This window comes from Zeus faber (assembly GCF_960531495.2).
Source record: "Zeus faber genome assembly, chromosome: 1".
NCBI lineage: Eukaryota > Metazoa > Chordata > Actinopteri > Zeiformes > Zeidae > Zeus > Zeus faber.
The window spans coordinates 15672002-15744090 of record NC_137193.1 but is presented as its reverse complement, the minus strand read 5'-3'; the positions used below and the strand labels follow the sequence as shown (position 1 = coordinate 15744090).

The window sequence follows — 72089 nt, the reverse complement described above, 5'->3', positions numbered from 1 at the left end:
TACTCAAATAAAAACCGGGCCTCTAATAAATGCCGGGGGTGTGGTCAACACAAACAAATAGAGGCCGACCTCAGATCAAAACCAGGGTTAGAGAAAAACCAAGGATGAACTACAGATGCCTGTTATACAGCATGTGTATAGTATTCCGGTTAAGCAAAATGTACATTTCTGCTGCTTTACTGTAAATTGATAAATTCATGAATATAATACAGTGGTACCTCGACTTACAACTGCATCTACTTACGACTAATTCAAGATACGAGCAGTGATAGTTGCAAAAATTTGTATCGACTTGTGACCGACTGCTCCAAGATACGAGCGTGGAAATTTGCAGTTGGCGCGGCGGTGGCCAGTCAGCAGTCAACCAGAACTCAGTCAGCAGTCAGTCAGCAGTCAGTCAGCGGGCGACCTACATGGTGTGTGCACGTAGTTCGTGGCTTATCCATATTTTTTTCACATTTACTGTGTTTGTGCTGTGTATTTTGTTTATTTTCACCCTTCATGATTTCATAATTTATATGGGAAAAATGACTTTGACATACGACTGTTTTAACATACGACTGTTCTTATAGAACGAATTACAGTCGTAGGTCGAGGTACCACGGTATTGCTAGCTTCAACACTTTGTTGTCTTCAACTCATTGTGTGAGAGGTAAACCTAACTCTGACAATTTGAGCTTTTTTTCCCTACAGTGTGCTGTGCACGCACCTTATTAGTCATTATAACTTATTACTACTACTCTATTGAAATACTGATTTGAACTATATTATTAGTATCTATCGATACCTGTTGCTTTTCAGAACAACAACTAATGCACGTGCACACACACAAGTGTAATTGACCATCTGTGCATTATGACTATTGATTGTATGAGATCATTTTTATCTGTATTGTTGCATCACCCATTATTGTCTATCACATGTTTTTGCTGTTTTACCTCCTATTTACTACCAAAGCCTTGTGCATGGGTAGTGGGTGGGTGGTGCGTTCAGCTGAACGTACCACTGGAACCACCCTCCCCTCTCTGCAGGACTTATACACCAGGAGGTGTAGTAGCAGAGCCCACAGGATCATGAAGGATCCTCACCACCCCAGCTGCTGCGGTTGGGCACCTCCACAGTCACACAGCGAGGTCCACAGTCACACAGCAAGTACAGAGAGACTGAGACAGAGTTTTTTCCCGCAAGTCATAAAAACTGTCAATGCTGACCTCACCAGTGGTCCTCACTGAGCCACACACATAGGCTCCACTACCTTCTGTACTGTATGTAGCATACTGTACTGCATACTGTGTCACTGTTCTGGGTTGTTCGGCGTTACCGTGTTGCTGCACCGTACAGTTGTATACTGTGCTGTATATCTCACACACACTACCTCACTTTATTCACATGGCACTTTAATGCACATATCTGAATTTACATAATTGCCTAAACCATATACAGTACATAAGTCTATCCCATATACGTAAGCCTATTCCCTTTATCTATTCCATTTTATTGAATTTAATTTTATTCTATATATTTTTATTTTATTCTATAAGTATTCGACTTACTGTATTACGTTTTAGGAATCAGTTAGTTGGTCGAGTAGAATGAAATTCTCTTAGGTAGCTACTGTTTTCTGTCTAGGACATATTGTGTGTAGTCACCAGGTGCGTTGCATTACATTTCACTGCATATAAGAATGAAAGTATGTATATGTATGTGACGAAAAAACCTCTTGAATCTTGAAAGCAGACTGCAGGTAAAGCCCTGGGCCATCTCTTTGTTTGCACTTAATGGCCGATGATTGTGTCACCCAACCGGTCTCGACGCCCTAACACTTAACCCATACATATGCAAAAGCAGACCCGTTGATGAAAATCTCCACACTCCAATGGGGCAATCCACCCATTCCTCACTGAGTTCCTCTCTGTAGAGGGGGAATTAATATCCAGTGTATTTTCATACACGTCTTCTTAATAATTCTTAATTCTTAATAGTTGGCGATTTATTGAATAGTTGGCAACTAAACCGTGAAGTAAAACCATGGAGTTTAAACTGTATCAACAGTAAAACAATCTTGAGGGTTCAGAACGATCCATACACTGTTTAGTCTCTCTAACATTTATACAAATTATTATTATATCCCTGGTGTTGATTTTATTAGATCAACTTTTATTGATTGATTTTTAACATTTTATTGTGCCATTGTTGGACAGACAGGCTCAAATGCAGAAATTTGGAGTGATATTGCACAATTATTTTCAGTAAAATAAAAATTTGATAGTTAGGCCAAAGACTAGAACCTATAAATCCACACACTTGGCCACTTTAAAAAGAAGGAAAACTGCTGTTTACATCATCTATCACTAGTCACATTAATGTATCCAGTATTGCATTGCATACCTGTTTTGTCTTACCTCTTAGTAGTAGATTTCAGTGTTTGTCTTACAACACTGTGTCTATTGCCATTCAGTATGACACTACATTGTTGTGGCCCACAACTATTTAAGATTTTCACTATCAAGTTGACTCACTGTCATTATTGTCTGCAATTTATTTTGTCTTTCTTAATGGTAAATACTTTTATATTACTTATACTACACTACTTCTTTCCATTTTAGATTTTTTTTATATTTGTCTTTAAAAAAGGTTTAAATACTCTTTAAATTCTGTTTTTAAATACTTTTTTATTTTAATCACTACTATACTTACTTAATTTTTAATGAAAAGTTGAGTTGGCTCTGACACTAGGAATCTCATTACTGGTAATGATGCTCACATTGTTATCAAGTATTTGACAACAAACTTGAAACTGTAATTACAGCTGGGAGCCGCCTGGTGGTTGGCTGGAAACTGGCTGGAAGCTGGTTGCAATTCAGCTGCGAACCGGCTGGGACGGCCCTCTTCAAGTGGCTCCTACTGTACAGCTACTGTACAACTGTACAGCTGTGAGACAGCTTTCTCCACTACGGACATTATTAAAACCAAATATCGTTCCAGGATCACCAATGAGCACCACCACATATGAAAATGGCCCTGACACCATTCTAGTCCAGATTTAAAATCCTGGCAGGACAAGCTAGAGCTCCCTTCTCTCACTGAACAGGAGAAAGTGTTAAGTTCAATTGTTAAGATGTGTTGAGATTGTTTATGATAAAATTGGTTGACTTTTAAAAAGTGAAATGGAGTTAACAAAAAAGAAAAAAGGTTAACTCAAGCTACACTTTTTATTTCATTTTTTTCTCAAATTAAGCACTTAATTTTAAGATGCAAATTTTTCAAAAGCTCTCTGTCATGTATTTTTTTTTTCAAATGTAGCACTTATTTTATTTGAAATTAGATAATAACATTTATTTAATATTAGGGTACTTATTATTTACAATCCCTACAGTTCTATGTGAAAACTGACAATAAAGAAATTGTAGAAAATTGTAGAAATATTATCGAATTGTATTATCTACTTGATTTGACAGCCAGTTGTTGACTACATACAGATGTTGATACAACTACTAGGCTACATCAATATATATGGCACTGAATCATATCACAAGTTAGACATTATGATGTTCAGGACTTTTGCTTGAGGAAATTTTCTCTAACTGGACCTCTCTGAATTGTATTGAACAGAGTAATTGTATTGAATTACACTGAAAGTCCCAGAACTCCATGCTAAACTGCAATGTTCTGAATTTACCATCCCGGTTAACCTTGTCTTCTTTCTGAAGACGGTCAAATTCTTTTCTCTACAGTATGCCTTGTTCTGATCGATTCATTTGTTTATTTTTCTTGGCCACGTAATATATATTTTTATATATATTTTTGTTATCTATTTTTCATCAGGATGCTGTTCCTTTTTTGAGTATACTGATTTATAGTGACAGCTTACCGACCTCAACTAGCTACGCTCGTTTATCAAATTCACCTCGGCTGCCTTTTTACTTCTTCCAGAGAAAGGCGGGCCACCACCGACAATGGAAACAACACATAGAGGAGTGCATGCATGATGCACACACATTGAATGGTTGTATATATATAACATTTTTTAAGGTAAGCTACCTCAAAACTAATTTATGCGTTGCATGAAGGCGTTTCTAGTCTCAATTCGTAACGCACTTTGGGGGTGAAAAATAAAGTTCAATAAAGCCTCAAATTTACTGTGGGAGCCAAGGGGACGGAGTCATAACTTGTATTCAGCACCACTCTAAAATACACAAGGCACTGCCAAATCCACCCTGCCACACCCAGAGGAGATTACCGAGAGACTCAGTCAACAATATGATGTCAAGGACGACAAATGAGCTAGAACAGGTTAGGATGGGGCTTGGGGAGTGGCCACAGATATTTTCACAGATCTACCTTGGGAGCTGCCCTCTCGTGTACATAACGAATATAATAAAGTGTAAGCTATAACGATATAAAATTTTATAGGTATATGGGTGTGTATAAATAAAAAAAAATATATTTATTTATACACACATATATGGGTGTGTATAAATAAAAAAATGAATAAATGAATAAATGAACAAATAAACAAACAAATAAACAACCAACAAACAAACAAACAAACATACATACATATACATACATACATATATATATACATACATATATACATATACATACATATATATATATATACATATACATACATATATATATATATACATATACATACATATATATATATATATATATATATATAATTATCACTATTGATTCGTTTATTATATCATGACATTGTTATAATAATAGTATCAATAGAAATAATAGTAATATCATATCATTTACGTTTAGTCATTTAGCAGCCGCTTTTATCCAAAGCGACTTACAAGGGAGAATAACATTCGAGCTACATTGCGACAGAGACATTAGTGTAACAATAAACACTGGTAGGTAGTGCTAAGTAATTGTAGGTTAGGAGAGGAGGTGCTCTCTCTGAAGAGCTGGGTCTTCAGGTGCTTCTTAAGGACAGAGAGGGAGGCCCCTGCTCTGGTCATCTTTGGCAGCTCGTTCCACCAACGTGGAACTACAAATGAGAACAGCCTGGATTGCCGTGGCTGTACGGCCGGCAGAGCCAGGCGACGCTCATTTGACGAGCGTCGATATATGATGTTGGTGAATTTATCGAAAGTATTATTTTACAACGTATAATATATCATTTGGACAAGCATAATATAATAGTACTCTTACTTTACTTTTGGTGAATCTGCTGGACTAATAATGATAATTCGCCTCATTTCTTTGTTTGTTTGTTGAAATGCTTTTGTTTCGTGGGTGTTTTCTTTCCTTCTTCCGGAGGTGACACGAGAGAAGCGGGACGGCGTCAACGCGCCCGTCGCCATGGTAACTAATGATCTCAGCAAAACGCGGTGTTTGAGGTTAAAGAGCCCGAAAAGAACGCAGACAAAAAAAAAAAACATAAAAAAAAACCCCCTTCATAATAACTAAATAACAACAAAAAGTGAACTTACCGCCAGTGACACCGACAATAACAACAGATAAATGGGCGAGAAGAAGCCCATCTGGTGTGTGCGCTCCGTTCCCATGTGGTCCCACTGGTCGTTCTTTCTTCTCCACTCCCGGAAGGAGAACTCCTCGACTGTCCCTCTTGAAGTCCGAGTCTGATCTGTGAGCTTATGCTGCCAGGGCTGTAATGGAGCCAATGGCTGCCTTTCAACGGCGTCATTCGGTCCCTTCACCGCGTACACGCCTCTTACCTGGCGAGCATGGTGAGCGCGCGCGCGTGTGTGTGCGTGTGTGTGTGTGCGTGAGTGTGTGTGCGTGTGCGCGCTGTTTTAAATCGACATTATCCCAACTAATCTTGTTTTTAAATTTTTTTTCAGAATGTGTGTATAAAATGACAAAATACCACAATACCCACAAGCAGTAATAGGGCACTCGGATTGTGTGTGTGTGTGTGTGTGTGTGTGTGTGTGTGTGTGTGTGTGTGTGTGTGTGTGTGTGTGTGTGTGTGTGTGTGTGTGAGCGTGTGTGTGCGTGTTGTTTTAAATCGACATTATCCCAACTAATCTTGTTTTTAATTTTTTTTTCAGAATGTGTGTATAAAATGACAAAATACCACAATACCCACAAGCAGTAATAGGGCACTCGGATTGTGTGTGTGTGTGTGTGTGTGTGTGTGTGTGCGTGAGTGTGTGTGCGTGTGCGCGCTGTTTTAAATCGACATTATCCCAACTAATCTTGTTTTTAATTTTTTTTTCAGAATGTGTGTATAAAATGACAAAATACCACAATACCCACAAGCAGTAATAGGGCACTCGGATTGTGTGTGTTTGTGTGTGTGTGTGTGTGTGTGTGTGTGTGTGTGTGTGTGTGTGTGTATAAAATGAAAAAATACCACAATACCCACAAGCAGTAATAGGGCACTCGGATTGTGTGTGTGTGTGTGTGTGTGTGTGTGTGTGTGTGTATAAAATGAAAAAATACCACAATACCCACAAGCAGTAATAGGGCACTCGGATTGTCTGTGTGTGTGTGTATAACACACACACACACACACACACACACACACACACACACACACACACACACACACACACACACACACACACACACACACACACACAATCTTAAACGACTTAATACTGCTGTCTTGAAGCATTCATAAGTTATATATTTAAGTTATATATTCTCATTTACCCCCATGATTGTCTACATCCAACAATCCCATCTTGTTTAAAAGGTTTTTCTAGACTCTATAAACAACCTGTGTGTGCGCGTGGTTATCTTTTGAGAGATGGGAGTTAGTTGAACTGGCCGCTGAAGGAGCGTTGATAAGGGAGCCGTACAGTAAATCCCCACATGAGGCTCTATCAGTCGACCAGGCGGGCTCTGAAACGGCTCAACGCAAGAGCAGATGGAAAGAATCCTATCAGCGCAGCGGCATCCCAGGTGGTGGGTGCTGCTGCCCCGTTCAGGTGCTCTGGCTTTTTTTTTGTCCGCGCAGACTGAACTGTGATCTGGAAGTGGGGGATGGCAGCTCAGGAGATAGAGCTGGTGGTCTAGTGATCCAAAGGTCGCTGGTTCGATCCCAGGCTCCTCCTGCTAGCATGCTGTAGTGTCCTTGAGCAAGACACTTAACCCCTAATTGCTCCTGATGGCTGCGTCCGTCGGTGTTTGAATAATTGTAAGTCGCTTTGGATAAAAGCGTCTGCTAAATGACTAAATGTAGTCTACAGTCTCTAGAAGTTCTGTGCGTTTTACCTCGAGGTGAGAGGTCGCGTTTCCTGAACCGGCTGCGAGATGTTGCAATAGCAGGTCTATGGGATGTAGACACAGACACGCCGTTAGCGTGTGGGGAAAAACGAGCAGACGGACTGAAATAAAACAGCCCCGGGAGGCAAACCCCATACTGAGCGACGTTTGAGGTCTGTCTGGAAGACATTTACGTTTAGCCTGTTTCTTAAGAGCCCCAGTTTAACCATTTTATGTAATAAAAACCACATTGCTAAAGCGACATTGCAATATTTTTATTTTAATAATGCAAACTCTACACAGAAAGGCTCCTATTTGGCGGGTTATCTCCCAAATAGGTGTGGAGTTTGCATGTTCTCCCCCGTGCTCACATGGGCTTTCCTCCACCTACCAACAGTAAGGACCTCCACCAAAAACATGCACACATCACCGTCGTCTGAGCAGCGATGGACACCTGGTACCGGGTCCCCGGGCGCGTCGACGAATGCTACCCACTGCTCCTGGCTGCCCCCCCGGAGGAAGGACAAGCCATGATGGGAAAAATGCAGAGGCCACATTTCACCGGCCACCACCCAAAAAAGCATGTGTGCGTGTGTGTGTGTGTGTATATATGCATGTGTTGTAGTGCGGTGTGTCATGTCACAAATAAAGATTCTTGTTAATTCTTAACTAGAGAAAAATTTGCCGTTACTCCCATAATCCATATGTTGGGAGTGGGGGGCGGGGGGCTATTTGAGGAACTTGCGCAAGCTTGTGTGAAGGTGCAATCTGGGAGGTCCCTGATCATGTTCAGGCAGGATCTGGCACAAACGAAGCCCTATTTGCGGAAACAAAAATTACTGAAGTGAAAGTTCTGTCACAAAACTGTGTTGTTACGCATCCTTGCACATTTTTAAGGTGAGCTTTCTTAGTGGTTATACGCCGTATGCCTGCGTAGACTACACCTCTCCCTCGATCTCTCTCTCTCTCTCTCTCTCTCACCCACTCTCATCTGCTTCTCCACCTATCTCCACCACTACATGCAGGCGAGGGAGTGGTCCTCTTAACCTGTGTCCCACAAACTGCAATTCAAGTTGGTGATTGTGACTGTTTTTTCATGTTGCCCTCAGGGTTGTGTATTTTTGCATGCTTGTGCTTGTGGGTCAGACTTGTCACTTAGGGTGACAGATGAGCACGCGGGGTGTGGCGTGTTTCTCTAGCTACAGGTGTGGCTCTCTCTCGGTCTGTCTCTCTGGGAGTGGAAGGATGACTTACCGCCATGGCCCCGGCCCCGTGCTCAGCCTGGCTGGGCAGAAAAGAACAGAAGGAGAGAAAAAGAGCTGCAGAGACAGTACATGGACGGAAAATAATTTGGAGACATGTTGCTTCGGTATTTGTTTATCTGTGCCAAGCCGCAGCGGTGTCAGCGTTCGAACTTGAAGGCGCCAGACAGAGATTATTACCGTCGAGTCAAAGTTATCAATTTCAATTCCTTCCGTTTCTGAAATGTTACATGTTACTGTTTCTTTAGCAAGGTTTTGATATTGTTCATGTGGAATTTCATTGCACAACCTTGCAGGGCTCTCCTTTTTTTATCTATACAATTGTGGCCTTTTATTTTCATATTTTAGCTTATGAGCAGCAATTTGAAAAATACAACTAGCATGGTGGTGTGTGGAAGCAATTTTAAATTAAAAAAAAAAAATTGGACATAGAGGTGTTGAACCCATGTCACTGCTCAAAACCAATAGAGCAGAATCGAATAGGACCTTACAACTACTTGTTCTTCACTGGGAAATAAAAGGTACAACCCCAAAATAACACAATCACATACCACAGGTCACAGAGCAAACACACACACACACACACACACAAAAACCATGAAGGCAAGGCCACGCCGAACATGCGGAAGGGGTTCAAAGCCCTCTGTTTGGTCCGGAATATTCCAAAGTACCTCAGGCATGGACATATATCAATTGAAGTTAAATAGGGAGTAGAAGTGGGAGTGATCCTGAATCGGCTCAGAGCTCTGAACCACGGATCCAAGACTGTGGCCTTTGAATGCACTTTCGCAGCTGATGCTCGTTCTGCCGTGTTTTCCAGGCACCGAGGCTTGTCATGACCAGTCGAAACCAGTCCGTCATGGCCCAGTGGTCTTTCACTGTGCTCTTCTGGGACGATACTTTTTTCTTCTTTTTTTTTTTTTTTAACCTGTGCTGTCAGCAGGCTGGGAATACAACTCGGGGTATTGGAATGCCATTTGCCAAAGTCTCCATGACAAACTCAACCGTCCTCCAACCTGTGGACAAAATAAACAACCCGCATTCCAAGATCTTTCACCAGGAATCCCAGACGAGTCTGTCGGGTCTCCAAAATACGTTTTATCACGAAAACACACGTGACAAGTGACATGATACCATGTGCGGGACAGGACTAGGTTTTTTTTTATTATGTTCTTGATCACTGTAAAAAAAAATGGAAAAAAAAAAGCAGAATTTTAATTATAAATATATTGAAAACCAGAAGAACAAAAGTAAAATCGGTATGTTGTGTGTTTTGGGCTGCAGCTCCTTGCACTCCCGTCCATGGACTCCCTCCCTGCTCTCATTGGCTGTAGCTCGTTGCGTACTTTGGATATCTCGTCGGCGTCTGCGAGCCATCAGTGAGCGCTCGGCGAGCGCGCTGATCGCGTCGTCCGAGGTTCACACCGTACGCTGGTCGCTCACGGAAGCAGGCTGTGATTTTCCTCCGATCTGGGGCTTTGTTCGGCCATCTCCAAAAACCTGTCGGCGAGCGGAAAATCAGACCCGAATCACGTGGTCTGAACTTGGCCTTAGCTGGCTACTGATATGACCCTTGTTACACAACATGAACCTGGTGATAACTGGCCTCACTAGCATCATTAAATCTCTGATTTTATTTTGTAGCGAGTAACAAAGGTGTTCAGTGGAAATGTATTGGAGTAAATATTGTGATAATGATTATTAGTCCATTTTGAGGAACATAACTATTTCACAGCAGTTTGTAAATCAACAGAAGGCTGCCTTCTCAATAATAATGTATTCCATAAACCTATATAAATAAATAAATTAAGGTAAGATGTTTGAATGACTTCAATTGTAGGGGATATATAATGAAATAAATTGTGTGTAGTGGGCTACCCATTTTTGTTGTAACTGTAACAAATCTTTGAGGCAACTGGAAAGGAACCCAAAAACACAAAAAGAATGAAAATATTTCAAAATACATGCACAATAAATAAAATCCAATTGTCTTCTGGTAATACTGAAATAATTTTTTTTCAAACATAATAAAGGTTAATAGTGATAAAATAATATCTTCACTTTGTAACTTTGAATGGTTTAGATTTTGTATCTTATATTACTTTAGTTCAAGTTAAATTGCGACAATATCTGTGTAGCTGATCTGTGTACTCAGTCAACTTGCGCATGCGCGCTGTGTGTGGCGCCATCTTGGTGAGGTGGGGATTGTTGATCACAAACTCCACTCACAACACTGAACCGATCTGGATGAAACTCGAATGCAGATGGTTGGAGTTGCCTCGAAAACACATCTTATTCAGATTGTCTGTGGGTTCATCGGATCCGGATCCAGAACGTCCGATTCGATCAGATGACATTCATGAGGTTGTGACGTTAGTCCCATCTGCGCATGTTGCGGCGATGATAAATACAGTTTTTACTTAATTATTCCACAATTGTGGACCGATCGAACATGGACGATGGCACATCGGGACTGCCCCTTCCGGGCTGGACCCCTAATACTCATCAAGAAACGCTAACAATAACTTGGTCCTTTGGATGACCTGTGGAATGACAAAAGCACAGCATTTCTGTTATACTGTACATTCATTTATGTCCAACCTCTTCAGAGGGACTATCTTACAATGTTTTTATCAAACAAACAACTATCATCCTTGCTTCTCCAAGATAATCACCAATTACAAATCAATGAACACCAATAAGGCACGACAATAAAACCACTGATAGGTGAAATGAATAACACTGATCATCTGGTTCCATGGCACCTGTCAAGGGGTGGGATATATTAGGCAGCAAGTGAACAGTCACTTCTTGAAGTTGATGTTTTGGAAGCAGCAGAAATGGAGAAGCATAAGGATCTGAGCGACTTTGACAAGGACCAAATTATGATGGAAGAACGACTGGGTCAGAGAATCTCCAACAAGGCAGGTGTTGTGGGGTGTTCCCGGTATGCAGCGGTTATTTCCTACCTAAAGTGGTCCAAGGAAGGACAACCGATGAACTGGCGACAGGGTCATGGGCCCCCATTGGCTCGTCCAGCCCATCTGATCCGATCCCACAGAAGAGCTACTGTAGCACAAATTGGTGAAAAAGTTAATGCTGCTGTGATAGAAATGTGTCAGAACACACAGTGCATCACAGCTTGCTGCGTATGGGGCTTTCTAGCCGCTTACCGGTCAGAGTGCCCATGCTGGCCCCTGTCCACCACCAAAAGCACCTACAATGAGCACGAGAGCGTCAGGACCAGACAATGGAGCAATGGAACAAGAGACAATCATTATTTCTTCATTAAATTGAATGACTAATGAAATTCTGTAAACTCGACCGTTGTTTAAGTGCAGTGTTTGCATTGATGCGGGAGTTTGTATCAGACTGTGTTGGTGAAGAGGGAGCTGAACCATAAGGAAGATCTCTCAATTTACTGGAGGGCTTCTACGACTATCTATCTATGAGAGAAAAAAGGAAAACAAGTATATTAATATATACTATATTATACTATAATACTAAACTTCATACTATACTATTGTGGTGTGGGTATGGGATGGTTTGAGCAGCCACATCTGACCTGGATCTAGGTGACAGGGTCAGAGTGGCTGCATACCCGTTGCTCGTTGGTTGGGCTAACATGCAGCAGGTTAAAACCCCCATCCCCACACACTCAGGATAGGAGCCCTGTCATGACATGTTCTATCTACTCCGAGCTGATCCTAATTTCACCTAGCCGCCTCTCTACAATAAACTGGTGTGTCCGCAACATCGTCTTCTGTGTCTCTGTGACGGAGCCCACTGAAAATGCCACTTGGGTGATGTGTGGTAGGAGAAACTGCCAACCATGTGTATTATTTGTACTTTTATGCTACTGTTATCCTAATCCACATTGGATCATGAACCTGGACTACACTGTGGATATTATAATATACTTTACGATATACACTTTATTAGACTTTCCATATGAACATGGTTAATGTACATCGATATAACCATTAGTGGTACTACAAATATTACTACTACTTTTCCACTTTTAGCATTAGTACTGTTTAACCCTGTTCACTATCTCCGTGCTGGTATCACTGTAATGCCACTTCCTACATTTTTGCTGTGGTGCCCATTGCACATTATTGCTACACCAGTGCTAGGCACTACCTGTACTTACTCCATGTTTACTTTAGAGATAAATGTGTACATGTATGCACTTAAGTTGTTGTTTAGTGCTGTTTCTCCCAGTGCCTGCTGAGTCAATGTAGGTGTACGTGAGTGGTTGGCTGAAGCCCAATGCAGAACAGGTTCTGCAGGTGACTCCCTTTACCAAAATGCAAATGTCATGGGCGTACACACAAACACACACATAGACACTGACTCACACGTCAGGACAAAACAGGGCACACACATGCGTGCGCGGCAACAGACACCGCGCCTTAATCCAGATTGAGCGGTTTGAACACGTCTGGGAAGTTATGGGGTGGAAGGTGGGGTTTGAAACCATAATCACTGGCAAAAGAATCAATGACAGTTCTCAGGCAAGGGCCACACCTAAAGGAGGCAGGTTTCTGTCTGTCTATGTTCCCCAGGAAGACACCCCGCCCCCATTCTTTATTTAACAAAAAAAAAAACCAAAAAAAACTCTTAACATGTACATAAAATGTGATAGAAATAACATTATCTCTGGTTTAGCTTTAATCTGATTTTCACAATATCTGTGAAAATCACTTTGAATGGTGACATCAGAATAGTCTCAATGTTTATTGGTGCTTTTTTTTGGGGGGGGGGGGGGTGACAGTGAGAAACAGAACGAGAGGAAGATGGTCTGAAACAGCGAGGAGAAAAGGAAAGTGTGGGAGTGTGCATCCCAGTCTCGGTATGCTTCTCGCTGGCAAAAACTTTCAGGGACATTACGACCTTCGCCTTCCTTCACATTCCGTTCCGTCCCTCCCCTTCTCCCGTTCCGTCTCCCCCGCTCCCTCCCCGCCCTCTTTGTTTTTCTCTCTACTCGTCCCTCTCTGAAACACAATCTTGTGGTTACCATAAACCCTGCCACTGCCATTCGAGATGCCAGGTCAGCCGTGAAGAACAAAGAGTGGGTCTGTGTGGCGAGCTCAAACACTATGGGGCCTGCGCAGAAGCGGTAGCAACCTGATCACTGCTCTGTCCCTTCTACCTGTTCACCTAAGGAAGCGACAGAAGTGAAAAAAAAAAAAAACAACAACAGAGGGGCATTTTAAGACGTTTTCCTCAATCACATTTGAATGTCTAGAAATGGAACAAATTTGAACATCAGCCATGTACCCCGCCAAGTCTTTAACATTCAGCGTGGAGAGATCACACGCAGCTTTCAGTCGGCCTTAGGCTGCAAAGCTGAAAATGAAATCTGGAAGATGGGATAAATGTTAATATTAGTATTGGTCTGGTACGGCACCAAACTTTATCATGACATTTTAAAGCGAAACAGGTTGTAAAACCACATGTTGGCCCGTATATTCCATTTTATTTCATTTTTATTGTATTTTTATTCTATATATTTTTATTTTATTCTATATGTATTCAACTTACTGTATTACGTTTTAGGAGTCAGTTAGTCGGTCTATTAGAAATAATTTTTTTATTTTCATTTTTTCCGATTGTGTTTTATCACCGGGTGCGTTGCATTACATTTCACTGCATATATGTATGAAAGTATGTATATGTATGTGACAAATAAAAATGTTGAATCTTGAATCTTGTATATGCGAGGGGAGCAAGGGCTATTGCGCAGAGCTGCGCAGCATTGACGTCCGTGACGTCACTTGTAGATAGCGCAAGAGCAGCGCAAGAGTTTCCTCTCGAAGCCGTTTGAATCCGCTGTGCCGCGGACCGGAAGGTTTTCATCCGCTCGGGACGACCCGTCCGCGCTTCATGACGTTGTCCTGCGAAATGTCGACATCTACCGTCGGGCCTATGAGGAAATGCGTTAAGTCTGACCCAGACGGTATTCAACCCTCCCCCCCAAAATTATACATGTTTCTTCCTTTACTTGCTGTAATGTGCAAGTAACTTTGAATGCATTTTTTTTTTTTTTTTACTTTTCCAGTGGTTTTCAGTGTCTCCCAACCTTTTCTCTGCCACGGCACACTTTCTGACATTACATAATCCCACTGCACACTATTATCCCCTTACAAATGTTTATTATTATTATTATTATTATTGTTATCATTGCCTACTAATAGTTCTCACTTTCGGTGTGACACTGGAGCTTATTGTGATGAACACAGAGCTGCTATCCTGACCGGAGTTGATGAATTAGTGCAGCCTTGCCATTGTGATCTGGCAACACAGAAGCTCATTTCCATTATTTGTTTATCTCAAATAGAATTTGAAGCGCAGTGTTCGAAAAACACAGAATTTAAAGTGACCCCAGCTTTGTTATTTGTTAATGGTTAGTGCAAATCTAGAATGGAGGATGGCGTCCATCAGAAACAGCAAAATAATCCCCCAACTGCTCATCCCTAATGGCTGGGGGGAGGGGGGGGGGGGTAAACTTCCCATTTCCTGTAGTCATTTGGTTTAATTTTATTTAAGAGGTAAAAATCAATAACGGATACCAGTTCCGCAAAAACTTCCTAGGGCCGCTCAGTGGTTATGGCCGTTCCTCGCAGCATGAAGGTCCTGGGTCAGAACCCAAACGGTGGTTTCCTGGAATGAAGTAGCCCTGCTGTGGGTACCCAATGCCCAATACCTAGGATGGGTTACACCCAGAGGACGCATTTCCTTATTGGGGATTAATTAAGTCTTATCTACTTTGATGGATTTTAAAGTTGGATCTGCGATTTTGGACACTCCTTCGGATGACTTAACCCAATGAACAAAACTGAAACTGTTGAGGAATCGGTTTTCACATTCTTCAGTTGAAAGGGTAACAGGAGTGGAGAGTCACTGAGCACTTTGACTCGAGTACTGGGGACTTTTTATCCCGCGACATCAAATGAAGAGTTTTTCACTCGAACGATACAATCAGTCCATTAAGTTTGAGACTATTACGAGGAGTCCATGGTGCTAAGTGAAAGTACTTTACTTCACCCTAACGCTTAAAAAGGATACAGTATTCATTCCAAGGCTGGACAACCACTCTGTGTTTGGGCCACCAGGGGGAGCTAGAGATCAGATTGAACGAACGCGGTTCGCCGTCATGTGACGATCAAGCGCTGGTTCTCAGGGCGTGTGTGTGTGTGTGTGTGTGTGTGTGTGTGTGTGGATATTTTCTCACTGGATGCCAACAGAAACACCTGTTACCGCTAGGTACACAGGTACACAACAACGACGGCTACAACTCTGTGTGTGTGTGTGTCTATTGGGCAGTAACTAAGTTAATGCCCGGGTAGAATTTACTAGTTGTCTCTGAACTGTATGAGAGGGGTTCACACGCACGCACGCACGCACGCACGCACGCACACACACACACACACACACACACACACACATAAAGAGGAAGTACACAGCTCTTTGTATTCTTGCTTCCCGTCTTACTCCTCTCAGGATGGCCTGCTAGGAAGCGTAGGAGGGCGAAGACCTGTGACGGGGACCAAAAGGAGAGAAGTGGGAGGGGCTTGAAATGGAGGGGGGCTGAGGTGTCATTGTTGGGATAACGGTACGGATGACTGTCTCGTACTTAACACAGCGGTTCCACATTCCTCTTCCCGCTGCCTCACCCTGCTGTGGATTTTTGGGCCAGTGCTCGCAAAGCGCTGGCGTTTGCGCTCACACACACACACACACACACACACACACACACACACACACACACACACACACACACACACACACACCACACATTCTCTCCCGTCGCCATCACATCACCACGACTACCGACCACCATCATGCCCTCACAACAACCTATTTTGGGAAAGTGTGATGATGATTGTGATGGTGCTTTTAGACAAACACACACACACACACACACACACACACACACACACACACACACACACACACACACACACTCTTTGCCTACATGCAAACACACACACACACACACACACACACACACATTTATGCACATGAGATGGTCAGCATCACAAATCATCAGCTTCATCAGCTTTTGCATCACGCACTGTAATTTTGTCGAGCAGGCAACAATCATGAGGCTCATATGCTAGCGTAATGTGAAGCAGATGGAGAGAGAGAGAGAGAGAGAGAGAGAGAGAGAAGCGGTGAAACAATGCCCCCTTGCTTTTTTGTTTAACCATGTTGCTCTTCAGCTGTGGGGTTAACTCCTCCTCCTCCAACTTCCCACTTGTACCCCCCCCCGGCCAACGACCTTAGAGGAATGTACTCTTATCAGATGTGAACTCCCATTAGTGGAGTTACCAAAATGGCTTCTCATTCCTGCCTGCCTGCCTGCCTGTTTTGCATGTCTTTTCTCTTGCTTTCTTTTACCTCTTCCAGGTCCAGTAGGTGGAACCTTGTGTATCAACCACACAGACACACGCTCGCACATACACATCCACATACACACACACACGTTGTGGAACTCTGGTGGAGTTCACGGTGAACGTTTAGAGGTCTCTTCAGATGGTCTGTGGCTCAACGTTTGGGGCTTATTTAAGGTTTTGGGTTGAGGTTTGACTGTACTTAACTTGGAATTTAACGCAACTCTATGAGAATACGCAAATCTTGACCCAAATTAATATCCAGAAACCAACAAGTCATCGAAATATTACAATTGATAAAGCCACTGACTGGCCGCAGGTGGCCACCTTAATGTTATGTTGCCTATTTTTGGCTTCCAGGCAAGTCTGTGTTTATGTGTTCTTCCTTATTGTATTGTTTCTCATTGTTGGCCAGACGGACTGAGGAAGGAAACGGCCAAACGGAGCAGGTCTTGATTGCAAAGTCCACCGATGACAAACATTTCACAGTTATTTATTTTCCATGTCATACTCTGAAGCCGTTAAGACAGTCAGCCCATCCAGCCTCTCCTCAGGGTGGGGAGACCATGTCGGGAAAAAGTGGCCCTTGCACAACACATTGTGCATTCTTTAAAGGACTGCTCATCAGAGATTATTTGAGACGTTTACAACCACAACCTGCATGCAAAAGTAAATTGTCTTCCAAATTTCATATTCCACTTAACTGGACTGAATGACCTAACTGCAATAAAGCATTGTAGTTTTCCCCTCTGAACAATAGTAGTGTGTACTTACATTATCAGCAATTGCTTATAATCAATTCAATTTCAATGTAAAGGTCACGGGAAACGTCCGTTGACATTGCCAAAGCAATGTGTTGTTTCTTCTTGCCAAAGCAAATAGAAACAACTTTAGTCTATATTAATATTTAAACGTGTTCATACCCAGTCAATATTTGCTTCTTTATTGCCATTTTGTTCCTCTCATCCTTCCTTTTGTTTCGTAATGTATCAATATCTGGTGCATAGAGGACATTTGTTTCTTCTGTACATATTCTATTTTTCTTTGTTTTAAGCCTATTTTTTCATGTTACTTGTGTGTCTGCACGTCTACTATACACCAACTACTACCAAAACAAATTTCTTATACATGAATATATGAAAATGTACTTGGTCCGACATAAATGTGTAGATGTATGAATAGGTGTGTATATATATATATATATATATTGTTGGGATCTGGGAAACCGATCCCTCCCAGGTTGGTTGATTGGAGGTTCTTCAATAAGATGGAGACGGATGCGATGCATAATGGATCCTTTATTGGCACAATAACAAAGACCAAGAGACGTGCCCAACGCAAGAGCGACCAAGCCAATAAGAGAGAGTGTCTTTTTAGACACGCTCCTATATAGTTCCTCCGAGGCCAGTCGTCATAAAGGTTATTTGGCAAGTCGTCATAAAGGCTATTTGGATGAGAGATGTCATAAAGAGACATTTTATATGTTGGGCGCCATTTTAAGTAAAATTCATTTCCAGCAGCCGCCATTTTGTGCGCTATACTACATCCAACAATCCCCCTTTTGACCTCATCAAATATGAGGTCACTAAAACAGTAATTACAACTTATAATAACCATGGGGAAAGCAAATACAACATCGTAATGACATGTACAACAAACACTACACAATTCATGACAATGCATGGCACCAGGAGTGATAGGGAAAACCCCATTTGTCTTAGTGGGAAAACCTACCAACATCCACATTACTGAACGCGAGGATGGCATTCACTCACCACCTCGACCATTTTTAACAACAAAATCTTCAACAAACTGCACAGATCTAACTCTCTCTAACCTTATACTTAACCGTTACTACCCTTATACTAAACTTAAACATGTATTAACCTTATACTAAACTTAAACATTTATTAGCCTTACACTAAACGTATTAGTTTAGGATTATATCCCCGCGGAGTCATTGTCCATATCATTTGTACTTGCTGCGTTGCCCAGGGCCACTTCTTTTTCACCGCTTTCAGCCAGACCACAGCCTTACAGCCTTACCTGACAGTTTCAGCCAGACCACAGCCTTACAGCCTTACCTGACAGTGGATGAATTCGCTCTCCAACGTGGTCCTGTATCTTTGAGGAGAGCGAGAGAGAGAGGCTCTTCCAGAGCGTTAGGATACCATCGTACGCTGCGTGATCCACGCAGGTGAGATCCAGCAGGTGAGGTCCAGGGTCCAGGTCCAGAGGTCCCTCAGACCCACCGTGGCCAGACTCTCGAACCTCCTTCCTGTGCATGAGTTAAATGGGGCCGCTGTTAGTGGATGCCCTTATTGACATGAGAGCTTTCGGAAAGGCTTCTATCCAAGTTAGCTTTGAGTCCGCACAAATCCTAGCAAATTTGGCCTTAAACGTTCTATTTGCCCTTCTACCTGCTCATCTAGGGGTCGTTGGATTGATTCTTTTACCTAAAATTTGATGGCTAAAATTTAATGCCAAGCGTTATTATTATTATCATTATAATTATATGACGATTTTTTTATTTAAAAACTCTGTTCCTTATCCAGACATTGATAATTTGATATAGTCAATATGCACAGTTCTCTTGAAAAGGTTTGTGCCCACCTTATTTTCATGAGCGCGCTCTCGGTGTCTGGACAGGTCGGGATGATGTCTAGGGGTTTCTTTTGTTTATAACAAATTGTAATTCTATTGTCTTTGTTTTGAACAAATTTCTGGAGCTCTTTATTCCTAAAATGGGTCGCGTTGTCACTTTGGACTTTTCGCGGGAATCCGTGCCGGGGGATGTACTGAGAAATTTGGCCACCGTGGCGCTGTCCTCCCTCTTGGTGAGGCATGCTTCTGGCCAGCCGGTCAGAGCATCCACACACACGAGGAGGTACCGCTGTCGGGAACTATCCCATTTCCGGCCGGATCCCCGGCCGGATGTTGTACATGGTGCACACCGGGTAGACCACATATACTCCTTGATTATTTTGTCCGAATAGGGGTGCCACCAGTGGCAAAGGTTCGGTTTCACCTGAGCCACTCCCACACGTCCCAACCTGTGGGCTTCTCCCACCACACTCGATTAGGGGGCAAATTTATAAACGTCCTATAAAAAGGCTCATAGATTTTTATCAAGGTCCGTATACAGGCTCATACATGCATGTATTACCAGAGAGGCTCGAGGGAACAGGCCGGCTACCACTTCACCACATATGTACTAACCGCCACAAACTTCAAAATTCTTACACGTGATCAACAGACCATGTATGGACGCAATGCCCTATTCTGGGACCTAATCGGCAAGCTTCTACAGCTTCCTAGAGAAAACTGCGGCCGACTACTGGGGGTTCTATCCCAGTCCCACAAATAGTTTTAATACATGTCCGTGTGTTTCACAACCAGCGCACAGCATTGCATAAAATCGTACATTGCATACATTGCATCCATCTCAATCGTTGCTTAGCTTTAATTTCTCTCCCGGAACCCTTTTCACTTCAGACTCAAAATTTGACAAAGTCCAATTTGCACAGGTTCGATGTAAAAGGCCAGTGCTCACCTTTAGATGTGGTCGACCAGAGTCATCCGTAGGCAAAGGTCCGGGGCAACTTTCGATCCGTCAATCTCTAGAATCTCCTCGACATCCCGGACGAGCCCTCAAAACTGTTGGGATCTGGGAAACCGATCCCTCCCAGGTTGGTTGATGTCGGGAGGTTCTTCAATAAGATGGGAGACGGATGCGATGCGTAATGGATCCTTTATTGGCACAATAACAAAGACCAAGAGACGTGCCCAAAGCAAGAGCGACCAAGCCAATAAGAGAGAGTGTCTTTTTAGACACGCTCCTATATAGTTCCTCCTAGGCCAGTCGTCATAAAGGCTATTTGGATGAGAGATGTCATAAAGAGACATTTTATATGTTGGGCGCCATTTTAAGTAAAATGCCCTGTCATTTCTATCAGCCGCCATTTTGTGCGCTATACTACATCCAACAATATATATATATATATATATATATATATATATATATATATATATATATATATATATATATATATATATAAAATAAATAAGCCAGAGCGAGAGGTTGAAATACACTGTTTCTCCCTGGGAATCGCTCTGTCTGTGAACTCTCTTTTTACATGCACACACACACACACACACACACACACACACACACACACACACACACACACACACACACACACACACACACACACACACACACACACACACACACACACACACACACACTCACACACACACACACGGATGAGGCGGGACAGAGCAGGGAACCCAGAGGAGGAGGGTAGGTAACCGGTGGAACTTGAAACGGCCCCCGTGGTCCCGGACCCCATAGCCCTCCCCTTCCAGGCTATGCGGACACGCCCTCGGTCGCAGATAACGTGAAGGCTCGCTGCCGGGGTCCAGTCTCCATTCCTCCTCCACCCTCCGCGCCAGGTCAGACTTTTTTTGCTTTGTCCGTTACCCCCACCGGCCAGTGTCGCGGCTCCCGCCATGGCAGCGCCGACCGGCTGCCTCCGCCGCTGCCTCCTTGCCCTGGTGAGTCATCGATCACTCGATTCATCAACCTGACATCAAAACCCAACATGGAAACATTGCGGTGCGTCGTCTTGTCCAGATGTTTTTATTGGAGGGCTGCGGGGGGGATGTGTTTCTTTTTTTTTTTTGCTTAACTTTGGCTTGAAAAAAAGGCTTGGGCAACGTGGTCCTGCTGTTAAACTTTAACTCCAGAAAGTCGCGTGGGGAACAAAAATACGAAACTCTTTTAACTAGAGGCCCAAGAGCAAGGGCCAGAGACAAACAGTGAAATAAAAAAATACAAATCCCACGCCACGAAGCTTTCATTAACATGTACGTGTCGTTGTTTTCCTCTTAAAAAAAAAAAAAAAAAAAAAAAAAGTTTAATATTTCATTTCATTTCTAGATGGTTTGGGTTTCATGGCCCTGGGCATGGGATGTTCACGCAAACAATTGCGATTAATAATCGAACTGTTTTTTATCTGCCACTGTGTTGTAGCAATAATAGTATAGCGTAGTAATGCATATTGCAGGAGATATATCTTTTTCCACATTGAAAAAAACTGGAGTACATTTTGCCGTTGGAGCGAGTGTGGAATGTGACGGTTTTCCCCAAAACAATACGATCTGCGCATATGATCGCAAGTGTGACAGCTGTAGTTAGTGCGCTCTACGCAAGTCTTTGGCTCCAATCGGCTCCAGTCAGATCACACAGACAGTGTGTAGTTAATCATCAGCTTTAAAAATGTGCTCATATGTATTGTACTGCATACAACGGCACAGATTCATCCGTAATGATAAGGCGTCTGCAGGTCCTTAAAACGTTTTAAACTACCTTTAAACTATTATTTATTTTTTGATCTTGTGTTACCCTTTATGTTGTATTAACATCTGAATTTAGAAGAAATTCAATTTAGAATGAATTCCAAGAAACTCCTTGTCTTTTATCTTACTGATAAAAAGTAACATTTAGATGATCCCAGTTCCAAATCATTTACCCGGCTATCTGACTGAAACTGTTTTAATGACAGTTCACAATAATCTTAATTCAAAAGCTGCCCCATTTCCATCTAATACTTACCCCTGCCCTGTACCAAATATGTATTATTATTTAATTGTATTTATAATATTTATTATTTATTGAATAAGAGACAGGTGATCTTGGATTGATTAAAAAACAGTCTCAGAATTTGTTAATATTTGTCTTAAAAAGTATTCAACTTAACTATGTGACTATATTAACTATGTACCTAGAGGCACCCTGAATGAATTCTGTTCAAAGTAATAAAGAGTATTGGTGAGAGAGGTACCAAAATTACGACCCAGGGAAAACAGTGCATAAAAACTTTATTATTATAGCTTTATTTATTGGCTGAATTGTTTTAAGTTGCACAGTGCGTGTGCGTGTGTGTGTGTGTGTGTGTGTGTGTGTGTGTGTGCATTCATCAGGCTGTTGGCTCTGGCTCTTTCCTCTTTTGATTGAATGTCTAAATGTGACAACCATATAGGATTACTGTTGTAATTGTTTTGATTCATATTTTGCCTCCACATTTATCTACGTGGATTCCTTTTCATATGACTGTTTTTGAGTCATTCCACTAAAGGAGTGCCATCTATTTAAAGTTCGTTATTAACATACTACATGATATATAATATGCTTTTTTTGTTTTTCAGTTTATTTTCATGTCTGTATATAGAGTCATGGAATTTGCATCATAAATATTACAAAATAAAAGATGTATTACCATCACACTTCTGTTATTTTCAGAAGTAAATCTATTTCCCATCCACACAGCACATATTAATAAAATCAGCTCCGGGGACTCTCATCCCTGCTGCTCGCTGCCTGGCCAGAGAGCACCGCGGCCGGGGATAGAGTGGAGGAGGCCCCGGTGCTCCTGCTGTATGATTGGCTGTTCTTGTCACATGGTTGTTTCGAACCGTATTGAAAATAGTGAAAATTATCAAGATCATTATATTGCCCAGCCCTATGATGATATCAATTATTACTGATAACTTGATGTTTTATGTTTATGTGAAGCATAACCTTTTTACTCTGTCACTGATAATGGATAGGGAAAGAAGTTCTTTGTGATATTTATGGAAAAAAACTGCTACATTTTTACTGCTTAGTATTAGGTAATGAATTGCACCCTGAGTATATTCTTTAGTGTGGTGGCCATTTTAGAATGATGTTTTCCATCCCATTATGCCCATGCATTAAACCCCTACTAAACAATACATTATTCAAGAACGGGCGACACCAGTTGGACTTAAACTTTTGATTAGTGACATTTTACATCAACTTGACTTGACTTCATCTCCTTCTGTCTTTTCCCCCCTCAGTGCTTATTCCTCCACCTGGCTGACTCCTGTGTTCCACATTCAATCCAAGCCCAGGTTCCGGTGAAGATCAACCCTGGCATCGTCATCACCCGAGGTGTCAATAAAGATGAAATCTTCATAATCCAAAATCACATTTTATATTATCTAAATATAGCATCTTAATAGCTAATAAGCAAAATAAGTAATTGTCTCCTGTGATCCTCCAGTGCCTTTGGGGAGCTGCAGGGGGAACGGCCTGCGTTTGTCCTCGGGGGACCCCCGCTTTGCCGTGCGGAGGGACGGGACCGTCATCTCTGCCGTGGCCACCACAGTGACTGAGAGGAAGTGGTTCAATGTGTGGGTGAGCGAGGGAGGAGGCCAGGCCCGGAGGGTGGAACTACAGCTCACCCCAGATCCCGAGGAGGTGAGCGGAACAACGGCATAAATTGTGAATCGCACATCGGGGTCGACTCTCAATTGTTTTTCAGATTCAATTAATTTTTCTTGTTTTTCATCTCCATCTGCCCCAGTTACGGCTCCACCTTCTGCCCACCCAAAAAGATCCTTGGGACCAAGCTCGCAAACGCTCCAAGCGACGGTGGAGCCCGCTACCGTTCAACATCATCGAGAACGACCTGCCTCCCTTCCCCAAAGATCTGGAGCTGGTGAGATCTCTGTCCGTCCTGTTCTTTCCTTCCCTGTATCCAACCTCCTCCACCACATTATCTACAATGAAGTTAAAAACTGGCAACCACTTTTACAAGTGTACCGCTTTTTGCACTACTGCATTTTTTTAAATTTTCTATCCATCTATCCATCTATTTATCAATATACACCAATATACAATAAATAATTGACCTAAAAACAAACAATAAACATATACCCATCAGCCAACAACATTAAAACCAACACTAATAACCACTAATATTGTGTAGCTCCCCCTTGTGCTGCCAAAACTGCTCTGACACGTGGAGGCATGGACTCCACAAGACCTCTGATTCCACATCGTCTAAACTGATTGGCTCTCCGTTGCAACTTACCGAGCGCAGAAACGAACAGATCCGCATCGAAATGATCCACCATATTCAAGTTGTGCTTGGAGGGAATTTTTTTCACCGGACATTATGACTGGAGAGATTTAAATATGTCGGACTTCAACGTATTTTCCCGGTCAAAAACTGGAAATTACCAGAGACGTATGTTTATTGTTATGTTTATTATTTATGTCTATCATTCCATTATGTCCATATATTTTTTATATTGCCTTTATTTATTTTTTTACTATTTTCTATTTGTATTAGTTTACCATATTTCCTCAAATAGTGACCGGGGCTTTTATTTACCTCAACTGCATAGGGAACCAGGCCTTTATTGGAAGCAGGCTTATATTAGAGGCAGGCTTTTATTTAAGTATGAATTTTAAATCAAACTTCTGTCTGGGTGCCATGCCATGCAAACACGTGTATATTACATATTACATATCTTCTTGTTTTCCAGGTGGGCTCGGACTCGTCGGTCAATTACTCGGTGTACTACACTATCCAGGGTCCCGGCGTGACCCTGCCCCCCCTCAACCTCTTCTCCGTGGACCCCAACACCGGCATGGTCCGAGTGCACTACGCCGTGGACCGCGAGCAGTACCCGCAGTTCGTGGTGAGTGCTTTTTGTTTCCCGGGCTTCGTTGTCGCAATTTACTGTCGCTGGTTTGAACGCAAACTCCACGCTCCACAACAAACCCTCACTCGCCCTGAGGGAACCTCTACGTTTTTTATCTTTTCTTTTCTTGCTCCCCCCTGAGATCTGCCATTGCCACTGCAACGTGCTCCAAACATTTCGTCACGCTGCTGCAAATTGAAAGTGCCAATGTGGTCGTCTCCACATTGGTTCCATTTCCAGCTCGACACAAACAAAAACAGAACCGCTCAAATTCACCGCCAGAAAACGTGATTTAAAAAAAAAAAAAGTTTTTAATGGTTGGTAGGGGCAGAGAAACAGCTCTGGCTGTTTTTTTTAATTGATAAACAGTTTCACAAGTTGTTTTTTTTGTACCAGTGGTTTTCTTGACTACTGTTACTACTGTATGCCACTTTTATTAGTAAGGCAGTGGTTGAGCTCACTAGTTAGTATAGCACTACTAGTTAGCATAGCACTTCTTCATGCTAACCTGTGTAGATAGATAGTGTACAAATGTGTTATTTCTTATCTCACTTTAATCGGGATCTTTCTTGACGGCACTGCTTTTGCTGCTGTAACTTCTGAATGTCCCTTCAGGGATTGATTCAGTGTTATCTTATTTGATCTTATCTAATATATTAAAACCTAAAACCGCAGTACGCATTTTAATACACACGACTATCACGCGGCTCTGTGGAATACTTGATTCTGATTGGTCGATAGCGACAATCAGTTATTTTTGAATTATGACCGCAATCGGTTAATAATGACCGTTGTCCCGGGCAACCACTCCTCCCTGCCTGTATTCACGTCTCTCGTATCACTACGCCTAATGCTAATGCCAATGCTTACACCAGCTAGTGTCAGCATTGTTTTGACGTTAAATAGAGACATTGAATTTTGTGATAACGACCGGTTGGCTGCACATTATGCCTTACAGTTCATATCGCTCCACACCTACTAACATTGCTACTTCGTCATTGTCCACTGTCTTCGCTTGTTATGAACGCTAATGATTAATCGCGCCGGACGATTCAACACACATGAGTCACCATGGTGCCTGTTTGTGTGAAGTTCAAAGCGCAGGTGTTTGACAAAAAGTCAACGAAGGAGACAGATCGTGCTCTGTACATCACCGTCCTGGTGCTGGACCTCAACGACAACGCTCCCACCTTCTCTGGATCGCTGGCGTTCCACGTAGAGGAGCAGTCTGCCCCAGGTGAGTCGCCTTGAAACACCAAGGCCAAGCCGAGTGAAATGAAACATCGATGTGACGTTAACAAGGGAAACCGAGTTGCTGCCGTTGACATGATTTTCTTCCATACTGTGAACCAGGGAGTGCCTCCTTTGGGCCAATTTCCCCCATCTCTATTTTGGATTTGTTCACAACCAAAACAATGTTGTCCACACGTTGTTCTTTTTGTTTCGGTTTGTCTTCCAATAATTCTGCTGGAAGTTCTGCTGCCAATGCCCCATAATAAGTCTTGATCGAGTGTCACTGTTTAATGCCAAGGCATGGTTTGGTGTGAACTTGTACTCCAAAGGCTTGGGGAATCGGGGAATTTGGCTCCTATTCTTTCTGCCTTTATTTTTCTCATCCCGGGGATAAATAATGGGAGACAAAAAAGCCTGACTTACTCCCGGGTGATGTGAGGCCTTATGGAAACAATGCAGTGCCATGAATGGCCAGTGGAGCACAAAGGAGCTTGTTAAAGCAGAAAATGTAGTCGCTGCTCCCCACCTTAAGTTACCACCACGCTGCACCATCCCGTAGCTCTGCTCACAAGCTGTGATGCTATCGCAGCCGTAGATCGCATATTCAGGCAATGTAAAGTTATCAAGTCGGTGATTTATGTGTTTTGAATGTTTTGTGTGCGTCAGGGTGCATGGTCGCACAACAAGCTAAGAAACAGCTCCTCATGAATGTCGTTGCATTTTCTCTCTCTCTCTCTCTCTCTCTCTCTCACTCTCTCTCCATGGTCTCAGGTACGGAGGTGGGGGCTGTGGTGGCCACAGACAGAGACCAGGAGGGGACTCCGCACACCAAGATCAAATTCAGCCTGCTGTCGATGAACCAATTCTTTGATATCCATCACAAGTCCGGAATGATCAGCACCAAGATGTTTAACCTGGATAGGGAGGTCTAGTACCAATACTTAATATCCCGTCACAACAATTGGTAGCCTAAAAGAACTGTGACGTCTCTGAGCCGCACCAGCTTGGTGTGTATGTCTTTCAATTTGTTCCCAATAATAGAGCCGTTAAACCTGACAACCTCTGGAGTGTCTATTCAAACAATTCATGCACATACCTCTTTGACATTCTTTCACTGAACTTATTACAGGTACTTCTCATTTAACGACCGAGTTCCATTCCTAGGACCAGGTCTTTAAGCGAATTGTGTTATTTCACGGTAAGGGGGCGTGGCCATTGCGAACGCTAGTGTAGTGAATACTGACAGACTATGGGAATATATAGTATATAAAGTGTATATAGTGTATAAAGTGTATATATAATGTATATATAGTATATATAGTGTATATAGTATGTAAAGTGTATATAGTATGTATTGTGTATATTATATATATAGTGTAAATAGTGTATATAGTGTAGAGATGAGAGTGGGAGATGAGAGTTACATTGGGAGAAGGATGCTGGGGATGGAGCTGCCAGGCAAGAGGAAAAGAGGAAGGCCAAAGAGAAGGTTTATGGAGGTGGTGAGGGAGGACATGCAGGCGGTTGGTGTAAGGGAGGAAGATGCGCAGAACAGAAGGTATTGGAGGCAGATGATCCACTGTGGCGACCCCTAACAGGAGCAGCCCAAAGAAGAAGAAGAAGTGTATATAGTGTATATAGTATATAAAGGGTGATGCGGGATGAGATGCGTGACCCCGCGCACGCAGCGCGCACATCACGGTAGTGTACGATACAGACTGGTCAGAAAGCTGGTTGTAAGTCAGAACGGTCGTTTACAGGTAGCTTGTTAAGTGAGGACTACCTGTATTGCACATCTTATTATTGTCAAATTTCGCCACGCTACTCCTGTGACATTTTTTGAGCCAAATACACGTACCATACATCAAAACGGCTGACTTCACCCCAACAGGTGTGCTGTAACTTTGTGGAAGGCTTCGGCCAATGCTAGAATTCCAATGGAAATATTCCCATTTTTTGCCAAAATCTTGCCCAGGAGGCATCAAGGAAACATGTAAAAACATATTAGGGGAATTCCGCACATAGCCCTTGTTTTTTTTTGTAGTTATAGTTTACCTTTTGGCTTTTTGGACATTTCAGACACAAGCTACAATCCCCATCGTCGTGGAGATACGGGACATGGATGGGGCCAAGATCGGCCTGTTCAGCACGGCCACGGCCACTGTTAGCCTGTTGGACATCAACGACAACGCCCCCACCTTCAGAGAGACCACCGTAAGTGGCTCCCCACCCTGTGCAACTTAAGCTTTTAACATGGTAAATGTTTCCAAAAATAAGTTGCTAACAGATGCCAGAGTCTGGGGCTTCTTTGTAAAAAAAAAACCACAAACACATTATAACAAAAGTTAAGGTGAAAGTGTCATATGAAAATGGAAGATCATAGCGCCAAAATGAGGCATCATAGCTCATTAAAGTTTAAATTGTAAATTTCTATACAAGGTTGGTGAAGGGTTTTCACACTTTGTCACACTATCTCACCTCCAACTTCACATTTACAGGAAGAATATAAACTTTTTAATGAAGAACATGGCTCGCCCCTCACTTTCCTTTTTAAATATTACAAGAAAATCCATATTTCACTACGACTGCAGTACTTCAGCAGTATGATTCTGCATTAAGATTAATATGATGGTAAAATATATTGTTCAATGATTTCACCAGAAGTTTTCGAAGTTAAATCTCACCCGTTTTACCATGTCCCCACATTATCCCAAAATCCTAAAAGTTATTTTCCCATACGGTGGCAATGTAATATGTTAATGTTTCTCTCTTGTTCAATGATTCTCTTCTTACTCTTTGGGTGTTTGTGCTCATCAACTGTTTTCCTTTAGTTTTTCTTTTCATAAATGATTCAGAAATCCTGCGGAAGCAACTGAGCAGGTAGAAGTGAGAGGCAGGTAAAAAAAAAAGAAAAAAAAAAAGAAGTGTAGCAGATGTCTGTCGGTTGAGAGATTGATCGATGCTCATTTTTTCCCTCGAGGACTTTCCTTAAACTTGTTCTGTCTCAACTGACAAGCTGTGACCCACTAAGATTCAAACACTGTCACACTCAATTAATGGAATGTGGTGTGTAATGAATATACATAGCACCGATCTCTCTCCCTCGCTCGCTGTCTCACACAAACTTTTTAAAATATTTATTATAATGGTGTAAATTCAAACGTAGATATTTTTGTACAATCTTATTTATGTATGAAGCAGCTACCAATGATGGATTTGGGCTGTTTTAATGTTGGATATACAGTATGAGCTTGAGGTACCTAAAATTCCTCATAGATTTTTCCATTGAGCTGTTTTAGCTTTTCTTGCTTTTTTCAACCCAGCCCTGGGGTGGGGGGTGGGGGATGGGGGATGGGGGTGGGGTGGGGAATGGGGTGGGGTGAGCAGGAGAGTTTCGCACAGATGCAGTGGATTGACCCGCAAATCATCCGAGGCAGGTTTGACAAGTTAGCAAAATAGAACTAAAGAGGCAACAACACCAAGCTCTTTCAGAAGTTTTCCCTCGTTTTGGTTTTCATTTTGGGCTCACTGATTGTATTAATTAATAGATATGGGACACCAAAAATATCAATATATCCATCCATAACTATGTGTATTTATTTCAAGACATGTTGTCTGGCTCCTGAACTAGCCCCGAGACCATGAGAATCTGTGTATTTGGAAAGGCATTTGTCTCCTAAGCACAGGTACATGGCTGTAGGGACAAATGGCATGTAAAAACTAAGCAGTCTAAAAAAGAAAATATAGAAACAAATATACAAATGTATATAAAAAATGTGCTTCCATACACAGGATAAATTACATTAAAACGGCTATGGCAGGTGCCAAGTGGTGGGTTGCTAAATATAGGAGGATTCTGTGGGATGAATAAGTATGCATACATGTGCATGTATGTGCATCATTGAATACAACAATGGTGCTGTATGTCTGAATCGTTAGGCAGTTATATATCACAGTATCCAAACTCTTAAGTTCAGCATTACAATGATATAACAATGCATATAACAAACAATTTAATGGAGAGAAAGGAAGCCAGAATGTAAAGACTTTAAAATTCTGTGGTATTTGCCTAGACCACAAGGTAAATTATTAATTCTGATTATTAATCAGAATCAGAATCATTTTCACATGCAAGGAATTTGTCTTGTAATTGCTGAGATCATATTGAAGGAAATTTTTGAGCCTCCAGTACATATTTTTCAAGTTTTATTGATCAGTTTCTCCTTTATTTGTTATTTTTTTATGGGACAGTACAAGGCCACGATAGAGGAGAACAAATCCAATGTGCTGCTCCTGAAAATTCCTGTGGACGACAAGGACGAGGAACATACCAAAAACTGGAACGCCAAGTTTGTGATCGTCGAGGGCAACGAGAACGGAAATTTCCGGGTCGACACCGACCCGAAAACCAACGAGGGGCTGCTCTATGTGGTCAAGGTGAGAGGGAGAATCTTAAACGGAATCCAATGCTACGGAGCCATGTTTTTTCAGGGGAGTTGGGTGGGGGCCGCACATCCCTCTGAAATCCATTTCTGTCTCTGCAGTTCACACACCATGACACCAGACGACTAACTTCCCCTCGTCACTGTTTGAGATGGGTCCGCACAGGGCTGTGTCGTTTGCAGATTCAGATTCTCTGTTAGGAGCACAGATGTAGGTGTAAAGTGAGAAAAGTGAGGAAAGCAGGGGAGTGAGTATACACCTGTGGCACCAGTGTCGAGGAAGGGAAGGGTCCAAAATGTCGCCTCACTTCTTTTCAGTATCAGAGACTATTACAATATCTCTTCAGTATGGGCGCGGTGACCTCCATTTAGAGCTCATGCTATCTCATTGGCTGCAGAATGTAATCGTTTGTTATCAAGGGTGGAGCACTTGAATCATTGCCAGCAAACACCACAGTGCGAACCGCAGAATGAATTAGTGTCAGCGTCTGAGATTGAATGATTCTGCTGCGGAGCGGGATTTTCTGTCTGCTGTAATTCATAGAACTGCACGTCAGCTCCCCAGAGAGGGTGGTGTGAAATTTGACTCGGCACAGAGTTTTGCATTTTTGCATGCTTATTTGCACATTTTACCCCTCTGTCATCGCCGTGTGTGTCGGTTTTCGTAAAAGCCTGTTCATGTGCATTTTATAAACAAAATGTATTTGTGTCTGAGTGCACGTGAAAGTGAACCTTAATATGTGTGTGCATGTGAATAGGCAGGTTGAGGGTTTGAAGGTTCATGTAGTGATATGCCACCGCGGTGATAAAGCAAGTGCGCTATTTTTAGCAATAAAGCCAACTCCATTAAATCCTACACAAAGCAATTGTAACACATCCGACGGCGATGCCAGGAAACCTCTCCGGTGGCGGGTAAACATGCTCATCAAGTCTTCACATGATATGAGGTTTGTGTAGACAGACTAAAGACTAATACCTTCTGATGGTTTTGGCACGAGAAGACCTTCCACATATATACGGTGTGTGTTTGATTTAGCGTGGGCGCCCGGAGGGGGATCATATGCCTGTTCTGACATAACTGGAAAGGCCGTGGCACCTGTGATCACCATGGTAGCAGAGGTCACATCCTCATCTGTGATATCTTTTAATGACGGCTGTGGAGCTACACGGCAAAATGAGATTTTAACTTACCGCTACTGGTATGTGTGCTTATCACTCCAAGACCCTAAATTCACAGGCTTCATATGTATAGGCTTCCTCATAATGTCATAATTTCATTTCTTCTCATGCTGCCTGGTCGCTCCCACACATGCGTAGAAGCAGCGTCTAAAGCGGCTTGAGGCCAATAAGAGCTCTCTCACACTGGTCGCACGCATCATTAAACACAAATGGAGTCCAGAAAATGAAATGTAGACAAGTGTACGTAAAATGTGGAAAAGGGATTTTCTTGGCTGGGTCGGTCTGTATGTGTGTGTGTGTGTTTGTGTGTGTGTGTGTGAGTGTGTGTGTGTGTGTGTGTGTGTGTGTGTGTGTGTGTGTGTTGTGTGTGTGTGTGTGTGTGTGTGTGTGTGTGTGTGTGTGTGTGTGTGTGAGAGAATGAAGCAAGACTGTTAACTCTTGAAGAGCGGGGTAGCTATGAAAATGAAACCACATAGGAACTAAGTCTCAATGTCGCCCTCTGCTGGCTCGGTCCAAAAATGTATATTGCCTCTAAACAAAATAATAAAGTATAGTAATGACACACAAATAATGACAAAGCTTATTTTTTGCCACAGTTTTAATATACCTCATATATACGTATGTATGTATGTATGTGTTGTAAGTGTTTTATTAGTATTATTTGGAAAAAAAAAATATATAAAATCTAATAATATTATTGTCTTTTATTTCTTATCCTTAAGTTCACTGATTTAAATATTAATTTAGTTATTGTATTTTTTATATATATATATTTTTTATATTTTATCTTTTCTCCAGCCTCTGGACTACGAGAAGGGCAGGGTGGTGATGTTGAACGTCTCCGCCCAGAACGAGGCTCCCCTGGTGAGAGCTCAGGGCTCCTGGCACAGCATCCCCGTGGAGCTCAGCGTGGGCGATGTGGACGAGGGCCCCGAGTTCATCCCCCCCCGCAAGGTGATCCGAGTGAAGGAGAACACGCCCATTGGAACCGTGATCGGGACTCACGTGGCTATGGACCCGGAGACCAAGAGCAGCGCGGGCATTAAGTACGTGCTACACGTATTATAATGAAAAGGCACGGGAGACATTTGTTCCTATTAAATACATTGCAGAGCAGTAATTACACAACGTTGAAAAAGGCTTATTGCACAGCTCTGTGCAATACTCAATTCTGATTGATTATTGAGATGGATAGATGGATATGCTAAAGTAAGTACAGGCAGAATATACTGTAGCAGCAGTCTAGTTTAGCATTAGCTCTTAAATTAGGCATACTAGTTTCATAATGTAATTTCAAATAAATATTATGTCTCTTTTCCATCTACTTACTTAATTACTTTAGTAGGTTGCCATGTAATAAGCGAGATAATGTGCAGCCAGCTGGTCATTGTTGCAAAATTACCCCCGATAGGGTGATCATTGTATCGCTCTGATTTATCTTGTAAAGTTTTGACTCTGTGTATTTGTGTATGTGTATGTGTGTGTGTGTGTGTATGTGTGTATGTGTGTATGTGTGTGTGTGTGTGTGTGTGTGTGTGTGTGTGTGTGTGTGTGTGTGTGTGTGTGTGTTAATGTGTGTGCGTGTGTGTGCGTGTGTGCGTGCACGCAGGTATTACAAATTGTCCGAACCTGGCTCCTGGGTGAGCGTGGTGGAGAGCACAGGTGAGCTGAAGGTAGCCAACACCATCGACCTGGAGTCTCCGCTGGTTACCAATGCCATGTACAACTTCACCGTCAAGGCTGTGGACTCCAGTGAGTGGCTTGTGTGATTGGTTTAAAAAATAAAAAGAAGATGCCAACTCCCGAAAACCAGCCCCCTGTAAGCGACTCATATTTACGGGGATAATCCTCGATTCCGGGTGTTTATGAACCACTGAACCGCGATGGGGTCAGTCGCATTACCTCAAGAGACAAATTAAGCGAGTGGGAGTGGCAGCTCCGGGCTTTTTAAAGTGACTGTTAACCTGAGGGTGTAGAGTGGAGGGTGTGCCACATGATGAATCACCCATCTCACAAATGTGAACGAGCTGTGATTTATGATTTATCTCACACAGTATTCCATTGATCGTTTCGGAGAAAATGCCTCTTCTACGTGCGCCAATGCAGAAACAAGACATTTTGGAGATTTTGTGGTTCTAACCATGACACGACTGTATATGATGTGCATTATGTTCAGCTAATGTAAACTGCTCAACTGCTTTGGGTTGAAAATTGACATGTTACATAGATTGGGAACAAGGTGGTTTTGATCACAAGGTTGTGTAAATAGTGACGTAAAAGTTAGTCAAAGTGGGGGGGATTACTGCTAATGGCCGAGTACATTTTCATATTCAAGGAGCCAAATAGACAAATATACAACAACATGAAGTGGTGGCTTTGTTATAACAATATTAAGTGGTTATAAATATAAATACAGATAGATAGATAGATAGATAGACAGATAGATAGATAGATAGATAGATAGATAGATAGATAGATAGATAGATAGACTGTACAGGGTGAATAAATATGTAGACAATAATATAGGCATGACCATAACAATGGAAGAATGGAGTCTGTATAAATTGTTACTATGTTATTACTGAATTATCATTTGTCTACAATGTAATTACAGTGTTATTGCAATAATAATTACAATTACAGAGACACAGAGAGAATAATTGTAGTCAGTTTCTATCTGCTAGTAGTGTATGTAGGCATCGTAAAAGATGGCACTAGCTGAATTGCCACATGACATTTGGTTTTATTGCATTTCTGAAACACAACCCCCAACGTATATTATTAAATGTAGCATTCTTGAATTGTGTATGTGTATAGTACTTGTAGAATTTGTTTGGAAATCATACATCATACAAATATACAGTACATATGTACATAGGTCTCCATTACTCACATAAAAAGGTTGTGTATTAATTTAGAACCATCTTCACAATACCCCTCCTCCTTTGCCTCTTCTCCCAGGATCCAAGTCAGGCATGGGCTCGGTCACACTCCTGATCGACGACGCCAACGACCACGCTCCGGAGCTGATAGATCAGGTGCTGGTCATGTGCGAGGAAGAGGGGAAGAGGGGGTCGGTCGTCTTGCGAGCACACGATGCCGACCAGCCACCGTACGCCGCTCCCTTCCACTTCCAGCTGGAGAAGGAGGAGGCCAAGGCCAAGTGGAGGCTCAGGGATGCTGAGAGTGAGTACACCGTGGGGCAAATCCACAAAGAATGGATTGCTGGCCGCTAATAGCACCATGAATTGCGCGTCAATTGTGCCTGCTATCTGCGGCGTCTTAGCGTCCGATTCACAAAATATATTGGGTTAATGATATGTCAGCACAAACAGGCCCATAAAGTGTTGCAGCTGAGTGCAATTTCCACTTGTTTTGTATTTGATTACGGATCCGCGGAGATGCACAGATTCAAACGTGTTATACTTTTAGATAAATATGTACATAGTATTTTTAGGTCTATATGCGGTGACTATAAAACATTTAAATAGTATGAGTAAGTACGTACAGTATATAGTAAAACGTACTCTTCCAACACAGCTCATTTATGACATGAATAAAATGTGTATATATTAAAATGTTTACGTAAGAAATTCTAGTTCTCCAAGATTCTTAATATTACAATATAGAAATGATGACAGTTCATTTCATATATTTAAATCTACCACAAAGTTTACGGCCTTTTGGGTGCAGCAGCTCCGGGCTGCTGCGGAGCTGTCCATAGTCCTTTATTATGAGGTTCGATGCCATCTGTGGTTCAATGCCAATTTTGACCACTTTATCACTTTTGATCTTAAATAAGAATTATAGAATGTTTTTGTCAATGTTTGTAAATTATTAAAAGTTTCAACAAGTTGCTTTTGGAGTGCATTTTGAAAATGACCAAGGACTGCTATCCATTCCGTTTCCTTTGGTGGCCGTGACAGTAATAATAATTATAATAATAATGTCAAAATATTATTTATAGATCGCTGGAAAGTGTGGGCGTAACACCCCCTAGAAATTTGCTTCAACTGCACCAACTCTCTGCAGATGATCGAGCAGCTAAGGCCTTTTTTTTATTTTTTATTTTTTTTTTTTTTTTGTTCTATGCGGAGTTACCACCAACTCTTTGCAGACAGAATAATTTCACTCTAACTGCGGGTTACTTTTCGTGCCGGTGTTTGTGAATAGAACGTTTTTTTGCAATGAGGCTCATTTGCATAGAAAGGGACCAATTTCGCACCAAATGTATGAATAATACCCAATTTAAATTGTGCATATAGCACCGCCGCACCGAGATGCTATTTGCGTAGCAGCGCAGTTAGCGGTGCAGTTCACTGTTTGCTTTGTGAATTTGATGGTTGCTTTTTGTGTTATTTGAACAGGTTAAGTGCCCGCAAAATCCGCGCAATCCTTTATGAATTCCCCTTGAGAGTACTCGGGAGGTTTGAACAAATTTGGTCTGAACGGAAGAGGTGGAGTGTGGCGTGTGGTCTGAAAGTGGCAACTTTTGCAGAGACTTTCTTGTTGTGTCGTTCAGAGCTGGGCCAAAGCCCGAGTCTCTGCGGAGTAGAGGTCAGTAGAAAATGTCAGGACAAACACAGCAAATGCCACACTCACTTCAGGGTGGCGTAGAATTCATCCGCCAGTCTTTTAACTCAGCCACACAAAGCGGGAACTCAGTCTCGGAGTCTGAGTTCAAAATAAAGTATATTTACTGATACAGCCCTGACGGATACTACATCAAAATGTTTAGTTGCAGGTTGTGGGTTATGGGTTTGTGTCTGTGTCAAAAAAACTTTGGCTATTCTTCTACGAACTATTGACTGCATCTGACTGAAATTTCCATTAAAAATATCTGACATTTGTAATATTCTTAGAAAATGATGATCAAACGCCCAAAGCACACAAAATGGAAAACAAGTTTATACATGTAAATGTAAATCATGAAAACAAAAATGGAGGAAGTTATGGTGTTATTATATATGTTATGATTTTAACTTTGTGTTGCAAAAACAAACAACAAAAAAAGAGTCCTGGTGGAGTTGAGGAGTCCAAGTCTGAATCACAACTTAATAATTGAAATAAGCTTTTGTGTTGCAAGATCAAAATTGCAAGGATGCACAATTTATTCTAATTCATCAGTTCCAGCCAGAAGAGCTGCTCTGTGTTCATCAGAACAAGGCTCAATTTGAAAGTGACTGAAGTGATAGGTGAGACTCTTCTGAGATTTGGGCCTTGGCCAGTCACATCACCAGTCAAAATCGAGTCGTTCAATTTCCCCACTTTTCGTTCGTTTGATTGATTCAGTTGGATCTTATAGCATAGTGAGTGAGGGAGGACTTCCAGTGAACGTTTCTGCTTACGTTTCAACTTTTCCCGTCCCTTCTTCTCGCTCCCCAGACACGTCCGTGGTGCTGGAGGCAGTGGTGGACCTGCCACGGGTGACGCATGACGTGGTCATACGTGTCATGGACCTGCAGAACAATGGCAATGTGCAAACGGTGAAGGTGCGAGTGTGCGTGTGCGTCAGTGGAGAGTGTGTGCTCAGCCGCAGCTCCGCCAGCATGGGGGTGTGGGGCGTCCTGGCCATGCTGCTGGCCCTGGCTGTGCTGCTACTGCTCTGTGAGTACCACGCACGCACGCACGCACGCACGCACACACACACACACACACACACACACACACACACACACACACACACACACACACACACACACACACACACACATTTTACAGTCCTGTAAAAGAGTCCTTTGTTCATTGAGTCTGATCTGATAAGATTCACTTTGATTTCATTTGACCTGGCCAACAACTAAAAGATGCTGGTTATTTTCAACTGTGAGATGGTGTGACCTGTCGGGATGTTTGTGATTTGCGGTCGCGATGGCCATCCGCCGCAGTTGGCAGTGTTTAAAAATAAAAGCACAGCATGGGAAATTCAATGTACTCATATGTATACCCGCTGGCCGCACAAAATGGACCCACCAGTTGAGAACCACTGTTGTAGACCTCCAGTCAGTTTGACGCTGTCTCTCTCTTTCTCTGTAGGCATCCTCTTTGTGTTTGCCTGCACCACCAAAAGAGATAAGATGTATATCGATGACTCCAGCGGAGGAATGCTGCTCAAGTCCAACACGGAAGCACCGGGGGAGGAAGTGGTCAGTTCGCTGCACATGCATTCCACTAGGAGTACTTATCAAATGTGCTTTGGAAACTATTCTTGAGAATGTTAGCCAAAAGCTTCAGGAGTGTAGATGTGGGCCAGCTTTAGTCCATTTTCTCTAGAAAGATTTTCTTCTTCATTCCCAACTCATAGATGAAAAGCTTATTCTACCCTAACTCTCCTTTTACCTGTTAGAATTCGGATCTCTTTTTGGTGCCCCCTCTTGGTGGAGGAGACGTGGTGGACACTTCTGCAAATGGGACGGGGATCCTGGACCAGAACGAAAACGCCAGCAATGCTCTGACAGTACAACAGACCATGGCCCAGCAGGCTGTGTACCAGTCCAGTCGGCAGGAGTTCACGACGATGCAGAACCAGAGCAGCTTCTACACGTCCGGGTTCCACAGGGGCGCCAGCTACGCTGACAGGAGCCCCAACTACTCTGACTCCATGTACCGCAGGCAGGCCCCGCTCTCCACAGTGAACACCTGGGAAACCAACAGGATCTACCTGGACCAGGTGAGAAACAGTATAGAACAGTATATCTAGTTCTTTTTAAAAATATGTGTTAGATCAAGTTGCATATTGGGAGATGTGTAAGTTCAAATGGGACCATAACCCCCTCGATAAGACAAGAGAGATAAGAAAAGGTAAACCTTTATTAGTCCCACACTGGGGACATTTACATTGTGCCAGCAGCAAAAAGGGGACAGCAGAAAATTGAGAGCATATCAAAGTAAGCACAATAAAATAGAATACACACCATCTCACTGCTGTTAGGCTATCTTTCACTAGGTAAAGAGGAAAGCGGTGTTTGGATGTGTCCAACCTTACAACTATAGAGGTTTTCCAAAACCAAATTGGGGTGTCGATGCGGTCCCTGAAAGAAAAACAGAATTTCAGAAACTTATCAGATTCCTGTGTGCTGGGGACTTGTGTATTAGAGTAAATCACAAAATAGCAATGCATTTTGAAGTTGAACATTTCTGTATTGCATCAAGTAAGCCCCGAAAGAAATCCAACACGAGTATGTAATGTTAGAGATTTACAATCCAATCCATTTTTACAATCTTGTCAAATCAATGAAATGGGGTGTGGCCACATCTAGATGATCAAAGATTACAATTAAACAGCCCTCACGCCCTGAGATGGTAGAGAAAATAGATCACCCATCTGCTAATCTGGTGTCACAAGATTATGACTTTGACACTGACGTAAAGTGGTTTCCTTGCATTGATTAAATTGCTGTCAGCTTTGTATGGAAAAAAATCTATTGTGATAAATGTTGTATAAATTACAGACATCTCCAGGAGATGATCTTGATAAAAGACTTAAACGAAGAGCAACCATAGCTGTACTAAGAAGACAAAAAAGCGGCACAATATTTAACAAATGATGTTGACAACTGTGAGCATAACCTGAAGGGCAAATAGAGAGATACTGTTAGATTTGAGTACTTGTTTTATTGACTTCTTCAGTTGTTTAATAGATATAGAAAGTAGTCTCATTGTCTAAGGAATTGATCAAAATAAATGGAAGGACATGAAGCGAGAAGCATTCAAATACTTGTGAGTAGTTTAGATGTACCAACAACCAAATTATACTGAAGCCATGCACATTTAACAATATGTAGCGTAATTTCCGGACTATAAGCCGCTACTTTTTTCCCCATGCTTTGAACCTCGCGGCTTAAACAATGACGCGGCTAATTTATGGATTTTTCCCGCTTTTACAAGCTTCATGCCGCCAAAAAACTGAGCAAAAAACACATTATGTGACGGTGCTCAGTTTTTTGGTGGCATGAAGCTTTCATTAGACCAATAAAATTGCCGAACGGGTTAAGGTGAAACAATGTAACTGTTTAGTTTACTGTTTAGATTTAATCGAGCGCGCTCAAACTTCCCATCATTTACGGTCGTCATTTTGTCACCCTCATCATGGCAAAGACAAAGAAATGCATATGATGCAGCTTTCAAGTTGAAGGCGATCGATCTGGCTGAGGGAAAAGGAAATAGAGCTGCTGCACGGGAGCCTGGCTTTAATGAGTCGATGATAAGACGTTGGAAACAGCAGCGTGAGGAACTGACTCAGTGCAAAAAGACAACAAAAGCTTTCAGAGGGAAGAAAAGCAGATGGCCCGAACTAGAAAATGAGCTCGAAGACTGGGTCAACACAGAGAGCAGACGGCCGAGGTGTTTCAACTGTGCAGGTCCGACTGAAAGCCAAAACGATCGCCACCGCAATGAAGTTTGAGGATTTTAGAGCGGGACCATCGTGGTGTCTGCCAGTGGGTCCTGACAGCGTGGAGCATTGTCAAAAAATCCGCTATCATCAACGGGTTTGGAAAGGCTGGACTGCTGCGTGTTGAAGAGGGCAGCAGGAGCTCAGCGGGGAATTTGCCTCCGGATGAAAGTGACAAGAGCGACAATGAAAACGATCCAACATCGGATGAAGCAATTCTGAGGCCATTCAACTCCGACACCGAAGGAGATGACTTCATTGGTTTCAGTGCACAGGAGGAGGAAGATAGTGACCAATGACTTTCTTGGTAGGCTACTGTTTACCGCTAATTTTTTTTTTTTGTTACAAGCCGTGTTTCGTTAAAGCCTGTGTAAAGTTCATTTGATTCAATGTACCGGTAGGCACCTGCGGCTTATAGACATGTGCGGCTTATTTATGTTCAAAATAATTATTTTTTTTAAATTCAGTGGATGCGGCTTATATTCAGGTGCACTTAATAGTCCGGAAATTACGGTGTATATATAGTATTATATATACATATTCGTATATACACATATATACATATTCATATATACATATATACATACATACATACACACATATATACACATGTGTATATATATATGTATTTATATTTTTATGAATCATACATCTATCTTTCCCAAATTCAGACGAGAAGGTCGATACTAATTTCCTCTCTGTGTGTCCAGTACAGAGATGGCGACCAGCTGCACGCTAACTGTGTTAGCTCAGTGCAAGGCTGCAGATGGGATCAACTAGCATAGCTCCTGTGAAATTTGCCCCAAAAAAGCTGAAGTGTGCCTTCAAGCTTTTGTGTAAATTAATTGAGCTACTAAATTGAGCTGTAAATTAATACAGCTAATTTGAAGAATATGAAGGTGTTTTAGCATTTTATTTTAAATCTTTTTTGGAAACATTCTTTACCTTCCCCATTGCAGAAACTGGACTACTTTGGCGGCAACTCAGAGGAGCGTTACGCGGCCGACCTCCCTCGGACCTACCGCTACGAGGGCGAGGGCTCGGCAGCCGGCTCGGTGGGCTGCTGCAGTGACCTGGGCGACTTGGATGGCCTGGACTTCCTGGACTCTCTGGGGCCAAAGTTCAAAACGCTGGCAAACATCTGCCTGGACAGGGACTGAGGAACTGAGGGCTTTTCCAGGCAGAACGGACCGACCCAAAATGAGAGTCTTTGAAACCTTGATGGCATAACTTGTTTCTCCCGTTTTCTTTATTTGATTGTGCCATTTTTGTCCCTTGCTGTTTATATGTTCACTTTGTGATTATCCTCTTACAGAGGCCATAACGATAAATTAGAAATGAAAACGTGATGGAGTTGTCCTCTGAAATGAAGGTGGTGGAGGTGGTCACCTCCCCTTATCTCCCCCTTTTCTCTACCATGCGCTTTCACACAACCTGCACATTAGGAGGTGTGTAAGTTGAAATGGGACTGCCACCCCTTGAGCTCCTGGCACTAAGTAGACCAAATGGGAACCCAAAATACAACCTTTCCTATGAATCACGCTTATTGGGTGATTTTCTCTTTTACAATAAGTAGAAAAAAAGGTTTTGTTAACAGTAATACAGTACACGGTAAAACTGCCGTTGGGCGTCTGAGCTTGTACCAAGCCTTAACAGCACAGGGCATAAGTTGATGATATTTGATATTCGATCATGGTACAGGCTGATGGATTGGACAGCCCTGGTGCGGCACTTGTTGAATAGAGCTCAAAATGGGGGAACCGAGACAAAGAAATACATCGATTGAACAGACAATCCCCCAAAATGGTTGATAGTAGCACAAATGTTTTTGAGTTTCATTGTTTCTGTGTGATTTATCAGTGTCTACTATCCATCTATCTACCAATCCAGCTTCCACAGTTTGGCCTTTAAGTATGAGAGCTTCACTTCACAGACCTTTTATGTTTGTCATGTTGTTGTACAAATGCAGGAAGGTTTTGCAACATTTGTTTTGCCTTCTATTTCTATTTGGGTTACTGATGTACAAGAGAAACTGGCTCGGAAGTAAAGAAATTCAAAGTCTGATTCCATTACCACTCTAAACTAACAGTTGTCATCTGTTGCATTCCTGTGTTATGCCAACGTTTTGACATTTTAGCAGGAGGGATACAATTGACGGTTCAATATCTATAAATTCTATAAATAATGTAAATTTGTAGGGGGTGCAAAAATCACCACTCAGCCTTTAAATGGACTGAAAATGCTTTTTTGGCCAAGTTCGCACACTTTGATGAAAATACTAAATCTAAATCTTGGTCAACTCAAGTTTTTCTTGTCTAGCATTATTATTGTCTAACATTAAAATGCCAGAGGAATACAGTATATGAATGTCTTATTGTATAAATATGGACAAAATGTACTAAAAGTGTTTTTTTTAAATTAATACAAATTAAGGGTGTCGGGTGTTTGGAATTGGGATTTATGGTTGAGCGCAAATGACACAACACGAACATGAACATTAACTTCTACTTTCATTTCATTTAACATAGCGTTTGATAAACAGGGGGGGTTTCCTCTCCCTAGCACTAGGTCCTTCATACAAGTGTCTTTTTCTTTTCCTTTACTTCACTTTTTACAGATATACCTTACCTTACCGACACAACTCGCCATTAGGTTTCTGTTTCAATGAGCTTGCTTTATAAAAATGAGAAAGAAATGAATGTCTATATTGGTGTTGCATCAACTGCAATGGAAACTGTGGTCGGCTAACTAGCATAGATTATGAGAAGTTTTGAAAAAGACCGGAAACGGTTAATAATTTAGAAACGAGGGCAAAATCTTGCACAGCATGCCTTTTTAACCATTTTGCTACAAACTGGTAGCAAAATGGTTTTGTGTGATTGCGTTTTTTTACTAAACAAACCAATGACATTACCATGTGCTGAGAAAATGAAAGTTTAATAAAGATTCTATGTTTCAAAATTGCCATTGTCCTATTTTCATATGCCCAAAGACATATCTCGGTGCTGCTACGTTGCTGTTGTTGGTGTCGCTCGGAGAGACTAATTTCTTCCGCTGACAAAAGGAACGAGATCACTCCTACTTGAGAGAGAGCTCCAAGTGTTCCAAGTCTGTGACACAGTTAACAAGTTAAGAATCATCCGGAGATAGCTGCCGTCGTGCAAAAGCCCCATCCAGGCGGCCAGACCAGCAGCTCCTCCTGATCCCATCTGAGGGTAAGAGCGTATGTACTGCATATATATTGCATATCTGAGTCAGAGACAGAGAGGGACAAAGACTAACAGAGTTGTCAACAGCAGACAGCGGTTGCCTGAAATCCCTATACTGATCTCTATATACAGTATGTACTGATATGACTCGGTTGCTCATGTTCATCCCTCAGGACCTAATTTGATATTTACAATTTTGATAAGACCTATCGCATTTCTGCAAAATACCAAACAAAAATAGGAGGATATCTATTATTAATGCTTGCTTTCACTCTGGTGGCACATTGTGGGCAAGCTTGTGGGTGCAAAGTTATTTTTTGCATCATACATTATATCAGCCAAAAACATATGGGTCTTGTTCCAACAAGCCAATAATTTGTGGCCATATATAACGTTCCCACAAGGGTAAAAAAAAACCAAAAAAACATGAAAATTCCTGTTTCCCTACAGAGGCTCCGTAAGGAAAGAGAAAGCGATTCTAAAAGAGAGGAGAATCTTGAAGTTACTATTAGGCCACTTTTGATTGCTATTGTGGTGGTTTGCAAGGCACGCAAAATGCATACTCTACATTCTTCGTTTGCAGTTATCCAGTAATCTGCTAGTCACTCAAAATTAGATTCAAGCAAGGTGCTCATCTCTGATATCTAAGTCTCCGGATCATGGGTGTGATCGGCTGCTCAGAAATCATTTCCCTCTTGCTGACGTTGTGGCTCTGAACGCATGATTCTGGTTTCTGAGTTGGTCTGGACAATCAGGAACCATATGCTGTAATACAAACACTGCGGGCAGCTATTTTGACAGCATGGCTTTGTGTCTTGCCCACTTAAGAGTTGCTCGCAGCTTATCTCTGCCGAGGAGGTTTTTTTTGTACGGAATACCTGCTGTTACAGTAGTCTTTGCAGTTTAATTGCATTCTGTCTCGCAGTAGTTCCAGTATTAGCTGAAAGACCCCGCTGCGTTGCCCTGGTTCTCTGCGCTCTTTGTTGTCGAGTCTGTTAAATAAGTGTCAGTCTTTCTGTTGTAGTGACCCACACAGTTTCGCTTGGATTGAATGAATTTCATTTGTAGGATTTCAGTAGTGAATATTGTAAATTATACCTTCAATTAACGACACAAACCTACCTGTTATGCGCCCTCCCCTAGACCGCCTACCCACCAGCCAGCTAGTCAATCATAATCTCGTCAAAACAAACCAAGTTGAATAATTTTGGGGGTGCACTCCTTCTGCTGACCATAAAACACTAAAAAAAAAAGTCCAAAGAGGTAGGTGAAGCTAATAGATTGTTTGTGTTTTTCTATGTACTCACTGCGGGCAAGACTGAAAGTTGTCTTGTGACACCATATATTTTATTGTAAGAGACATGACATAAGACACAACAAAAATCAATTATTGGCCTTTTCTCAATACCAAGTACGCGAAGTCCGGACTTGCGGACTTGGTAGTTCAGACTTGGTAGTTCAGACTCGGGAGTACAGACTCTCGGGGACGGGAGGACGCAGGACGGTCATTCTGCGAAATGCATTCTGGGATACTTGGCTGTCCCAAGTCCACACAAGTCACCACCAATGCATCCTCCATAAAATGGGCGTAGCAAGTCCACACCTGGGCATTTGGACTGGACTTGGCTTGATGCGTACTTTGAATTAGAACAGTACTTGGGCTGACGTTTGACATGATGTTTCACAAGTCCACAAGAACACAGGTACAGACAAGAACGCACATTGAGAAAGGGCCATTAAGTCTTGAACAACCCTGTGAGAGGTAGAAAACTGGTGAAAATGAAACAATTATTTTTGCTGCATTATGCAGGAACACTAGCTTTAGCTCATCAGGCTGGTTGTAGTGGGGAGTCAACCAGAAATTGCCCATAAGGATTTATTTCCTGTACCCTCCCAAAGGGTCCAATTAGGAAGTTAAAGACTGATCAAATACATCTCTATATTCATTAAGGTTGGCTTGCCAAGGCTCCCATGAGGAAGCGATAGAACAATAGCTCTTGGCCCTGGGCACTCATTTTTTGGGGAGTGTTGAAGAAGGGCAGTGGCCAGCGGCAAGAAACTGTCTCTCTTCAGCAGCGTGGCAGGGATTCGGTCAAGGGAAAGGAAGATGAACACGGAGAATGAAAAGTGGCTAGTTGACGCCCTGGAAATAGCTTATGTACCTTTAATGTAAGAGCTGATAGCTTTTGTGTAGTCTGGATAGAAGGATATGTAGTCTGGCAATGGGTAGGGATAGTTGGTACATTAACAAAAATTAAAGACGTAGGAAACCCACCCACAGCCGCAAACGCCGCCAAATCACAGAATTACACTGTAACCAGGCTGGGACGAATAAACAACTTCTGCAGTCACAACACACACCCTAACAGAGAGCCAAAGCACACTCGTCCATTGAACTTTAACGAAGGGCCGACGACTCTGGAACCCTGTGTATTGCTGCCTGCAGCTATATTGATAATAATAATAATAATAATAAAAATAATAATAATAATAATAATAATAATTATTATTATTATTATTTATATGATATAGAGAGACCCCTATTGTTTTTGTACATGAAAAATGTACGTCAATGGTATATTGATATCATGGAACTGATGAACCCATGGCCACGATGAATTTGATTTGTATTCGGAGGAGTTCCGACACGCTGACGTCCGAATTTGATCCAGATCAGTCTATTTTTGTGGAATAAGTTGGTAAAAAAAACTGTGTTTTTCATCATCTTCTCAATGGTGAAATTACCCTCCACTGTCATCTTCTGAAGACTGCTGGACAGGGGGCCAGTTGGATGCCCTCGTCCAGCAGTCTCCAGAAGGTACTTAGACTGTAGGCTGTGGCGAGCCATACGCTGTGCATTTCTCCAAACAAAACCAATAAAACTTGTTTTTGTTGTTATTGTAGGAGTATTTATTTATTTTATTTTCCGACGTTTACATGAAACAAAGAATCCCCGTGTCCGAGAGTCCCGGCGCAAATGCCATTAGCTCACAGAACCCAGAATTTGTGCTCAAACCCCATTGGCTCACATAACATGGGGCCTTGGGGTGGGTGGCTCCTCCCACAAATAAACAGCCCGTTTAGGAACAGGATGGTATAGAGGTATGTTAAAATGGCTAGAATGCATAATCTGAGTGGCACTTTCACCAAAAAACTTCAAAAACATGTTTTGGGGAACTCAAGAGACCTATACTAATTAGTGTAAAAAGGAAGATAATAGGTCCCTTTTAAGCTATTACCAGAAGGCAATTGGATTACACAAAGCGTATCATATTAGCCATCATAAACATATATGCTTCTGGGTACAGTCGACATGCAGTAGAGTAAGTTTGAAGAAAGAAAAACCCAATAACAACCTTCAGAATTTATAGACATTCCAGAAATATGAATTTATACAGTTTTGTTCTGAATTCTAATTAGTTGTAACCCCACAAGCAATTACACAGTGCAATGAACATATATTTAATGTGTCTGTTTTATTAAATAATTTCATTTTGTGTTTTTGGGTTCCAGATGCCTCAAAGAAGCTGACATTCCAAGGCAACAAAGAAACGATGGGCAGAACTTGCTGCTTTAGAGGTCAGCCTCTCCTCTTAAGAAAGGAATAAAATACTTTCTGAAACCTCTGAACAAAACTCTGAAAACTCTGGAAAATACTCTAAAGTAAGGATTGAAAAAAGATCTGAAATAATGACTGGAAAAACGCCTACAAACTACAAAATTTCTTTCAACATTAAATGCAGATGAAGTGCCTTTAAATACAGTATACATGTTGATACTCCACACCTTTCGGTATAAAGAGGCTGCTTCATATTTGTTACAATTATAACAAAAATGTGTATTCCATTAAAGAATATTTATTTGGTTATAAGTCATCTTGACTTGTAGTTAGTAACAAGAAATATCATCTGACCAGCGATGGATCTTGAAGTTGGTCCCTGGGCGCTGTAAGCTGCCCACTGTTCCTGGCCTGTCCCCTGGAGGAAGGACAAACCTCGATGGGGAAAAATGTGGAAAAGTCATTTCACAGCCTCAGTTTCCTGCACACACTGCATGTGTGTGTCGGTCGTAGCTGCACGTAATGCATGTGTTGTGGTGTGTGCGTGTGTGTGATAATAAAAGACGAGCTAAAGCTTGTCCAGTTGAATCTTTAATTATATTAGCCATTATAAAATCGACAGCATTGCAAATAGGCCTTGAACATCATTACATCACAGACATCACCCCTTCATACACGTCACACCAACGAACCTGGACCCCGGGTATTTCTGCCTGCAGCTATATTTATTATTGTTAATTTTCATGGCATAACATTTCAGACAACTTGTAGTGCAAGTTGTAGCCACATAGATTTGGAGCAGGAATTTGTGAAAAACTTGCAAAGTTACCGGAAGTTGAAGAATCTTGGTGTACCTTGATTCGTTTGTGGAGCGGGGCACTTTGTGACATCATCATCCAATGATCCAATGTTAAGTCCAAGCTTTGTGCTCATGTGCATTCGGAGAGTTGCACTGTGTAGACAGCATAGTGGTTGCTCCGTGAGATGAGCATCCGGGAGACAGACCGGAGGAGCCGATGCAGCGTTCAATGTAAACTCTGTAAATTGTAATCTGTCCTGTGTTTCAGAGATCCCTGAAAACTGTAATACGTAACTAACACGACTAAACTAGTTAGTTAGTTATTCAGAGTCTTAACTAAGCAAAATGTTTTAATTTTGCTGCTTTAGGCATCAGACAAAACAATTGTTGTCTGGTACAATTTGTTACAACATGCCATGCTTGATGGTCTCTCTCTCTCTCTCTACACCAAACCGATTGACCAATTGACAAACCGTCAATTCCAATGAAGTTGGGACGTTGTGTAAAATGTAAATAAAAACAGAATACAATGATTTGCAAATCCTTTTCAACCTATATTCAATTGAATAACACTACAAAGACAAGATGTTTAATGTTCAAACTGATAAACTTGATTGTTTTTTTGCAAATATTCACTAATTTTGATTTTGATGCCTGCAACACATTCCAAAAAAAGCTGGGACAGGGGCATGTTTACCACTGTGTTACACCACCTTTCCTTTTAACAACACTCAATAAGCGTTTGGGAACGGAGGACAGTTGCTCAACAGTTCATGGTCTCCGTTGTCGTATTTTTGCGCTCCATAATGCGCCACACATTTTTAATGGGAGGCAGGTCTGGACTGCAGGCAGGCCAGTCTAGTACCTGCACTATTTTACTATGAAGCCACGCCGTTGTAAGACATGCAGAATGTGGCTTGTCATTGTCTTGCTGAAATAAGCAGGGACGTCCCTGAAAAAGACGTTGCTTGGGTGGCAGCATGTGTTGCTCCAAAACCTGTATGTATCTTTCAGCATTAATGGTGCCTTCACAGATGTGCAAGTTACCCAAGCCATGGGCACTAACACACCCCCATACCATCACAGATGTTGGCTTTTGAACTCTGCGCTGATAACAATCTGGACGGTCCTTTTCCTCTTTGGCCCGGAGGACACCACGTCCATGATTTCCAAAAACAATTGGAAATGTGGACTTGACCACAGCACACACATTTTTCCACTTTGCGTCAGTCCATCTCAGATGAGCTCGTGGCCAAGAAAAGCCGGCGGCGTTTCTGGGTGTTTCGTGATGTATAGCTTTCGCTTTGCATGGTAGAGTTTTAACTTGCACTTGTAGATGTAGCGACAGACTCTGTTGACTGACAATGGTTTTCCTGGTTTGTTCCTGAGCCCACGTGATATCCTTTACAGAATGATGTCGATTTTCAAGGCAGTGCCGCCTGAGGGATCGAAGGTCACGGGCATTCAATGTTGGTTTTCGGCCTTGCCGCTTACGTGCAGAGATTTCTCCAGATTCTCTGAATCTTTTGATGATATTATGGACTGTATGCACATATCTGTATATACATAGGCATATTCCTTCAACCTATTCCATTTTATTTCAATTTATTTTTTATTGTATTTTATTCTATATATTTTTTATCTTATTCTATAAGTATTCCACTTACTGTATTACGTTTTAGGAGTCAGTTAGTCGGTCTATTAGAAAGGAATTTTCTACTTTTTATTTTATTTTATTTTTGTACTTTTTCCTAGGACTTATTGTGTGCTATCACCGGGTGCGTTGCATTACATTTCACTGCATATATGTATGGAAGTATGTATATGTATGTGACAAATAAAAATCTTGAATCTTGAATCTTGAATCTTGTAGATGATGAAATCCCTAAGTTCCTTGCAATTGTACGTTGAGAAACATTGTTCTTAAATTGTTGGACTATTTGCTCACGCTGTTGTTCACAAAGTGGTGAACCTCGCCCCATCCTTGCCTGTGAACGACTGAGCCTTTCAGGGATGCTCCTTTTATACCCAATCATGACACTCACCTGTTTCCAATTAACCTGTTCACCTGTGGAATGTTCCAAACAGGTGTTTTTTGAGCATTCCTCAACTTTCCCAGTCTTTTGTTGCACCTGTCCCAGCATTTTTGGAACGTGTTGCAGGCATCAAATTCAAAATGATTAAATATTTAAAAAAAACAACAATGTTTATCAATTTCAAATTAAATATTGTGTCTTTGTAGTGTATTCAATTGAATATAGGTTGAAAACGATTTGCAAATCATTGTGTTCTGTTTTTATTTACGTTTTACACAACGTCCCAACTTCATTGGAATTATATATGAGGAATTTAATCAGTCAAAACCCTCATTTTAACACTCAGACAAGTATTCTGGGTGTTCAACATTAGCTGGACAGCCTCACATTATCACACATTTTGAAAAAACTCAGGTTCTTTAGTCTGTAAATCACGTGTTCGTTTACAAGATTTTCAGTATTCATAGTAGAATATATTTTTTGCCCTTATATATTTTTTATACTTTAAAATATTTATATGTGCAAAGAAGGACGCATCAGCCAGAGCTGCTGGTTCCGTGTCTGGTTTCAGTGCTTCGTAATCCACGTGGCATAACATTTGTACAGAACTAAATAACTGTGGTTGAAACATATGTAAAATTATGTAAATTGTAAATTTGAATTATGTAAATATCGCCAGAAAAACGCCCAAGGTGGTGTTGTTATCAAGGAGGTAGACCCTGGATTTGAGAAAAGCTTAAACACAACATTCATGGTGAGTTTAAAAAGGAACAACCCCACACAATCAGAGTATGTGAGCTAGAAACTTTAAAACCTTCAAAGTTTTAAATATTGACAACTCATTTAATGGCACAGTTTAACAAAATGGCAAAAATGTAGTCCTGTGTTCCACAATTGAAGAAGAAATTGCCGGTTAAAGTCATACAGCGGGGGGAAAGACAGTCTTTGTGACTCAGTCGCAGAGCCCTGAAGCTCCATCCCCCGCCGGCTCGCTGTTCGCTGTTTATTGAAAGTTTATTAATATTACACGTGTCACGTGTCCAAATCGCACCAAATTCGACACTGCACGTCCTTGGGTCCCCAGCAATACACCCCCTAAGTGTGAAGTAGATTGGATGAACGGTTTCAAGATAATTGAAGGCAGACAGACAGACAGACAGACAGACAGACAGACAGACAGACAGACAGACAGACAGGCAGGCAGACAGGCAGACAGACAGACAGACAGACAGACAGACAGGAAGGCAGGCAGAGATTCCTTCCTTTATAGTTAAGATGAATATGCAAATCGATTTGGTTAATGCTGTAGCAGCGTTGATGATAATTGGGTACGGAGCCAAAACAAATCTGTTGGTATGAAAGGCTACTCGCATAGTTCACAGTGGACTTTTTGGGTGTTTTATCGTGGGGTTTAAGTACATATTGAAGACCAAAATAGCATATTGCAAAAAATTAGCTATTTAATTTTTCTTATGAAAGAATATAAAACCAGATTGTTGTCAAAGATTGTCAAAAAAAAAAAAAAAAAAACCTATGGAGGGGGATCTGGCTGAGAGGAGGGAAGGTGTGTGTGGAGTTACAAATATCTTTAGAGGGTTTATAGATCATGCACCCACTCCTGGGGTATCTACCGTCCTGGGTCCTGGGGAGAGGGGGACAGCACACTGCCCCGTAGAGGTGCAAAGGAGGGTTGGAATTGGTTTAGGAGTTTTGGGTGTCTAACGGTTGGTGGTTCATGGTTCGGGCCATGTTATGGTTTCATCTTTCGTTTTTGATTTGATGTGTGGTATGTGATGATGATGTGTCCCACATTGTGTGGAGTAAACGGCTTTTATTAAAATGAAATACAACCATTCAAAATCAAAAAGAACTTCCCCCCCGAGTAGAAGCTCACTTTAAAACTCACAATCAGACGAGGAAAAAAAACAAAAAAAACATATTGGACAATGTTTGAAAAAATATATAATGAAATACTACTACTACTACTACTACTGCTACTAATATTACTACTACTACTACTACTAATAATAATAATAATAATAATAATATTAATAACAATAATAAATATAGCTGCAGGCAGAAATTCACAGAGTCCAGTTTAGTCATTTTGGATACGTATTACAGTTTTCCGGGTTCTGTGAATTGCAGTTACTAAAGTTATAAATACCGTAGACTTACGTCTGGACCAATCAACGTGCACTTACGTCACTGCATGTTGCTCTTCTGCCGTTCTGTTTAAATATCCCTGAAGAACGGTGTTATATCAATGTTGACGTTATATCAATGTTATATTGTTGTTTTTCACTGAATGCATAACTGGTACGCAATAATAATAATAATAATAATAATAATAATAATAATTAAAAAAAAGGATGCTCTCTGGAGGAAGGAAATAATTTCCAACCACCACTGTAGTCTCTTTTGCTGACTCTGCATGTCATGCCAGTTATGATCTCGACCACAGGCCACATGGCTCAATCATTGCTTTTAGACAAATAAAATCTGAAAATTATACTCAGTATAACACTTAGACTATGCACAAGTGACGCTATATGATATATATATATATATATATATATATATATATAGTGTGAGTGTGTGTGTGTATGTGTGTGTGTGTGTGTGTGTGTGCGTGTGCATGTGCGTATGTGTATATATATGTATATATATATAAAATATATATACAGTATATATATATTATTAAAATGTATTCGGTAGCTATACTACCCTTTATTGCCACTGGGAGGCACTCTGATCTTTTCAGGTAGGAGAGATTAAGACTGACCATAAAGGGAATAAGTGAGAGAAGTTCTATTACATGGATGTCATTTTGTAGATGACAGGAAAAAAAATTGAAATTTTTTTTCCCGTCTTGAAGCGTCACCACAGTTGACAAGTGACACACGGTCATCAGTACCGCCGTCCTAACGGTTGAGCAAGAGTAAATTACATATAAACACCTGCAATCCCTCAAATTGCAGAACAACCAAATCACAACGTGCTTTTTCATGGTTAGAATTATGTTGTTTGGGGATGAGCCGTGTTTACATTAACAGTTGTCATTACACGGCTCTATGGAATACTGGATTCTGATCGGTCGATAGTATTAATCAGCGGCCGGTTATTACATGCTAGCTATCCTTGACATACATGCATCTTCCTTGACAGATACTTGACATGTTTTTTTTTTCCTTTTTCAACTTCTTGTGAGTGCCAAAAGCTGGTGGATCGTATATTATCTGTCAGTGTGTATGTGTCTGTATGCTAGAGGAGAAATACGTTTAAAAAAAAAAAGAGAGGAAAAGACGGAACCAGCAGAGCTCCATCTTCTTTCCACCGAGCCGCATGTGTCAACTTGAAATGTCAACATCAGCGGACCAAAGCTTGTAAACAAACGCCACACGCTTGCAAACGGTTTTTGTGATTGGTCCGAACTTTCCGTGGCGTGTCTGATCTCGGCGTGTCATTCTCACACAATATGAGTGTCCCATCCCACATAGCGTATACAGTGCAGCGGGTGAGTGGTATTGTTTATTTGGAGCGGTTGCGTTCTCACTGCACATGAGCTGCTCCGTGAAGCGATTGCAAGCGTGCCAACACCACCCTCTCTAGACTGTCTTGGTCTGGTTGATTTCATCCGGAACTAAGTGCGATTGCTCTGTTCACATATGCCAAAACAAACCAATCTAGGTTGGGGGAAACGCTTCAGGTTTTGCTACAAACAAATGCTCCAAACGAGCTAGGTGTGAATACACCACAAAAAGTAAAATTCACTTAAAATTCACTTATTTTATGCATTTTAAATGAGATATAGTATTTGATATATATATATTTTTTTTATCCCCCCCCCCCCAGTCTTTTAGCAAATCAGTATCGGATTGTTTTTGATCACGTATTAAAATAAGAGTGATAGTGGGAGTAGCATGTTCCTGCAATAGAGGAGGCTGCAGTTCCAGGACCACAGTCTTGGTACCGCATTTCTAGGCCACATGGACAAGATGGACGACACCCTAACACTAACACTACCACTAACCCTAACCATCTCTAACCTTATACCTAAACTTAACCATCTCTAACCTTATACCTAAACTTAACCATCTCTAACCTTATACCTAAACTTAACCATCTCTAACCTTATACCTAAACTTAACCATCTCTAACCTTATACCTAAACTTAACCACCTTATACCTAAATGTGGTGTAGGGGTGGTGTGGTCTTGGTAATTAGGTCCAGGATCATGGCGGCCACAGCAGTAGCCCTCTCCCGACCGGCAGCAGCAGCACCCAGGGTGTCAGAAGACCGGGTGAGAAGCAGCCGCAGCAACCACCACGAGTAACCGCCTGCAGCTAGATGCTCCACCCAGCAGCCACTGGCGAGACCATCCAGCAGCCCAGAGGCCAGGCCACCTCTCGAAGCAGCCCCTTCAACAGCCAAGCTGGCTACACCTCCATCAGCCAGCACAGCAGCCGAGGCCTCATGCTCTGGAAGGGAGGAGGGGAGTCTGCTGTCGCCCTGGTGGGAGGGTCGTCCGTGGACCATGCTGTACCTGGGCTCCAGGTCTCCTGGAAAGGGAACTGTATTGTTGGACACCGTTGTTTATTTAAGGTATGGGAACCGTGTTTCAGAGTCCGGGCTTTTATTATTTTAGGTATGGGAACCCTGTTTCAGAGTCCAGTGTTTTATTATGTCACATATGGGAACCGTGTTTAAGAGTCCAGGCAGTTCTTTTGTATATTGTTTTGTTTTACTCTCTCTCTGTTTGGCAGGTGGGTAGGCTTGGGTTTGGTGTTTGGGGTATGTGGTGTGGGGGTGGTGTGGTTTAAGCAGCCACACCTGTCTTGGGTCTAGGTAATTTGGCCCGGATCAGGGTGGCTGTATGCCTGTCGCTTGTTGGAGCAATCAACGGGTAAGAGGTAAAACCCCCATCCCAACACATATACACAGAGGGAGCCTCTGTTGTGGCACGGTGGCGCAGTGCATTGCACTGCTGCCTCACAGCAAGAAGGTCCTGGGTTCGATTCCCGCCTGGGGCGCTGTTGGTACCGTGCTCCGGCGGGTTATCTTCCAAAAACAGGAGCCTTTCTGTGTGGAGTTTGCATGTTCTCCCCGTGTTCACATGGGGTTTCCTCCACCTCACGTCAGTAAGGACCCCCACCAAAAACATGCACCCATCAGCGTCTGACCAGCGATGGACACTTATCACCTGGTCCCCGGGCGCGTCCACATATGCTGCCCACTGCTCCTGGCTGTGCCCCCGGAGGAAGGACAAGCCAGGATGGGTCAAAAGCAGAGGAGCCATTTCACCGGCCACCATCAAGCATGTGCGTGTGTGTGTGTGCAAGCATGTGTCGTGTGACAATTAAAGACTGTTTCTTTCTTCTTCATGAAAATTTTCCAGCTGCTCCCGGCCCCGTGGAATATACCTTTAAAACGATAATGCGCTAGGTTGCACTGTGGTGAAAAACTAGGGTTGTAGAAAAAGGGTCCTAGGACTGCGGTCCTGAAACTTCAGCCTCCTCTACTATAGGAACCTACTATTGGAGTGATGGGCTGAGTTTCCGTTTGAAATGTAACTCAAGATGCTCAGATTCCGCCTCTCGGTTTGGGCTTTTTAACTTGTGCCTGTTCATTACAAAAGTAAATTGCATGGAAGTTGTTCGTGTTGGAGCTGTTTAATGGAGTTCTTTCAGTTCTGGGTAGTGTGTGTGAACCAGCAGGCGTGCCTGTTTGTTCACACACACAATGTGGATGTTGAGGCCTGTGTATTTTGTGTGTCTGTGCATGAGCAATTAATGAACAGTTGACAAGAGACGTCTAAGATTCTGCAAGGCCTGTGAAGTTATACACAACATGCTGATAGATAGACTCCCACAATTTTTAAGTAATCTGTTGAATCAATTGCTTGGTTTAGGGTGAGCATCATTTAAAATTATTGTAATATTATTTGCATATCACTCGTTGCCCACACATCGTGGTGGCATGGTGGCACAGTGCATTGCACTGCAAATGCAGAGGCCACATTTCACTGGCCACCATCCAAAAAGCATGTGCGTGTGTGTGTGTATGCATGTGTTGTAGTGTGGTGTGTTGTGTGATGATTAAAGATTCTTCTTCTAATTCAATTAGGGCTTTTTAGTGGCAAGGCTTTATAACACGATTGTATTACATCATGTACGTTAACACAAACTAGTCAACTTACAAGTCTCTACTAAGATTCTGATAATCAGTCAATCAGCTGTCTGTTAATTCTGGATAATTATCTGTTAATAATAACAACCGTTTTCACAAGCAACCACTTCTCCACCTGGTTTCACTCTGCCAACATGCTATTACATTAGCTAGTGGCGACATCTTGTGATGTTACATAGGAACTTCAAAAGAAGACTTACATTTAGCAGATGCTTTTATCCAAAGCGACTTACAATTGTTCAAACACCGACGGACACAGCCATCAGGAGCAATTAGGGGTTAATTGTCTTGCTCAAGGACACTACAGCATGCTAGCAGGAGGAGCCTGGGATTGAACCAGCAACCTTTAGTGGCCAACGTGACCACATATATCTTAAAATATGCACATTGTAATAATCTTAAAATTTCTATTCAAGGACCAAACGGTCCCGCAGTGAGATTTACGTAGAACCGGGATTAACTGCACATACACAGCCATTGAGAATGAGGTAAGTTAAGGTAAATTTTATTAAGGAGGATTTAAATGAATGTTTAATGCAACACAGACAATTAATTATATAATTAGGGGTGACGCCACAATCGCGATTACACACATTTTAGTATTTTTAGTATTTCTAGAGCTTATAGAGCTTATTGTGCGTTATAGCTGGCTGTCATGACATTTCACTGCAAACTGTATGAACTGTATGAACGTATGTATATGTTTGTGACAAGTATTCTGTTGAACTTGAACTTGAATTTGAACCGGTGCCAGTGTGCATTGTGTGCTACGAAGTTATGTCCAACGAGATCCTGAAACCTGCGAATCTTCGGTGTCACCTTAAGACCAAACATGGAGAATTCACGTCAAAGCCAGTCGATCTTTTTGCAATCCGGCTCAAAGAATTTCTTTCATTTCCTGAAATAAGGGATGAGAACGTTATCTGTTTCCACTGGTCTTAGTTGCAGTAGGTAATTGTGTGTATAGGGGGCACTGGCACTGTCTCCCCTGCATCAGTCCAGATCGGCGGTTCAGTGTTGTCGATGGAGTTTGTGATCAACAATGTCTACCTCACCTAGATAGCGCCATAGACGTATGCTACAATGAAGAAATTGTGGCACATACGTGCAATTTGACGGAGTACACAGATCACGCGAGTCAGTAACCCAAACGGTACCAAGATATTGTACAGCTATCTATAGCACAGATAAAGTCGCGATTGGACTTTAACTTAAGGAATATAAGATACAACCTCTTAACCATAAAAAGTTACAAAGTGAAGGCCTCATTTGTGTTACACACCAAGTCTGTCTGTGTACCACATTTAAACACAATGCTATTTTTTGGCCTTCTCTTGTTCTGTCCAACTACTGCTCAATAAAACATTTTTGTTGAACTAGTTGCCATGCTTTTTTTCTCCATTTGGACTTCTCTCCTACCCTTTCACCATGAATCCACCTAAACATTTGGTACACAGTGAAGTACAAATTCTGAAAGTGATGTTATTGGCTTTGTATTTTGTAGAACTTACTCTGGTGCATGTCAGTTGTCCTCAGAAGTGAATGTATTTAAGGCGTTTAATACGCTGCGATGATTATAAGCAATCCTAGCTAGTGAACAAAAACTATTTGGAGGCAGATTTTTTCAGTTATAAAAGCCAGAGAACTAAGGTTTACTTAAAATTTATGGGCCAACCGTTACACTATTTTTAAAATGTATTTATTTTTCATAAAAAATTATATTGGCCCCAAGGTCACTGACCCACCGAAAAATTCCTGGTATGCCAGATTACCAATCCACCCCTGGACACGCACCAGAGTAAGTTATACAAAATAAAAACCAAATAACATCACTGTCAGAACTAATAGACATTTCAGAGATATCAATGTATAAAATTTTCCTGAATTATAATTACTGGTAACAATAACCATGAGCAATTTCATAATACAAGGAACATGTATATGTTGTTTATGTGTTTTGAAATATTTTCATGTTTTTGGTGTAGCCCACTACACACTATTTATTTCATTACATATCTTCTACAAGTGAAGTAAATTAAAGCACTTATCTCAGTTTATCTATTGGTATATAAAACGCATGTATACTTTTGTGCCGCTATTGCAAAGACAACCGGATTGCTTTACAATCGCACAATCATAAAGATAAAGGTACTTTATTGATCCCCAAAGGTGAATTCCAACACCACTTTGGAAATAAGAGAGAAGCATGTTTACTGAAGAGGTCAAGTAGGGATGGAGCAGGGCTGGGCAGGGATGATGATGACCTGGAGGAGGGGTCTAGGATCCGGGTGGAGAGACGGGGAACCGGGCTGGATGGAGAAGGACGGACTGCCTGGGTCGATGAGCGGAGACCAGCAGGTAAACCGGGCTGGCTGGAGAAGGACGGACAGACTGGGTCGACGAGAGGAGACAAGCAGGTAAGGAGAAGATGAAACAAAGAGACATAAACTAGGGAAACAAGCAGTAGGAGCTAGGAACTTGGAATGGAGCCAGTAGCTGTACAACTCGGGTTAGCTAGTTGACGGTCTGGCAAAGAATGACTGGGAAGCTGGAGACTAAATACTGTGTGGAGTGATGCAGGTAATTGATCCCAGGTGTGTGCAATTGGCTCAAGGAGGGAGCTGCAGATCCGGCAAGAGGCACTGGGAGACCGTGGGCCTAACAGTACCCCCCCCTCTACAGATGCCCCTTGGCGGACACCTGGAACCGGAAGGGCGAGTCCGATTGAAATCTGGGATGAGGGAGGCATCCAGGATCTGTCTCCGGGGGACACACATCCAGCAGGCGCCGCACTGTGTAGGCCGGGTGACCATCGATGGTGCGGGTGGGGCCTTGGCGGGGAGAGAGAGAGGGCTGGAAACCACCAGCTTAAGCAGGGACACATGAAAGGTTGGGTGGACACGGAGGGAGGGAGGGAGACGGAGGCGTACGGCACAGGGGTTGATGATTGACATGGGGAAGGGACCAACATACCGGGGAGCGAGTTTTCGGGAGTCCACCTTGAGGGGCAAGTCCTTTGTGGAGAGCCATACCATCTGTCCGGGACGTATGTGGGTGCGGGCGCACGGTGCCGGTTCGCCTGCCGCTGGGACCTGGCAGAGGCCTGGAGTAGGGCAGAGCGGGCCCTCCTCCACGTCCTCCGGCAGCGACGGATGTGGGCCTGGATTGAGGGTACGGCGATCTCAACCTCCTGAGCAGGGAACAGCGGGGGGTTGGTAGCCCAGAGAGCATTGGAAGGGCGACAGGCCAGAGGAGGCGTTGACCAGGGTGTTGTGGGTGTATTAGGCCCACGGAAGCTGGTCGCTCCAGGAGCCGCTGCAGCACCAGATGATGTGTTTTACATCGTTGGAGAGGGATTTGGAGAAAATCCTGATGTCGTCGAGGTACACAAAGACAAATGAGTTGAGCATGTCCCGGAGGACATTGTTAATTAGAGCCTGGAAGACCGCTGGGGCATTTGACAGACCAAAGGGTATTACCAGATACTTGAAGTGTCCAAGCGGGGTGTTGAATGCGATCTTCCATTCGTCCCCTTCGCAGATGCGCACCGGGTGGTAAGCGTTGTGGAGGTCGAGTTTGGAGAAGTGGGTGGCACCCCGGATGGGGACGAAGACTGAATCCATCAGGGGCAAGGGGTACTCGTTCTTGATTGTGATGTCGTGAGTCCCCTGAAGTCAATGCAGGGACGGAGGGTCTTGTCCTTCTTGGCAAGAACCCTGCACCCAGCGGAGACGATGAGGGGCGAATGATCCCGGCAGCGAGAGAGTCGCGGATGTAGGTTTCCATGGCCTCCTGTTCGGGCCGGGAGACGTTATACAGGCGCTTGCAGGGGAGGGTGGTGCCTGGCAGGAGGTTGATTGCGCAGTTGTAGGGGGATGAGGTGGTAGGGATTGCCCTGCTTGCTAAAGACAGGGGCCCGGTCCAGATATTGTGAAGGAACCGAGGAGAGGTCAGGGCTCTTGGGGTCCCCCGGCGGCGTGTCCGGCGGCGGGGTAGAGGCCAAGCGGAGGCAGTGGCTGTGGCAGTGTGGGCTCCAGGCGCTCATGCTACCCGAGCGCCAGTCCATCTGAGGGTTGTGGATCACGAGCCAGGGGTACCCCCAGGACCAGGACCAGGGGGTTCCGGGGGGAATGAATGAGGAAGAACCTCAAGGACTCATGGTGGTTGCCGGAGAGTAGCAGCTCGAGGGGGGCCGTCTGGTGGGTAATCCGGGTCAGCAGTGACCTGGTCAGCCCCTTGACCTCGAGCGGTGTGGGGAGAGGGGTGGGTGTCAGCCCTAGCTGGCGTGCTAGTCCCGGGTCGAGGCCATCAGGAGCAATTAGGGGCTAAGTTTCTTGCTCAAGGACACTACAGCATGCTAACAGGAGGAGCCTGGGATCGAACCAGCAACCTTTGGATTACTAGACGACCAGCTCTACCTCCTGAGCCTCCCTCATTCTATCACTTTCTGACAGAGACCTGGTGGGTGTCAGTCCTCCTCAGTTTACAATCGCACTCTCACACTCTCGCACACTCACGGTCAGCACGGTCATATATTGTATATGCACATGAGTACAATTAAAACAAAAACTTGACGGCGCCACTTCCGGTGGGAGCATCAGACTGATAGTTGTCGAATGAGTAAATGCATCCCCCGATAGGACGCGGACATTCCACAACGCAGCGCGTCGCCGGTTTTCGCGTGCGGAATCCGACTCTCCACAGGCATCAATGCACTTCGGATTTGCTCTTGTCGTTTGTAGAAATTGGTGTAAAGTGGTGCTGGGCGATTCAATTGATTAATTTGCCCTTTTCTTTTACTTTCCTACGATTTGAAGCGCAAAACGGTTTTCCGAAATAATTGTTCCTGTTTCTGTTACGTATTCAGTAGATGCACGGTGAAGAGCTCTTCAGTACAGTATGCTACATCAAGAGAGACCAAGAGAAAGAAATGTGCCTGTGTGTGCGCGCGCGCGCGCGTGTGTGTGTGTGTGTGTGTGTGTGTGTGTGCGTGTGTGTGTGTGTGTGTGTGTGTGTACAGTGCAGGGAGGGAAAATAAGTAATAGATAAATAGATAACGACCCACGCTCGCCGCCTTTTATGAATAGCACCGGATCTAAAAGTGTGTGTGTGTGTGTGTGTGTGTGTGTGTGTGTGCGTGCGTGCGTATGTGGATGTGTGCGTTCCCGTAACCATAGCAACCCGCTCTCCCACCCCTGTCCCCGACGGCGCAGGGGAAGAGAAGACGTTTTTACAGCTGGGAATACATGTCAATATGATAGAAATTTATATATTTCAATTTACAAGCTTCAAATGGTCAAACTGTGCCACACCATTTTAGAGCGATACCAGAAGAATCAGAATCACAATTAGAATCACATTATTAGCCGAGTATGTTTTCACATACAAGGAATTTGCTGTGGTTTGTTGGTGCAATACATAACCTACAGCATAGAGAATAAACAATGTGTGCAATATGTTCAATATATTTGTTTTTTAAAGTAAAAAAACTGAAGAGTAGTAGAGGAATGTGAAAAGAAAATGACGTCATGTGACGCAGGGGGGTGTGGGCCCGTTTCAGTGGGGGTCCCGGGACTTGCAGACAGGAAGAAACTGTTCTTGTGGTGAGAGGTTTTGGCCTTGTTGGACCGCAGCCTCCTGCCAGAGAGAAGTGTTTCAAACAGTTTGTGTCCGGGCTGGGAGGGGTCAGCCACAATCTTACCTGCACACGTCAGGTTCCTGGAGGCGTACAGGTCCTGGAGAGATGGTGGATTGCAGCCAATCCCGTTCTCAGCAGAGCGAATGACCTTGACGATGATGGGGTGGAAAGTTGATGGGGGATGATGGGGTGGAAAGTGAGATAAAACAGCTCATGAAATTATTTACACATAATGTTAAATATATCAAAAACAAAGAATTATTATTATAACCAGCAATTATCATTTTTACGGCACAAATCAGCACTAACGCAGATCGAATGGCAATCATTTCATCACATGGGGTGCCAACTCAACGGAGGTTTGTATATACTTAACTATACAGTACAATTGTTATATCAAACATTGGCGAGTCGGAATAACGGGGTCGCAAGACTTTTCGACTTAAAAAGGGGTCACCAGCCAAAAAGTTTGAGAACCCTTGGTTGAGGGGGCTCTGTACTCTCTCAGTTTCCAGAAAGTACGCGCGCCCTTGATGGACCATAAAGATGTCCATGAACAGTTACTGCAGTGGTGGAAGCTACATGAAGCGAACTTTCCAAGACTGAGTGCTCTGGCCAAGAAGTATCTTTCCTTACACTTCCTAATCTTTTTGGATGAAGTGGATCTACCGAGCTACTTTAAAACTAAATGGGAAAGTATCTCCAGATTACTATTTAAATGTCTCCCGATTCGTTGTGGTGTGCATGAGTGCAATGCAAATGTCACCATTTCAAACACATATCAATCATGTCACGACCGGGGCTAGGAGGGACGCAAACGCAGACACAGAGAGACGGGAGGCAGACGAAGGATGTTTATTAGCCCACACGGTGGAGCTGGCCAGGGGGACCCGGTCAGGTAGGGATGGAGCAGGGCTGGGCAGGGATGATGGTGACCGGGAGGAGGGGTCCAGGATCCGGGTGGACAGACAGGGAACCGGGCTGAATGGAGAGGGACGGACAGCCTTGGTCGACTAGCGGAGACAAGCAGGTAAACCGGGCTGGCTGGAGAGGGACGGACAGACTGGGTCGACGAGAGGAGACGAGCAGGTAAGGGGAAGACGAAACAAAGAGACATAAACAAGGGACTTGAAACAAACACTAGGAGCTAGGAACTTGGAACTAATAATGGAGCCAGTATCTGTACAACTCGGGTAAGCTAGTTGACGGTCTGGCAATGAGTGACTGGGAAGCTGGATAATAAATACTGTGTGGAGTGATGCAGGTAATTGATCCCAGGTGTGTGCAATTGCTCAAGGGGGGAGCTGCAGATGGGGCAAGAGCGGCCTCTAGTGACGCTGGGAGGCACCGGGCCTAACAATTCAAATTTGACGTAGCTAGTTTTAGTTTTTGTACTAATGTCCTAATTTCTCTGTTGAGTTTGCCAGCTGTCTGTCCTCTTTCTCTATTTAAAACATCTAAAGCAATGAAAATATAATATGAATGAAATATTTATTAAGGAAGAACACATTTTATTCCTTCTTTGATTAACAGTATTTCAACATCAAAATCGTGTTTAATCAACTTTAAGATAAAAGAATATGTGATTATGTAGTCATGAAAGACAGAATACATTCTACAGTGGTTAAAAAAACCCAATAGACAACTTCACTTCAGGCTAAGTATGTTCTCTAAAATTCATTTTGCTCCTTGTTCAGGGTTTTTTTGTGTGTGTGCATATATTCATTAATAGTCTGGCACCTTTCTCCAAAATTGAGCCTTCACCCACCAAGGTGAAGTGGATATCAGAGCCATTAGCAATATATTAGTTGTCCAGCGCTGTTATATTCTGAACACAGCTGAACAAAGTGTGCTCATTTAGCACACTAGTTCCTAAGTACTTCGATGACTAATCTACCGCACTTTGCGCTACTGAGGGTCCACCGCACTTATCCAAATTGAATGGGACCTCTCGGAAAAGAGCACAACCTATACATTTTTCAAGTTTAGGTTAGTTCCCCTCAGACGTGTGTGATTCCAAGTCATCCAGCACCCAGTGTCTTATAAAAAACGATGGCGTATGAGAATAGTAATGTATATTAAAGATTGTTGCAAATTCCATTAAGCTTTTTCCCATTATTGTTGAATCAGTATGACATACTTTACATGGCGGTCGACGATTTGACTAATTCTTTTGCAGCAGCATATTCCTGACATGTCGTAAAGTAGCAGCAGCACAGTAGCAATGTACCCTGAACCAATCATTGCGCTTCAGAGTTAAACAAAGCACGCATTGGTTTTGTCTATCTTCTTTTCACTGCAACTCTGCATCGAGATTTAGGGAATTATTACTTTAAAAAGTAACAGCAGCAGTAAAACTATTTCACTATGATAAATGATGAATTTTACATCAGGTTCACATGCGGCCGAACCATAGGGGTGATCTCTACGGATTGCAGATCAACTATGCGTTCTGTTACACTACTAATGATGTCATACATATATCATATAGTACATAATATAAACATTTTGGATTGTGATTCGCTGCTTTAGTTAAACACTGTTCTTTTTCATGTAAAAGAAAAGTTCCACTGAACTTACACAATATATTAATCTTAACATCTATCGGCATGATCTCAATTTATATACACATATATATATATATATATATATATATATATATATATATATATATATATATATATATATATATGTGTGTGTGTGTGTGTGTAATGACATCCCTGCAATGACATTCTACATATATATCAAATTATGTATCTGTGGTGGGCAATTCTCCATTGCAGGGAGTGATGAGTGGTCATTCAGCTCCATGTACAGCTCATTACTTCCGTCGGGCCGGAGCTTATGGTAATTGGGTATGAAGAAATTGATTCATTCTATCTGATGTCATGCACAGGTTTTTAAATAATGTTAAGGAATTAATTATGTCCTAATGCCATGTTCAGAGGAGTAATCTTAATTGCCCGGCGGTGGATTTGGATGTCTGAAGAAACACACTATTCATCATATTTGTTCGGGCAAGAGCAAACTAAACACTATTTTAGACAACTTTTTACATTTATTCCACAAAACATTCACTCCTCCTCTCTTTATCCTTGCTTTTTCTACTCCCTGGCGATCTGTTTTGGCCTCTTCGATTGTCCCAAGTAATTATTTTAGATTTATCTACATTTCCCCCCTTTCCTATGAATGATTATTATGTTTATGGATTTGTTTAAAATAGTCGCTGTATGTGAGGGGAGTCTAGGGAGAGGTTTCAACACAAGCTGTCAGGATCCAAAAGGTGCAGAGATTCCGGCCCCACGAGTGGGCAAGAGAGAGCTTTGCGCCCTGAGTCGATTTTTTTCAAAATATATCAAGTAAATAATTTTCGTGAATCACACTTTGCTTTTCTCAGGCAAAATAAATATTTTTGAGAGAATGAGGTGAAAAAGATTGGATTCTCTCTGAATTCCAGTTCCAATTCTTCCGCCTAAATAAATTATTTTGACAGAATTAAGTGATTCTTGTGAGAATTCCATTCACAAGCGATCATTGACAGGAAGTCCTTCCTCTCTCACTGAGCGTTACACTGACCAAATCATCTTTGATCACTAGCTAAGTATAACACATGTGTTTTGCTGCGGGGAATGTGTGGGCGGAAGAGCTGCAATTTAATGAGGACACCATCTCACCATTTGTATATATACTTTGAGCATGGAAAAAGGAATTCACAAGCGTAAGCGTGTCTGAAGGGACGATTACAACCTCATTACATGTGATTGGCCGCTGGGTGCAAGTGTTCAAGTTCAGAGTGAGCGTAATAGTTGTGACTGCTTGTGATTTAATGATGAAGCGGCTCCATTGCCTCAGCTCCACGTTGCTCATTTCCTTCTGCTCGGCCCCTTGAGGGTGTGGCAAGTGAGGGGTAGTGGCAGCAGTAACTAAATGTTCAGAGACCAACCGTGAGCACTGAGCAGAGGACCATTTAAAACTGCTCCACCCCTGGTAAGGGAACAAATCACAGGAATAGGTGGGGAGAAGTCTTTGGGCCGGCCACAAGCAGCTGAATGCAAGATTTTTAAGGGTATATTCTACCGCAAAGCGCCTTGAAGCTCAATTAACAGATTTGTAAATGGGTCTCCTTCTACGGACAGCCATGGCAATCTCCACTACAAGTTTTGAGGGTGATAGTGGCACGGTGGCGCAGTGCATTGCACTGCTGCCTCACAGCAAGAAGGTCCTGGGTTCAACTCCGACCTGGGGCGCTGTTGGCACTGTGCTCCGGTGGGTTATCTCCCAAATAGGAGCCTTTCTGTGTGGAGTTTGCATGTTCTCCCTGTGCTCACATGGGGTTTCCCTCACGTCAGTAAGGATCTCCCTCAAAAACATGCACTCATTGTCTGACCAGCGATGGTCCACAGGCGCATCCACATATGCTGCCCACTGCTCCTGGCTGTGGCCCCGGAGGAAGGGTTAAATGCAGAGGAACCATTTCACCATCCAAAAGCACGTGTTGTGTGACAAATAAAGACTGTTTCTAATACATAACAATTCATTTGTCAGAATTTTATAAAATGGAGAATACGCAGTACTCGCAATCTCTCTCTTAATCTGGAGGTTAAAAGGTTTTCGACTACTAAGAGGAAGGAATTTAGTAGAATTTCAGTGCAACTGAACAGTGCAACCTACCTCGACAGCTAAGTGATGGAGGCAGCTGGCCATGGCTCACCTTTTAAGCCTTCTTCATGTTCTTCTGTGGAGGTCTTGCAGCTTGTTAGGAATGGAGATATTTCCTTCAGATTCTGTGTTGGCCTTGACGGCAACATTCTCAGCACAATGCAGCAGAAACATACTTGCATGCATGTTTTGGAGATCTAACACATTAACATTCTTGGTTTTTCATCTTCTTCTTCTTCTTCTTCTGTGTCAATTAAACATTGCTGTCACAATATTTTTAATTTGTAATAGGACACATGGATCAAAAATGGGGGAAATGTGTATCATCAAAAAGTTCATCTGTAATGAATGATATTATTGCTATGTGTTTTTGAATATATCTAATAATACAATAATAATACTTCATGTAATTTAAAAAGAATAGCCATATGTAAGTGGCCTCCTTTACTTTGCCACACATGGATAATTGTGATTAGACGATGTATATACTTATATAGTTACCAGTAATTGTAATTCAGGAAGTTTGTATACATTGATATGACATTCTCTGGAATGTCTTTAAATTCTGACAGTGTTGTTATTGGGTTTTTATTTTGTAGAACTTACTCTGATGCTTTTCAGCTGTCTGCAGAAGCATATATATTTATGAGATTTAATATGCTGCACTTTGTTTAATCAAATTGTCTTCTGGTTAAATAATAACTGTCTTTGTAACTTTGTATGTTTAGGAGTGCATATCTTATATTCCTTTAGTTAAAGTCCAATCCCAATTACATCTGTGCTTGACAGTATCTTGGTAAGGTTTGGGTTAATGACTCACATGATCTGTGTACCCTGTCAACTTGCGCATGTGCGCAATGTTTTCTTTGTTGCAGCATACGTCTATGGGTGGCGCCATCTTGGTGAGGTAGTCATTGTTGATCACAAACTCTATCGATAATACTGAACCACCGATCTGGATGAAACTCGAATGACACCATGTTGGAACTGCCCCGAATACACATCTGCATGTGCCGCCATCTTGGCGAGGCCCCGGTTGTTGACCAATCGCCAGACTGTGATGCTATCATGTGACCTGTGCGAGCCATCATTTGCGCATGTGTGCACGTTGTGCCAATGACAAAAAAATTGTTTTTTACTAAATTATTCAACAATAATGGACGGATGACATGTCGGGACCACCCCGAAAACACATTTTAATCATCTTGTCTGTGAGTGCAGTGGATCTATAGCATCCATAGACTTCTGACTCAGTTTTTCATTAACAATAACAATAGACCTCGCGCCCCTTCGGGACTGCACCCCTAAATACCTTGTGTCGATTACGCACATTTTGGTATTTTTTAGTATTTATAGAGCTTATTGTGCGTAATCACCGGGTGTCATGACATTTCACTGCATATATGTATGAACGTATGTATATGTATGTGACAAATAATCTCTTGAACTTGAACTTGAACTTGAACTTGAATATGAAGATACCGTATATTATTATTTAATTTAAATTATAGGGTTACAAATAGAATAGAAAATAGAAAAATAGATTATGTTCATATGACATCGCTCACTACATTATTATAAAATTACAATATATTTGCATATATTGTAAAATAGAGTCCTTCCATGTGTACAAATGCATTTTTTGATGTATAAAAATTAGATAGTATTGTTTTTGTATTTGACTTGACTGCTGCTATCTATTGCGATTGAAGGATATTTGCCAATATTTTTACCCTTCTGCTTGCAGGAAACACTCCTTGGGTACACGCCTGCTGTTTAAAAGTGCTCTTTATATCCTCCAGATAATGATGTCGGGAGAGCAGTTTCGTTTGTCCATTCCTTTTGTCCGTGAGATGCTGTGATAAATAAGATGATGGTAGTTAACTTTAAGTGGATGGATTATTTTTGCGTATGAGAGGCCGATAATCACTCCCGTAATTCAATGGAGTACCTGCTTAAAGGGGCGATCTCTCTTTCTCATCCCCCCGTGGTGCATGTTAACAGCAGGAAGACTAACACATGCGTGCACATCATAAACACACAGACATGCACGTAGAGAGTGGTATCAGTGAGGGGTTCAACATGCCGTGGGTACTTGCATTTTATGATGACGATGACAATGGAGCTGTGGACAGAGAGGGCGAGTGTCATCGTGGCAGATGGGAGTTTATGCAAACATATTTTTGGCACTGTAGACCATTTCCTCAGTCACGCATCAACATGAACAGAGAAATGATGGTGACAAACACACATCTGTAACAAAGTAACAGCAAATGACCCACACATAATGAAAAACATACAAACTGTACAATATGTATCTTAATCATTTTTCAATGATTATTCAGTATTAACTGATCGCTGATGGCCGCTATTGACCAATCAGAGCTGAGTATTCCACAGAGCCGTCTTATAAGAAGAAGTAATGAATGTGAACAATATACCTGAACCTTATAACATCAACACCAATACCAAAACAGGTAATAATGGCATCTAATCAAAGTACAGCAACTGTGTGCTATTGCAATTAAACTATTCCCTTACAAGATATTATACGGAAACCATAGTCTCACAGTGACAATGGCTCTTTAATTGAAACCTGACTGTATTATGTTACACTGTGACAATAATGAGACCTTGTTATGTAAGATAACCAACAGAATTGTCTACTTTTTCACAGTAATACGCCACTTAAGACACACAATATAACCCAAAACATCAATAAATGCAAAGATAATATATACGTCATACATGTTTTAATTCCCTATTATCAAACGAGGAGGAGGGAAACATTACCAGGGATTAGAGGACTGCCTGGAGAAACTTTAAATTAGCTGTGAGAGTTGTGTTTGTGTGTTACCGTGGGTGGCATAAACATTTTGGGCAAACTTTTTGCAAATGTATCTGAACTGTAAATCAACCCCAATGCCAATCCAAGACCCCACATTGTTAACCGCCACACTGTCTCCATCTAATTAGCTTCCACTCTGTTGAGCCACCAAGTGGCTTATTAAGGAATCTATATGCAGACAATGCTCATTCATATGCCTCACCTCAAAGTCATGTGTTCCTTCTTCTTAATTTATTTATTTTTAAAATCTGCAATTTAAGATTTGAGTGGAAAACTTAACTAGCATATTTACCTTATGCATAGCAATAATGAATAGCGGCGAAATATGTGTTCTGAGTTTGTCACACCACAGAAAAATGTGTTGTTAACCGACAACCCAGTTGGTCAATCATGATATCCAAAATAAAATTTTATCCGAGTGATAACACGTTAAACGAGAAACTGCCCTTCCATACAAAAATCGTGGAGCGACCATGCTTGTTGTGAAGACATGAGGTCTATGCCACACTGTCGAGGCAGTATCATCCAACTCACAGACTGCAATCACATAAATTCTGAATTCCACCAGGTTGCATTGACTGCTGGAATGCTTTTAACTGCTGCAAAAGAATCCCCCAACTTTTCTTCCAAACACTCTGTTGCTTGACAAAAGATTTTCAAGGTTGAACGCTATGGACATTGTTTGAGAGTGCCACTTAAGGTCCTTGTAACCAGCACCCATGACAACCTGAAAAACAGTTTGCAAAACAGAGTCGAGGTTGGTCTCACAACTAGTTATTACTCAATTCCTCTGTGTTCTCACTCCACCGTCACAAATTGAAAAACTCTCTGTGGAGTGGGGATGGTGTGGTGAGCAGGCACACCTGACCTGGATCTAGGTGATTGGGATCAGGGCGGCTGCATACCTGTTGCTCATTTGTTGGTCTTGTAGTTTAGTTTCTTGATGGGTGTGATGTGCTGAAGAATGAAGGAGTGACCGCTGACACTGACTTGAATAAAATAATAATTTTATTACACAAATCAGCATCAAACCAGACTTGCCATGGATGTCCTGGGAGAGACCCGAGCCGGATGGAATCTCTGCCAAGTGACGCTCTGCATTCGCTTTTAAAGCTGTACAGAGATAACATACCACATCTGGTTCCAACCCATAGGTGCCCGCTCAGCCTCAGTCCTGTCATAAATCGAAACTTTTCCTCCTCTGGTCGAGCTGGAGGAATAAACAAAATTCCTCTCCCATAGGACCTCTCAATAGACCCATTGTTGTTTTCGTTCTTCGTATGACATAGAGGCAATAAATCTAATACTAACATAGTTTATATTATGACCGCACTATATCTCAGCTTTGGGAGCTCAGTGACCTATTCACCTCAAACCTTCCAGACACCTCAGTCTAACAAGCAACAGGTTACAACTTCCATTCCCACACACACTCAGGATAGGAACCCATGTCATGACCTGTTCTATCTGCTCCTGGGCTAATTCCAGCAAGCCCACTCTCTCCAATTAACTGGTGTTTACATCATCCTCTGTGTCTCTGTGCCGGAGGGCCCTAAAACGGCACTTAGATGGTGAGTGACAGGCAAAACTGCCACACTCTCCTCCCATTAGACACACTTGTCTGTTCCTATAAAATGTGACCCACCGCGTATTTTAGGGTCATTTGGTGGCACCTGACTTCTTTTCTGCATCATATGAAAGTGAAGAAACAGAGCTTCAAAACAAGATGTCACTTGTGCAAATCAAGCAAATATTTTTAAAGCTATGACTTGTTAATGACAAGGGTGTGGAAAACTCTGATTCTGAGATAATCACCTCCAAAGTTTCCCCCACACTTGACTTCATTCAACTAGCTCCCAGAATGCAAATAGGGTTGGAGGGCCAACATTGCCACATGGCCTGCTGAAAGGGGACGACACCTTGCTGATTGGCCACGTGACAGCCTGTTGAATGGGGACATGACACCGTGCTGAATGGGGAAATCTCTGCAATGTTGTTGTGTTTTGAGGGAACGTTGAACAGCGTGATCGACAACATCATTTGTTTAAAAAAAAAATGCTTTTATTTAACAGTATGAATATATATGTTTTAGAAAAGAGGAATTATTTAAGAGTTTGAAAATGCGGACAGCACAACAAAATGTACAGTCTATGAACAATATAAGTCTCTATGCATCAACCTCGGTGTGTCATTTTTTACATAAATGTGCATATGTGACCCATCGTGTACTTGAGGGTCATTTGGCGGCTTTGGAGTTTTGTTTTTTTTGCATCATTTGAAAGTGGAGAATCAAAGCTTCCAAACAAGGTGTCACTTGTGCAAATCAAGAAAATATTTTTAAAGCTATGACTTGTTAATGACAAGGGTGTGGCAAACTGTGTTTCTGAGATAATCACCTCCAAAGTTTTACCCACACCAGGTTCATTCAGCCAGCTCCCAGAATGCAAATGGGTTGGCGGACAAACAAAGCCTCATGGCTAATTAAAATATTGCTAAATGGGCCAATCACGAACAGCTCAACAACACACAA

The 72089-nt window shown here is 42.3% G+C and overlaps 2 protein-coding genes across 4 annotated transcripts in view; one reads left to right on the top strand and one right to left on the bottom strand.

Annotated features, from left to right (window-relative positions):
• dsg2.1 (desmoglein 2, tandem duplicate 1) overlaps positions 1 to 5577 on the bottom strand; it is a 20405-nt gene extending 14828 nt beyond the window's left edge. For all 3 annotated transcript variants that reach the window (XR_013844333.1, XM_080007313.1, XM_080007314.1), the window contains exon 1: positions 5457 to 5577. Coding sequence is in view for 2 of the 3 variants with exons in the window: in XM_080007313.1 (XP_079863439.1) it covers positions 5457 to 5531 (75 nt within the window). In the remaining variant the exon portion in view is untranslated. The remainder of the gene's footprint in view (positions 1 to 5456) is intronic.
• Positions 5578 to 21318: 15741 nt separating this feature from the next.
• On the top strand, positions 21319 to 43558 carry dsc2l (desmocollin 2 like). The gene is made up of 16 exons (XM_080008927.1): positions 21319 to 21418; positions 23744 to 23837; positions 23950 to 24146; positions 24253 to 24387; positions 25220 to 25375; positions 26471 to 26615; positions 27383 to 27537; positions 28691 to 28825; positions 30863 to 31048; positions 33031 to 33278; positions 33842 to 33984; positions 35194 to 35418; positions 37618 to 37839; positions 38266 to 38375; positions 38576 to 38899; positions 41581 to 43558. The coding sequence occupies exons 1-16, from the start codon at positions 21374 to 21376 to the stop codon at positions 41779 to 41781; spliced, it is 2721 nt and encodes a 906-aa protein (XP_079865053.1). The 5' UTR covers positions 21319 to 21373; the 3' UTR covers positions 41782 to 43558.
• Positions 43559 to 72089: the final 28531 nt, after the last annotated feature.

Bases quoted from the DNA above. Each gene is read 5' to 3' on its own strand.
- dsc2l (XM_080008927.1), top strand. From the start codon at position 21,374: ATGGCAGCGCCGACCGGCTGCCTCCGCCGCTGCCTCCTTGCCCTG. The intron at 21,419-23,743 runs GTGAGTCATCGA...TTCCCCCCTCAG, and splicing joins GCCGCTGCCTCCTTGCCCTG to TGCTTATTCCTCCACCTGGC. The intron at 37,840-38,265 runs GTGAGTACCACG...CTTTCTCTGTAG, and splicing joins GGCTGTGCTGCTACTGCTCT to GCATCCTCTTTGTGTTTGCC.